The sequence below is a fragment of the Somniosus microcephalus genome, chromosome 14 (assembly GCF_052327205.1).
Source record: "Somniosus microcephalus isolate GS21.2 chromosome 14, FLI_Smic_1.0, whole genome shotgun sequence".
Taxonomy (NCBI): domain Eukaryota; kingdom Metazoa; phylum Chordata; class Chondrichthyes; order Squaliformes; family Somniosidae; genus Somniosus; species Somniosus microcephalus.
This window is the reverse complement of record NC_141000.1, coordinates 93,486,218-93,549,866: the sequence shown is the minus strand read 5'-3', so window position 1 is coordinate 93,549,866 and position 63,649 is coordinate 93,486,218. Positions and strand designations below refer to the sequence as shown.

Genomic DNA, 63,649 nt, shown 5'->3' with positions numbered 1-63,649 from the left:
TGACTTGTGTTTTCTCGCCTGATGCTGCTCGACCTAAGTGTCTCTAGCGTTTTCTATTTTTGTTTCAGATCTCTATCATCTGCAGTTTTTCTTCAAAATTTCAGGATGGGTAGAGGAACACAACATAAATCTATTCTGTATAACTATGACTTTTTTAATCCAATGCAAGACTACAGGGAGCAGTGTGTTGCCATTGTTGCACTCCTGCTAGTCTCAGGTCTACGCTGAGTTAAGTGATATTAGCCAGCACAGTGGTGGGGGGCTTTACACTTAGCCCAAGTGTCCAATGTGAAGAAAGCAGTTTCTGTTCACGATTCATACTCAGTGCTAGAAAATTTGCACGTGTTCTGCACGAGAGAGAGGCGGCATGTGAGGACAAGATCAGGCTAGAATGCGATACCTCCCGTGATTAAATAACTCCGAAACAGTAGGTTCAGACTTGAAGAATGGCTATGTTCTCAACATATCACAAAGTTACTGGAACCTCTTGAACCATACATCAATGTGAACCATCTCCTTCAGGACAGAAAAAATAGGGTTGAGGGGAGAAATTCACATTCAGCAAGGGAGCCTAATGGTACACGGCATCTGTACACTTGAACTATGGTAGGGGGTGGGTTCAAGCCCACAAATCCCAATACAGGAAGTAAGCACTCCCGCTTCTAAAAAATTTTAGAGGTTAAAAAAAAATCACCTGCTGATGAGCTCAAAGGAGCAAGGGCCTGGGAGAAGGTTAGCTGCCTACCATCTTGGTCAGGGAATGTTGTGTATGGTCGTACAGAAACAGCATTTCTTTCCCGCTAATTTTTTAATAACTATTAATAGCTTCCTTTCCAATACCATGTTCATGTGTAGGGCTTATATTTTAGGTTGTAGCACAGTTGTGTAAAAATAGGGACAACAGAACCAGGAAGAACTCCTGCAGACAAGAAAATTCCCATTAAGTGTCAATCAGGAAAAATTCAATTCTCAGTCTATATGAATTATTTCTCCAAATCTTTGAGGCAAGCCTGTGGCAGCAGACTTGCCAATGAGCTGAGATTTTGAGTTCCAGGATAGTGAAATTCTAAGCAATGGAGCATAGAAACATAGAAGATAGGAGCAGGAGTAGGCCATTCGGCCCCTCGAGCCTGCTCCACCATTCATAGAGTCATAGAGTTATACAGCACGGATAGAGGCCCTTCGGCCCATCGTGTCCGCGCCGGCCATCACGCCCTGTCTAATCTAATCCCATATTCCAGCATTTGGTCCGTAGCCTTGTATGCTATGGCATTTCAAGTGCTCATCCAAATGCGTCTTGAATGTTGTGAGGGTTCCAGCCTCCACAACCCTTCCGGGCAGTGAGTTCCAGACTCCAACCACCCTCTGGGTGAAAAAGTTCTTTCTCAAATCCCCTCTAAACCTCCCGCCCTTTACCTTGAATCTGTGCCCCCTAGTTATTGACCCTTCTACTAAGGGAAAAAGCTCCTTAGTATCCATCCTATCTATGCCCCTCATAATTTTGTACACCTCAATCATGTCCCCCCTCAGCCTCCTCTGCTCCAAGGAAAACAAACCCAATCTGCCCAGTCTCTCTTCATAGCTGAAGCGTTCCAGCCCTGGTAGCATCCTGGTGAATCTCCTCTGCACCCTCTCCAAAGCTATCACATCCTTCCTGTAGTGTGGCGACCAGAACTGCACACAGTATTCCAGCTGTGGCCTAACCAGTGCTTTATACAGCTCCATCATAACCTCCTTGCTCTTATATTCTATGCCTCGGCTAATGAAGGCAAGTATCCCATATGCCTTTTTTACCACCTTATCCACCTGTTCCGCCGCCTTCAGGGATCTGTGTACTTGCACACCCAGATCCCTCTGACCCTCCGTCTTGCCTAGGGTCTTACCATTCATTGTGTATTCCCTTGCCTTGTTAGTCCCCCCAAAGTGCATCACCTCGCACTTTTCCGGGTTAAATTCCATTTGCCACTGTTCCGCCCATCTGACCAACCCATCGATATCGTCCTGCAGACTGAGACTACCCTCCTCGCTATTTACCACCCTACCAATTTTTGTATCATCTGCGAACTTACTGATCATACCTTTTACATTCATATCCAAGTCATTAATATAGACCACAAACAGCAAGGGACCCAGCACCGATCCCTGTGGTACCCCACTGGCCACAGGCTTCCAGTCACAAAAACAACCTTCGACCATCACCCTCTGCCTTCTGCCACTAAGCCAGTTTTGTATCCAACGTGCCAAGGCACCCTGGATTCCATGGGCTCTTACCTTCTTGACCAGTCTCCTGTGCGGGACTTTATCGAAGGCCTTACTGAAATCCATGTATACCACATCCACTGCGTTACCCTCATCCACACACCTAGTCACCCCCTCAAAAAATTCAATCAAATTAGTTAGACATGATCTTCCCTTGACAAAGCCATGTTGACTATCCCTGATTAATCCTTGCCTCTCCAAGTGGAGACTGATTTTGTCCCTCAGAATTTTTTCCAATAATTTTCCCACCATTGATGTTAGGCTCACTGGCCTGTAGTTTCCCGGTTTTTCCCTACTCCCCTTCTTGAATAATGGAACTACATTAGCGGTTCTCCAGTCCTCTGGCACATCCCCTGTGGCCAGAGAGGTTCTGAATGTGTGTTGGAGCCCCCGCAATCTCTTCCTTTGCCTCACACAGCAGCCTGGGATACATTTCGTCCGGGCCTGGGGATTTATCCATTTTTAGGCCTGCTAAAACCGCCAATACCTCCTCCCTCTCGATGTTAATGTGTTCGAGCATATCACAGTCCCCCCGCCCTATTTCTATGTCTACATCGTCCCTCTCCATAGTGAAAACAGATGCAAAAAATTCATTTAGAACCCCTCCTACATCTTCCGGCTCCACACACAGATTGCCACTTTTGTCCCTAATGGGCCCTATTTTTCCCCTCGTTATCCTCTTACCCTTAATATACTTATAAAACATCTTAGGATTTTCCTTTATTTTGCTCGCCAGTGTTATTTCATGGCCCCTCCTTGATCTCCTAATTTCTTTTTTTAAGTATCCCCCTGCACTTTTTGTACTCCTCTAGGGCTTCCTCCGTCTTTAGCCTTTTGTATCTGCCAAAAGCCCTCCTTTTTTTTTCTAATCCATTCTCGTATATCCCCTGACATCCACGGTTCCCTGTGGTTTTTGGAACCACCCTCGACCTTTACGGGAACATGTTGCCATTGTATGATCTCAATCTCCCTTCTGAAAGCCTCCCATTGCTCCGATGCGGATTTTCCTACAAGTAGCTGATCCCAGTCCATTTTGGCCAGATCCTGCCTTATCCTATTAAAATCGGCCTTCCCCCAATTTAGAACCTTTATTTCCGGCCCATCCCTGTCCTTTTCCATGACCACCTTAAATCTCACCATATTATGGTCACTGTCACCAAAGTGCTCACCTACTAGCACTTCTTCCACTTGGCCGGCCACATTCCCTAGAATTAGGTCCAGTACCGCCCCCTCTCTTGTAGGACCTTCTACATGCTGGCTCAAAAAGCTCTCCTGGATGCACTTTAAGAATTCTACACCCTCTGTGCCTTTCACACTCTGACTATCCCAGTTAATATTGGGGAAGTTGAAATCCCCCATTATTATTACCCTATTATTTGCACATTTCTCTGAGATTTGCCTACATATCTGTTCCTCTATCTCCCCCTGACTGTTTGGAGGCCTATAGTACACTCCCAGCAAAGTGCTTGCCCCCTTCTTGTTTTTAAGCTCCACCCATATGGCCTCATTAGAGGAACCTGCTAATATGTCATCCCTCCTTACTGCAGTAATTGACTCCTTAATTAATATTGCTACACCCCCTCCTCTTATACCCCCCCCCTCTGTCTCGCCTGAAGATTCTGTACCCCGGAATATTGAGCTGCCAGTCTTGCCCCTCCCTCAACCATGTCTCCGTGATAGCAACAATATCATACTCCCATGTGTTTATCAACACCTTCAGTTCATCCACCTTATTTGCAAGACTCCTTGCATTAAAATAGATGCCATCCAGCCTTGCCCTTGTATATTTGCCCTGTCTACCAAGCTGACTTGTTTTTTTCTCTATAATTGGCAGCACATCACCCCCTTTCAGCTCCCCTCTGTATCCCATCCCCCTGCCAAGTTAGTTTTAAACCCCCCCCCCCCAACAGTGCTAGCAAACCTCCCCGCAAGGATATTTGTCCCGCTCTGGTTCAGGTGCAACCCGTCCGACTTGTACAAGTCCCACCTTCCCCAGAAGCAGGCCCAGTGATCCAGGAAAGTAAAACCCTCCCCCGCTACACCAACTCTTTAGCCACGCATTCATCTGCTCTATCCTCCTATTCCTATACTCACTAGCACGTGGCACTGGGAGTAATCCAGAGATTACAACCTTTGAGGTCCTGCTCTTTAATCTGTTACCTAGCTCCCTAAATTCTTGATGCAGGACCTCATCCCCCTTCCTACCTATGTCGTTGGTCCCAATGCGATCATGGCTGATCATCCAAATTCAGTACCCGGTCCCTGCTTTCTCCCCATACCCCTTGATCCCTTTAGCCTTAAGAAATATATCCAATTCCTTCTTGAATATATTTAATGAATTGGCCTCTACTGCCTTCTGTGGTAGAGAATTCCACAGGTTCACCACTCTCTGGGTGAAGAAATTCCTCCTCATTTCTGTCCTAAATGGCTTACCCCTTATCCTTAGACTGTGACCCCTGGTTCTGGACTCCCCGACCATCGGGAACATCCTTCCTGCATCTAGTCTGTCCAGTCCTGTCAGAATTTTATAAGTTTCAATGAGATCCCCTCTCATTCTTCTAAACTCCAGCAAGTACAAGCCTAATCGACCCAATCTCTCCTCATACGTTATTCCTGCCATCCCAGGTATCAGCCTGGTGAATCTTCGCTGAACTCCTTCCATGGCAAGAACATCCTTCCTCAGATAAGGCGACCAAAACTGCACACAATACTCAAGGTGTGGTCTCACCAAGGCCCTGTACAACTGCAGCAAGACATCCTTGTTCCTGTACTCAAACCCTCTCGCTACGAAGGCCAACATACCATTTACCTTCTTAGCTGCCTGCTGCACCTGCATGCTTACCTTCAGCGACTGGTGCACAAGGACACCCAGGTCTCGTTGCACTTCCACTTCTCCCAATCTATTGCCATTCAGATAATAATCTGCCTTCCTGTTTTTGCCACCAAAGTGGATAACCTCACATTTATCCACGTTATATTGCATCTGCTATGCTTCTGCCCAATCACCCAACCTGTCCAAATCATCCTGGAGTTTCTCGGCATCCTCCTCACAGCACACACGCTCACCCAGCTTTGTGTTGTCTGCAAATTTGGAGATATTATATATAGTTCCCTTGTCTAGATCATTAATATATATTGTGAATAGCTGGGGTCCAAGGACCGATCCCTGCGGTACCCCAATAGTCGCTGCCTGCCACTCGGAAAAAGACCCGTTTATTCCAACTCTTTGCTTTCTGTCTGCCAACCAGTTCTCTATCCAAGTCAATACCTTGCCCACAATCTCATGTGCCATAACTTTACACACTAATCTCTTATGCGGGGCCTTCTGAAAGTCCAAATACACCACATCCACTGGTTCACCCTTATCTATTTTACCAGTTACATCCTCAAAAAATTCCAGTAGATTAGTCAAGCACGATTTACCTTTTGTAAATCCATGTTGACTTTATCCGATCCTGTCACTGTTTTCCAAGTGCTCTGCTATTACATCTTTTATAATGGACTCTAGCATTTTCCCCACTACCGAGGTCAGGCTTACCGGCTGTAATTCCCTGTTTTCTCTCTACCACCTTTTTTGAATAGTGGGGTAAGATTAGCTACCCTCCAATCCATGGGTACTGTTCCAGATTCCATCGAATGTTGGAAGATGATCAGCAAAGCATCTACTATATTTAGGGCCACTTCCTTAAGTACCGTAGGATGTAGATTATCAGGTTCTGGGGATTTATCGGCCTTCAATCCCATCAATTTCCTTAACACCATTTCCCTACAAATACTGATTTCTTTCAGTTCCTCCCTTTCATCAGACCCTATGTTCCCTGACATTTCTGGGAGGTTATTTGTGTCCTCCTTTGTGAAGACAGAACCAAAGTATGTATTTAATTGGTCTGCCATTTCTTTGTTCCCCATTTTAAATGCCCCTGATTCTGGCTGCAAGGGACCTACGCTTGACTTCACCAATCTTTTTCTCTTCGCATATCTATAAAAGCTTTTACAGTCAGTTTTTATGTTCCCTGCAAGCTTACTCTCATATTGTATTTTCCCCTTCTTAATTAATCCCTTAGAAACTGCAGATTGAATCCTTTCATCATGATTCTTGAAAATCTCTTCCAAGAAGTTTCCTGTCTATTAACAGTGTGGACTATGTAAATATTCAATCAAAATCACAAAGCTCTTTAAATAAATGGAGAACATTTTGCATCCTGTTTTCAGTATTTACCATGAGATCATTGCAAAGCACAAGAAACAGCCAGTACATTTAGATGCCATGATAGAGGAGGTCATACTTTGGAATATTCCTCGGATCAATAGGGCTGTGCACTATTAGCTTTCCACGCATCGCTCCACGGAATATTACTTCAATTAAATCTATGAAGTCTTGCTTTGTTTTGAAACACCCAACAAACTTTGTATGATCTGGAGACCTAAAAAACAGAATACAGAGTCTTTATCATAGAAAAACATCCCAAAGCATTTCACAGAGGTGTATTCAGGCAAAAATGGACAGAGGCAAAGAAGGAAATATTAGGAAAGGTGATCAAAAGCTTCTTCAAAGACCTGGGTTTTAAGGAGGAGAGGCAGGTGAAAGGGTGGAGGGGTTTAAGGGAGAGAATTCCTAGATGGCTGAAGGCACAGCTGCCAATGGTGGGGGCGAATGCATTAAGGAATGGAAATTTAGGGTGGAGGGGTTGGAGATAAGGAGCGGGAAGCTCATGAAGGGATTTAAACACAAGGATGAGAAATGTAAATTTGAGACGGTGGTAGGGGTGATGGGTGAGCAGGGTGTAGGTTAGGATATGGGCAGCAGAGTTTTGGATGAGCTGAAGTTTAGGGAGGCGAGAGGGTGGAGAATGCGAGCCCATCCAGCAGAGCATTAGAATAGTCAAGTCTGGACTGGATGAGGGTTTCAGCAGCAGATGGGTTAAGGGAGGGGTGGAAGCAGACAATGTTTGAGGTGGAAGTAGGCAGCCTATGTGCTGGAGAGGATATGGGGGCAAGAAGCTCTGCTTGGGGTCAAATAGGACACCAAGATCGTAAACAGACTGGTTCAGCCTCAGACAATAGACAGAGAGGGGGATGGAATCAATAGCAAGGGTTCGGAGCTTCTGGTGGGATCCGAAGACAATGTCTTCCCAATGTTTACCTGGAAGAAATTGTGGCTCATCAAGACCGGAGATCGGATAAGCAGTCTGACAACAAAGAGGTAGTGCAGGGGTCGAGAAAGGTGTTGAAGAAGTAGGTCTGAGTGTCATTAGCATACATATGGAAGGCGGGGCTGCAGGTAGATGAGGGTCAAGGACAGGTCCTTGGGGGATCTGGGGGCAACACTGCAGGGCTGGGAAGAAATACCATTGCTGGAGATGCTCTGGCTATGACTGGATAGGTAAGAGTGGAACCAAGCAAGGGCAATCCAACTGAGCAAGGCAATGGAGGAAAGGGGTAGGAGAGGAATGGTGAGGTTGACCGTGTCAAATGCTGCAGAGTAGTCGAGGAGGAATAATCCACCATGGTCACAATCACAGATGATGTCATTTTGACTTTGGTTCGGGCCGTTTCAGTGCTGTGGCAGGAATAGAAATCTGATTGCAGAGATGTGTACAACATCGAGGTGTAAGAAAGACGGGCACTGATTTGGGAGAGACAACAAACTCAAGAACATGGGATGGTAGTTTGCAAAGATAGAGGTGTCAAGGGTGTTTTTTGTTACCTCTAGACTTGACTATTCCAGCGCACTCCTGGCTGGCCTCCCACATTTTACTCTACGTAAACTTGAGGTCATCCAAAGCTCGGCTGCCCGTGTCCTAACTCGCACCAAGTCCCATTCACCCATCGCCCCTGTGCTCGCTGACCTAAATTTGCTCACAGTTAAGCAACGCCTTGATTTCAAAATTCTCATCCTTCATTTTCAAATCCCTCCATGGCCTCGCCCCTCCCTATCTCTGTAATCTCCTTCAGACCCACAACACCCTCCCCCACTAATTTCCTATGTGGCTTGTGTCAATTTTTTGTCTTATAACACTCCTGTGAAGCGTCTCGGGACGTTCTACTACATTAAAGGCGCTATATAAATACAAGTTGTTGTTGAAGGGGTGAGACGCTATTTTTGAAAGTGCAAGGGTCAATACCTCAGGAGAGGGGACCATTTACAATGTTAGCTAGCATGGGGGGGCTATGAAGAAGGTTGAGTGCTCAGCAGTGTAGTGGGACTAGGGTCAAGGGCACAGGAGGTGGGTCTCATGAACAAGATGAGCTTAGAGAGGGCATTGGGGAGATAGGAGAGAAACTAGAGAAAAACATGGGTTCAGGGCTAGGGCAGGAAGAGGTTTGACTTGGTGGGCAAGGAGAATGGGGGTGTGGGAGCAGAGAAAGCAGCAGAGGCAGCTGAACAGATGGTTTTAATCGTAGTGATAAAGAAGTCCATGAGTTCCTCAAGTGTTGTTTGGAGGGGAGGGGAGAGGTGTTTAAGAAGACAGTAAGTAGTAGCGAAAAAAAGCCAGGGGTTGTCTATGCTCTCCAGGCTGATCCTGGAGTAGTGTGTGGTTTTGGCAGAGGAGGATACAGCTCAGTAGCACTTGATGTGATCCAGCCAGGTCTGGTGATGGATAGTTAAACCAGTTGTGTGCCAAATACACTCAAGTCTGCGCCCCTTGGGCTTGAGGGGTCAAAGGTGGGGTCCATACCAGGGGGATTGACAGGGATGGGAGAGAGTAAAGGTTTTCCTGGGGACGAGGGCATCAAAAGTGGAAAAGAGGGATTGGTGAAACACATCAGCCACTGCAGAAGTATTGTGGCGAATTGAGGGCCAAAGACTACACAAGGATAAGTGGTCATTTGTGGTGTGATTTAGCAGATAAAAAAGGTAAAATGTGAGCTTTACCACAATTATAGATTGAGGAGTAGCTAACAATTAAAAACTAGAAAGATTTTAAGCAGTTGTTTTCAGTTGAAAAAACTATGCTATTGTTTGCCTAGTTTCAATCGATTGCTACCCCCAACAGATGCAAGGAAAAGAGAAAAACAGCTCCTCTTAAACATACTGCTCCTCCCATTCAATATTAAACAAGAAATAACACAAGGATCAGTGTTTACTGAAACCGTACACACATGCTAGCCATTAATTGGTCCAGGCAGCGGGCGGTCGAGGGGGTCGTTCAGCCAGATTGCCTGCCTCTCTTCCGCGGCCATGTTCGTGCCCGGGTGGCCCTGGAGATGGAGCACGCGGTGTCCGCCGGCACGCTTGAATATTTCCGCGACCGGTGGGCGCCGCAGGGACTGGAGTGCATCATCAACCCGGACAATCAAATTTTAATTTAATTTGTTTAAGTTTCATTTGAAGTTTGTTTAATTTACAGTCAAATTTGTTTACGTACCCAACAAAAAGAGTACACACATACTAGATGCAATTGTATTGCACCTCCACATTTTAATTGTAGCAAGGTATCTTACCCATAATCCACTTTCATGTGTTGGCCATTGAAGAAAAAAACTGTGGAAGGAATGAAGCTGATGTCAAAGTAGCGAGTATATATCGGCACACTGTCAACGTCCACCAGGTAAATGGCTGCCATTTTACTCAGATCATCAGCAGTCTTTGCAAGCTAGTGAAACAAAGATGAAAAAAGAGAACTTGATATTAAGACCTTACTAGAAGGGATCAAGGGATATGGGGAGAAAGCAGGGACCGGGTACTGAATTTAGATGATCAGCCATGATCGCATTGAATGGCGGCGCAGGCTCGAGGGGCCGAATGGCCTACTCCTGCTCCTATCTTCTATGTTTCTATGATACTTTTACCGCAATAGGAAAATTATTGTAAACATGTTGACAAAGATTTAAACATTAAAATATAATGGGTTGGGGCAAATAATGAGTAGAAAAGCTTGAAATGTAACCTACCAGAAAAATGATTTTTTTTATAACAATAAATCTAAATATGGAAGTTTAATTAGTCTGGTGGGATGCTTAGTAGTCTGCAAAGTGAACCAAACCTAGGTTGAAATCCCAACTTCAGCTGATATTTACATTTGTGCATTTCCTAGTCAGTAATTTACAGATCTCAGCCAAGTTGCCTCCTCCAACCTTTGAGTTAAGGTGATCTGCCGAATTAATAGAGTGAGGAAAATGTGGTATAATTCCCATCTTCAGTTACACTTCAGCAATCCCTCATGGCATTGGCACAGACCACAAAGGTATCCAGAGTCAGGGATACAAGGCATTCCAGCAAAGGCATTTTAAGCACAAAGTAGCTTCAAATGTCATCAGAACATTTTATAGAAAATTGCCTCAGGGAACATTGAAGGGAATTGCCCCGAAAATGGAATATACTCTTTTTGAGAGCATGCCTTTCAGGAACTTCTTCACTTACTGAGCGTACCTTGAGGGAATAACAGGTGCTTCTGACCAAATGATTCATAAATATGGATTGTATACAATAGGCTGCTGTACTTTGATATATAATTTGCCTAATGGATACCCAGGACTGATTTACTGAGGGGTTTAGGCATCTCAAATTACAAGAACAAGCCTTGAAAGGTTAATTCCCCGAGAATCACTTTCCAAGCATTTTTCATGATGTATACTGCGACTCTCATTACATCAGTTTTATTCCTTTTTAGGTAAGTTGTAGTTGGTGTGTGGTGGGTGTTGCAGGTGACAGTGATACATGATGACATGAACACTAAAGTTCTTTTTACCACAATTTTCTCCTTTCCCTAAAAGTGTTGACTGCTTGCTGAGGTACAGTTCCATCAGCACTCTTGCCCAAGTAGACATTCATTTATGTGTCATAGTAAAACATTTAAAAACCTAAACGTGCAAGGGCAAGTCTAACTAACAGCAAACACCGTTAGATGCCCTTTTATAGCAAATTATGGCCCAATATTTGCATTAACAACTTGCATTTATATTGCGCCTTTAATGTAGTAAAACATCCCAAGACTCTTCACAGGAGCATTATCAAACAAAATTTGACACTAAGCCACATAAGGAGATATTGGGGCAGATTGGTCAAAGAGGTAGGTTTTAAGGAGCATCTTAAAAGGAGGAGCGAGATATAGAGGTTTAGGGAGGGATGCGCAAGAAGCCAGAATTGGAAGAGCGCAGGGATCTCAGAGGGTTATAGGGAGACAGAGAGAGGGAGAGGTGAAGCCATGGAGGGATTTGAAAACAAGGATGATGTTAAATCCGTGTATCTTAAGGTATGGTGTTCTTCAATAAATAGACGGAGACTGCAGATGAACAATCAACAGGTGTTTACTGGATGAGGGTATTCTAAAAACTAACAGTACAGATCCCTACTCAGGGTATATATACAGGTGTGGTCACTGCCGGTACTACAGTATACAGGAGCTGTAAAAGTAGTTCTCCTCTTAAAGGTACATACACTACAATTCCTCCCCTTTCAGATTAACAGTACCATAACATTCAATTAACAGTTAACACTTTTAACACGCACATTAACTGAAATAGTCCATTTATAGATTCAGTCTTTGGGGCGGCTTCCTGATCCTTTCTGGATAGCGCCTTTCCTGAGTGTCTTGCTCTTGGTGCGGAGGCGATCTGGCCCCCTGTCGTCGATTAGTTCATCAGCTTCCGATGCTACTGTTTCTGGGGTAGATGCTACCGGTATGTCGGGTTCATCACCAGGTACGGGAGACATGGGGTTGACTCGTTCCTGTGACGCTAAGACCTGGTCGACATGGCATCTCACAATGTTCTCCCCAACATCCACTGTGTACATTAGTGGCCCCTGCCGTGTGCATATCGTTCCTGGTTGCCATTTCTCTGTTCGGGAGTCGCGAGCCAAGACTGGTTGTCCTACATTGAAGCTCCTTGTCAGCTTCTCATTGATGTGCTGGAATTGCTTATTCTCAACATTTCTTCGTACATTAGGTCTGAGCAAATCCAGACGAGATCTCAACCTTTCGTTAAAGAACATCATGGCCGGGGTCTGGTTGGTAACTGCATGTGTCGCATTTCTGTAGGCTAACAGGAAATTGTCCACCTTATGCTGCAGTGGAATGTCGTCATCGCACATGGCCCTTACTGCCTTTTTAAAGGATTGTATGAACCTCTCAGCCAATCCATTTGTGGCTGGATGATACGGGGCGGATGTGTAATGCCTTACCCCATTCCTTCTCATAAATTTCCGAAACTCTTCGGACACAAACTGTGGTCCGTTATCAGAGCAAATCTGCTCTGGCAAGCCGTTCCTGGCAAATATGGTCCGTAGGACTGCAATCGTTTTCTCCGTGGTGGTGGAGGACATTTTGATCACCTCAGGCCATTTCGAGTGCGCATCCACTGCTATTAAGAACATTGAGTCCATGAATGGACCAGCAAAATCAATATGCACCCGTTGCCATGGAGAGGAGGGCCACTCCCATGGGTGTAGAGGGGCATGTGGTGGTGCATTTTGGACCTTCTGGCATCCTGAGCAGCTCTTTGTTAGGTCCTCGATTTGTTGATCGATCCCCGGCCACCACACACGCCCTAGCAAGGCTTTTCATTTTCACCCCTCCCAGCTGGCCTTTGTGAAGCTCATTGAGCACTCTCTCCCTTAACTTAGGTGGAATTACCACTCGGGATCCACACATCACTGTTCCCTAGCATACTGACAGCTGTTCTCTTCTGGATGAGAATGCTGGCAACAGTGAGTCGCCATGTGTTGGCCATCCCTTCACCGTCAAATCATATACCCGAGACAGTGTCGGATCATTTCGGGTCTCCTTCTCTATATCCACGTTAGTTACTGGCAAGCGTTCAATTATAGTTGAATAAAATATTTCGACAGGGTCCACTGCTGGTACTTCCTCCGCAGTAGGCAGTGGCAGGCGTGATAGCCCATCAGCGTTTCCATGCTGTTTCGTGCCCTTATACTCTATTTCATATTGGTTCGCCCCTAGAAAAAGGGACCATCTTTGTAGCCGTTGCGCAGTCATCACCGGAACGCCCTTCTTTTGATTAAAAGATGGAGACAAGTGGTTGGTGGTCAGTCAGCAAGGTGAACTTCTGCCCGTGCAGATAATAGTTGAACTTTTTCACTCCCCACACTAGGCTGAGGGCCTCCCTGTCAATCTGGGCATAGTTGCGCTCGGCTGAGGTTAGTGACCGAGACGCAAAGGCTACTGGCCTCTCCAACCCGTCTGGGAATTTGTGCGACAGCACCGCTCCAATACCATAGGGTGATGCATCACACGCCAACCGAATTGGTACTGCTGGGTTGAAATGAGCCAACACCTCTTTTGATGTGATCAATGCTTTGCACTTCTGGAAAGCTCGTTTACATTCATCATTCCACTTCCATGGTACCCCCGTTTGCAGTCGGGTGTTCAGTGGGTGTAATACTGTAGACAAATTTGGTAAGAACTTATGGTAGTGGTTCACCAGCCCGAGGAACGACCTCAGTTGTGACACATTTTCCGGTGCTGGAGCCTTGACTACTGCCTCAATCTTTTCAGGGGACTTATGTAACCCCTCTTCATCAATAACGTGGCCACAATACGAGATCTGCTTCTGGAAAAACTCGCATTTGTGGCGATTAGCTCGTAGCCCATATTCCTTCAATCTAGTGAGCACCTGCTCCAGGTTGGCGAGGTGATCACTGTCATTTTCGCCAAATAACACTGGGTCCCTGGAATCCCTTGCAGGACTTGATCCATTGCCCTTTGCCAAATAGCCGGAGCTGATGCTACCCCGAACACCAGCCCGTTGTATTGGTAGAGACCTTTGTGAGTGTTGATCGTTAGGTATTGTTTCGAGGCTTCTTCTACCTCCATTTGCAGGTATGCCTGGGCCAGATCAATCTTAGTTAAGCGTTTTCCTCCAGATAGCGAGGCGAAAATATCTTCAATCCGCGGAAGCGGATATTGTACCGTGTGAAGGACTAGGTTCACTGTCACCTTAAAGTCCCCACAGATGCGAACCTTCTTTGGTTCCCCAGGCGTATTACTCAACGACCTCTTCATTACAGGAACGATGGGTGTAGCCCACTCGCTCCAGTCCACTTTGGACAGTACTCCTGAACGTTCCAACCCTTCCAGCTCTGCTTCGACGGCTGGGCGGATCGCATAAGGCCTTAAAAAACTTAGGGCTTGCATTTTCCTCTATTTTGATCGTTGCTGTGATGCCTTTTAGTGTTCTGAGTCCCTCCTGGAACACTTCTTGTGCGTCAGTTAGCATTTTTGAGTCGTCCAGGTGTGACGTCGTCATTCTTTTTGGCCTCTACCGTCAGTGCCTGTATGGAATGCCAATCTAACTGTATCTTCCGGATCCATTCACGTCCTAGTAGTGGTGGTCCTCCATCTGGCAATACATATAGGTCCATTTTTGGTGTTTCCTTGCCGTTATATATAACGTTCACCCTTATTTTTCCTTTGGGGTAGACTTTTTGCCCCGTGTACGTCTTCAAGACAATCTCTGTATCTCTCAAGGGTATATGTGAGAATAGCCGCTTGTAGTCCCTTCGGTTTATGACTGTTAGGGCTGATCCTGTGTCCAATTCCATTTTCACTTGGACTCCGTCTATCTTGAGCGTGACCCAGATAGTTTGGTGATCCTCCATTTTGATTACATTATGTAGTTTCAGACAACCCAGCTCCTTGCTTCCGGAGTCTGTATCACTTTTCTGTTCGTCTGAACTACTCTCCGTCACCTTATGTACCTTTTTGTACTTCTCCTGTGGAGATTTCTTGCTGCTGGTTTTCTTTCCCGACCTGCAGACTCTTGCTATGTGTCCTGCTTTTCCACACTTGGTCCTTGAACCAACAATCCTTCTGGTCGTGCGTTGTTCTGCCGCAGTGATAACACTTCTCTGCTCCATATGACATTTCATTTGTGCCATATTCTTGCGGTCTCCGTTGTATCTCTGCAGCGCCCCATGCGGCTGCTTCGTGTGATACTGCTATGCTGAAAGCCTTGTCCAGCGTAAGATCCTTTTCTGATAAAAGCTGTTTCTGGGTTCCTTCACTTTGAAGCCCACACACAAACTTGTCCCTTAACGTATCTGCTAGTCCCATTCCAAACTGGCAGTGTTTCGATAGCTTGCGCAGTTCCGTTAAATACTCAGCATTACTTTCGTCTTTATGCTGGTTCCTTTTGTGAAACTTAAATCTTTCTGCTATCAGCAGCGGTGTGGGGTTTAAGTGGTCCTGTAGGATTGCCACTATGCTTTCAAAATCCTTATCCACTGGCTTCTCTGGGGTTACTAGGTTTCGCAGTAAGCCATACGTTTTTGCACCCATGGAATTCAACAATATCAGTGCTTTCCTGGCATCTGGCACTTCATTCGTCTTGCAGTATACTTCAATGCGTTCCACATATGTCGCCCAATCTTCGACTTCATTGTCGAACGCTGTGACACTGCCACTCTTCGGCATCCCTGGGTGTGGTTAGACTGGCTAAAATGGCGTCTCCCGCGCTCTCCCTTCTTCCCCGCTGGCTCAAAATGGCGTCTCCCGCGCTTCCCTTTCTTCCCGCGCTCGCCCTTCTCCGCTGCGGCTTCAAAAATGGCATCTCCCGCGCTCTCCCTTCTTCTCCGCTGCGGCTCAAATGGCGTCTCCCGCGCTTCCTTTCTTTCTCCGCGGACGCTGCTCAGCCCTTGAGCACTGGCTGCGCTCTGCGCGCCTCTCTCGTTGCCGCCGCTCGGTCCTGAACCCCAGCTGTGCTTTACCCTCTCTCTCTTTTTGTTTTCCGTCGACGCCGCTCGGTCTTCAACCCCCGGCTGCGCCCTGTGCGCTTTACCCTCTCTCTTACCCCGTCGACGCTGCTCGGCCTTTTCTGTGCCATCGGTCGGCTCCAGCCGCCGCTGTCCGGGAAGGGTCTGCGCCGTACCCGTTGCCAGCCTGTTGCGCTGGATCGTCGTGACTGGAGAACCAAGCCCAGCTCTCAACAGCCTCCTCTGCGATGCTCACTCTCTGCTGGATGACTGGGCGGTTGTTCGTGGTCGACGCCCGTGCTTCTGGCCTCGACTTTCTTCCACTGTCCTCCAGGAGCGAATCCCTGGGAGGAAATGCAGAGTTGCAGGTAGGTTCGAATCGGCCTCGTCGCCACTGTTAAATCCGTGAATCTTAAGGTATGGTGTTCTGCAGTCTCCGTCTATTTATTGAAGATGAACAATCAACAGGTGTTTACTGGATGAGGGTATTCTAAAAACTAACAGTACAGATCCCTACTCAGGGTATATATACAGGTGTGGTCACTGCCGGTACTACAGTATACAGGAGCTGTAAAAGTAGTTCTCCTCTTAAAGGTACATACACTACAGATGAGAATTTTAAAATTGAGGGGTTGCCGTACCGGAAACCAATGTCGGTCAGCGAGTGAGCTCGAAGTGTCTTGCCATGTCAAAATACTTCAAAGCTGCACACATAACGAATCACTTTTGAAATGCAGTGACTGTTGTAGGTAGACAAACACTTTGACTGTTCTAGGCAGTCACTTTGCACACTGCAGCACGATACAAACAGGCACAGGATACACTTAATCTGTCTTTTGTGGTTTTAGCATTTTAAGAAATGGGGCCATTTTTCTTTAGAAGTGGCAAACGATCTCACTCGAACGATCTTCAACACTCCCTCAGAACTACACTGAACTGTCAACTCAGAGTATATAACCTTATGATTTAGAGTCGAGAATTCTGATCCACGCTGACACTATAATTCACTGGTGACAGTGAAACATGATGAAAATAATTACTTTAAAATAAACATGTGAAACAGGCTTGTTATGTTTCGTGACAGTTCTTACAATTTCATCCAGTTGTAAACAGACCGTGTCCTGGTCGCGGCCAAAACGCAGAACCAGCACCCTCTCCGCCACGGTCTTTATAATGTGGTCAACATCTTTCTTAGTTTGTAACTTTGGCAAAAAAAAACTCATTCTCTCAACTTCAAGAGGAAAGGCTAATTGAAATAAAGAGTTCAACTAAAGTTCACTCAGCAAATTAGGCGGGGAAAGACAACGATGAACCGGATGTAAATCCTCGGACTACTTCAAAATAATTCCCCTGAAACACACTTCTACAAAAAAAACTACATTTTAATTAACAACGTGATTACATGATTCTTCAAAGTTTGCCGTATTAAATGAACTTATATTCGATTAATAAACGGTATCACAAAATATATATTAAGCACTGACAAATATTTGCGGGTGAACAAGGATTGTCAACTTGAAAGGTCTCAAGTTCTGCGTAAAATTAAATCAGGCACGTGCAACATTCGATTACTCAGATGATAACGCTGCACTGTGCTTTTATTATAGTGATTGCTAATGAAAAGGATTCTACAGGTAACTAGTTATTTGGGGAAACTTGCAACAGTAGTGCTCAATTTAAAAACAAAATCTGCCCGGTTTGATGTATGCAGTGTTCAGTTTGAAGGTGAAGAGGGGAAGTGGAAGGAGGCTGGAAAGGGATGGACAGGCGCATTGAGCTTCCTTCCGCGTGAAGGCGGCTGGAGTTTCACTGAATGGGATCCGGGCAAGATTCTATCTGCCACATTCTACATTCGAATTTCCACCCCAGACTTCATTCATTTCTCTGACAGGTTAGCGCGGTTCTATTTATTCCTAATATGCAATCTCCATTTTTGAGTAGTCTGCTTATTAATTCCTTTTGTATTTATTTAATTAAGATTTAAATGACTATGTAGCAAGGCAAAACAGTGTAGAGCATTTTACACCAATATTAATTGATATAAGAATGTACAACATTGTCTATGCCTTTCTTTCCTGGTCTTCTCACCACCTCCAGAATCGAGCTCAATGCCCAGTCTCTGCTGAGTTCGCTAATCTCAGCTGGCCAGCAGTTGAGGTGCTACAACTGGATTCACTGCCCATAGGCTGGGGAGAGAAGAAAATCACCCAAAGTTCTTGAAGCTAACTGCAATCCAGTGACTCCCATCGGAAAGGCCACCTGTGTTGGGTGAGGACAGGATCAGACTCTGACGATGTTTCTGGAGATCGAATATCCTGCCAACATTTACTGTCTGATCTCCAGTGAAGAATGTCCATTTGGATGAGTTACCATCCAGCACCCATTAAACCATATTCCAGCATAAGTTAGTCTCTCCAAGAGAGGAGTGAAGAAAATTGGGAGGGGTGAAGAAAGTGTACTTGGTAGAAATGATTCCTGTGCTCAGTTTAACCTTAACTTGCAACAAAACTATTTAGTTCATCTATATACATTTAGATCTTACTGGATGAGGTGTTTAAATACTACATATAGTAAAATTTCTATACAATTCTGTTCAGATTTATTACACATAAATGGGGGTTCCTCTGCTGGTTCGATGAGTTTATGCAGTGAGTAGCAGAACCATACAGGTCAGGGAAGGACCTGGGTTGATCCTTAGATTGTGCAGAGTTAGCTGAGGATGTGATGGGAGTGCTACGGCTGGCTTCAATGTCCCATGGTTAGGAAGAGAAAATCAGCTGGATTTCATGCTCTTGATTACTGTCTAGAGATTCCTGTTGGATGTATGCATGAGTGGATGTTTGGCAAAGACAGGATTTGGCTCAACTGCTGATGCTCACTGTCGAGGCTCACACATAAATAATGGTGAGATACCAGAGAACAACCAGTACTCGTGGAACTGTACCTTCAGCAATAAATCAATGCCTTCAGGGAGGGAGGGCTGAGAAGTCAAACTGGCAAGGAAAAAATGGACAAAACTCTTGCAAACTGTGGAATAATGATTGTGCAAAGTGGTTGCATTTTGATGGTTTTATTCTGTTATTTTTGAAGTCCAAAAAGTATATATTTTTAAAATATGACAAAATAATGGATAAAATAATCTACATAAGAAAGCATGAAACTAGAAAAGCTCATTTTGGCCATCATCATCTTCTACAGTCTATGTACAATTTACTTTTTTTTTTTGTACAGATTACTTCACACAATTAATCTCTCAAGGAAAGGTTTGTCATAGTTTTTCCCCTGCCCTTTCAAAGGTAACTCAAACAAAACTTGAGACTATCAACATGGAGCAAATCTTTGGTACTGGATTTTCAGTTGTGAACCAGCCCTGTTCCCGCTTGCCAAAAATGGAAATGGAAAAAGTGGCAAACTCCATTTGTCATGCGTCCCTCAGGAATCACTGCAACAACCAAATTTTTCCTTTTATTTTATTGGACTAAGATAAATGTCAGATTACTGAGTTTGCTATTCCATTTTTTCACACTCAGCCAATCAACTATCAGAAATCACCTGGAAGAGCTGATTTCACAACAGGTATAATGAGCACTGGCTATAAATATAAAAACAACTTGTGTGAAGCCCTGCCATCAAAAGGATAAACATTTAAAGTTAAAGCAATTACGGTGTTCTGCTGTGCCACAATTCAGATGTGCTACCAGTTGTGAGGGAAATCACAAGTTGAATATAGAGTGTGCAGTCAGAATTTTGGCAGTGCCCATGGAACAAAAGGCTAACAAGCTATGTTGTTTTACACATCCAGGGTTTTGAGGATATGGAGAGCTCTGTGTTTCAGCCCAAACAGATTTAGCAAGCATTTGATAACATTTAATTTGGAAAAATCTTTCATAATCCTCATAATACTTTTATCTAATTACAGGATCAAACATTACCCTTGGATTTCTTCGAACATTGTTGGAGATTATTTGGATTTCAGGAATTTGTTATTTGAGTATAATATGTGGCTCCACGTTGCCCATCTCTTGCAAAGCTTTGGTAGGCACTCCACTCTTCAAATAAAGACTCAGGTGAAGAATAAAGTGGGTTTGGCCAGGTGCCAATTTACGCCACACTGCAGGACACTGATTTTGACGCCACGTCTAAAGAATGAAGAAACAAAAGTCAGCCCTGATAAACTAGATTTAGATATTTGGAAGACAGTCATGAGAGAAAACGCAACTGAAGCGCCCAAACCACTCCCCTCTGAAGATCTTGGGGACTCATTCCTTGCTGCCACAAGGGAATTGGTTCAAATGTGGCAACTAGCTGGGAAAGCCGTGCCAGAGAACATAACCGATGAACAGCTGAGTATAGTTCAAGAACTACCTTCCAAATCTGCCAAGAAAAAATATCTTAAGTACCTAGCAATCAAAGAAGGCAAAAAGAAAGCCACGAAGGAAAAGCAAAAATTAAAGCAAGAAGGAGCAAAGCTTCTGCAGAAGGAAAGGGAAAGTGAGGAAGGAGTTGCATTAAAGAATACTTTTCTCTTACAATTCTGGCAACGGTCTTTCGACACAATGTACAATTGGAGGGCAGCCCAGTCTATGACGTTTGGTCAGCCACTGGTATTTGATATGAGCTATGAAAGCTACATGGCCCGTCGAGAAATGGAGAATACTGTCTCTCAACTACTGGAGTGTGAGGGGTGGAACAGAAGATCTTTGGACCCATTTCACTTACATTTCTGTAACCTTAGCCCAGAGGGAGCATATCATAAGGAGCTTTTGAAACGTTATGGTGATGCCTGGGATAGACTCTTGATAACTGTAACAGAAAAGTCATATGTTGACATTTTTCCCAAAGACAAGCTTGTGTATTTAACTGCAGATTCACCTTCCATATTGAAGACTTTTCAGCATGATAAAATCTACATCATTGGATCGATTGTTGATAAGTCAATTCAGACAGGATTGTCCCATGCAAATGCAAAGCGTTTGAAGTTGGCAACTGCACGCCTTCCTTTGGATGAGTATTTGAAGTGGGATAGTGGTGCAAAAAACCTTACATTGAACCAAATGATCAGCATTTTGTTGACTGTGAAAGAAACTGGTAGCTGGCAAGAAGCTTTCAAGTTTGTTCCAAAAAGGAAACATGAAGGACTTTTACCAGTTCCAATAGTACAGAGATACTCCAGTCGAACCAAAAGTCACCAGAACAAGAAGACAATTAACAATGAACCAGAAAAGAGAGCCAGGTGGCAAAAGTCAACTTTAAATTCAAATCGAGCTGTAGAAAAATCTTCAGATAATCATAAAAAGAGATGGTGGGTGAACGAAGATTGAAGATCCTTAAAAAATTTTAATTCTGATTTCGATACAAGAAATAACTGATTTTCATGTTGCATTGATGACAAAATATGTAAATTTGACTTATGCACATCTCCCCACCCAAATGCACAGATTATAAACCATAATTGTGAGGAAAACTATAATAAAGTAATAAAAGTTGCATGTTTAGCTCCCTGGTGGGGCAGCAAGTTATTCAGTGAATAACTGAGCCATAAATACTGGGAAGGTTCCAGGTTTGATCCCTGGTCAGTGTGAGTTAGCTGATTTCAGCCAGGGCTGTGTTGCAATCGGCCTCGTTACTTCAGGGTTTTGAGTGAGAAAATCATCCAGGATCCATCTAATTGCTATCCAGCAACTTGTACTGGCAGTGAGGATAGGATTAGGTTGGCTGTGATTTCCGCCTCTCACCCCAGTAAACAACCTGGCAAGGGTGTTACTTGAATAATAACCACTTGGTCAAGGAACTGGCAGACAACCAGTGCCCACAGAACCATATCTTTCAGGAGAGAAAAACTGCTGTAGAAAATTAGTGGGGGATAAAAGAATATGTTAAAAAAAAATTGCATCTGTATTGAGTTAGTCAGTATTACCCAGAATAGTTAAGTGGGGAGCTGGGGGCATTATATTTGACCTCAGTATCCCTCACTTAGAGAGGGATAAAAATCAAACAAGCTTTTCACTGTTGATTGCTGTCTAATGACCCCTATTGAAATTGCTTGCTTGTGAGGTTATGACTGGGCTTATGTGATAGTTTATACAATCACTTAGCCTGCTGACATTCACTGACTGACTAGACTCAGCTTATCCAATGTAGTCATTCTACTATCAGGATTGCTGGTATCTGTGGAACTTTATTGCAGTATGAGTTACAGTATTTAGGAAAGGAAGAGTTGCAAAGGAAAACTGGAGACAAGGAAGAAAAACAAATTACACCGGGGAAGCACTACCACTATCACGGCAGTCAAGCTCAAATGTCTATCGCCCATGAGGCTCAAGCTGACAGTCACCTAGCTGGCAGTTAAAAGTCCATTATTATACCATAATAAGTCACTTTTTTGTAGGTTTTTTTGCAAGTGATTAACTGCTACAAAGCACACACAAAATGTACAACATCTTCAGTAGAATGACTACATCCAACAAATAAAAAGAGGTATTGGAGAAAGCTCCTCCAATTTTCATGATGTTATTACTGCTTTGAGAAGTTGACAAACATAAACATTTGTAGACAAAAACATGCAAAGGAAACCCAACAATATAATTTTGATGGAGACATTTTTTAGTCTTCATTTTGTTTTAGTATCTTATTAAAAACTTAAATTCTACGTGAAAGGAAAAAGGTTGAAGGGAGCAGGATGGGTAAATGCGATTAGAACTATTTACTCGCATGGAGGGAAAACACTGACAGACTGGTTGGGCTGAATGGCCTGTTTCCATGCATGCATGTATGAAGTTGTCACAGTAAATCTGGTTGGGATATATATATATATATATACATTTAAAAAAAAAATTTCATTTCAAGAAACTGAACATTACAAATAAACAGAATTTGGAACAGAGAAACATTTAGACATTAACAATGCAGACAAAAATCAGGCATTGATTTTCAGACACATTTTAGTGGTGCATATTCTCAACACCGCATTTGCTGGAGGCTACATTGAGTGCATAGTTGTGTATATTTGTACAATAATTGAATACTTTTGACATCCGGCAGTCGTGGGGTGGGAGCAGCACAGCTAGACAGAGACACTCACACCTTTTCAAGCGGTGTTTTGAGTTGGGTGACTTTTTTGTACAGCTGGTCTGTTTTTATGTAGTTATTTCTATGTATGTATGTATATTCTGGAAGTATAAGGCTCTAGGTGCCTAGTGTCTTAAGCTGCAGGACAATTCACTTAAATTACTATAAGTGCAGATTTTCAGAAAATCACAGCGACGGATTTACAATGGAAACTGTATTTGCAGCATCACCTAGAGAAAGAACTGGTACTGCTGGTAGATTTTGCCATCGAGGCTGCCAAAGGGGTTTTCAATGCACTTCGAAATGGAATGCTGTGAGCCCATTCATTGACTTTTAATATGTAATAGAGATTAATTCTATTCTTTTCTGTGATTTTTCTCATACTGTAATTTGCAATTTTGTGAAGTTAATCTTAGAAAACAATTATGATGAAAAACCTGTTTATTTTATTTAAAAAGTCCCAAAAAAGAGTTTTAACTAGTTTACCACAAAATTGCACTTACTTATGTGGAATGCTTTGATTGCATAAAAGCAAATGACACAGAAATATACGTAATGGTTCTATATCCGAACACAACTGGTATAATTACTTGCTTTTAAATGGTGCCTTTTAATGTAGAAAAATATTTTCAGGTGCCTCATGGAGGAGAAAAGGCATGCATATGAGTATTTTTGGGAGAGTTAGGAGAAAAGATAGCTCAGTTAGAGATGGGTTATGAGAAGGCTTTTAAAGGCAGGAAGGATGTAGCGAGGGTTAAGAGTTTAGGGATAGCATTCCAGAGATTAAGGCCAAAATGCCTGAAGTTTCTGCCACAAAAGTTAGGGCAGGGGAGGGGGAAAGAAGGCCAGAGCCAAAGGACCAGAGGGTGCAGGAGGGATTGTAAGGCTGGAGAAAACTGTAAAGATAGGCTAGTGAGGTTATGAAGGAATTTATAGATCAGGCTCAAAAATTCAATCTATTGGGAAAGTGACGGGAGCCAGTGCAGGTCAGCATGGGAAAGTGAGGCATAATGCAGGACAGGGTGCAGGCAGTGGAGTTATGGAGGGTGGAAATTGGGAGACCAGCATGGAGGGTGTTGGAGAGAACTACTTTAGATGTGACAGCGTGATAACGGTTTTCGCGGACTGTGGGCAGTGTTGTGATGGTGGAAATAATAATTATTGATATTATAATATGGGGTTTAAACCCAGCTCTGGGTCAAACAATGGCATGATTTCATACAGGAATTCAACTGTAATTAAAACTTTTAACTGTAAAAGCAAATAAGTGGCCTGGAATTGTATGTGGCATAACCAACTTGATAAGTCCATGAACTCAACCAAACAAAAATGAGGTTTGAGCTCCCCCGATAACCTAGTAGTAAAGGCACCGTCTGGCGTAGCAATAACCTGTCCAAAAAGAAAGACTTGCATTTATATAGCGCCTTTCACGACCACTGGACGTCCCAAAGCGTTTTACAGCAAATTAAGTACTTTTGAAGTGTAGTCACTGTTGTAATGTAGAAAACGCTGCAGCCAATTTGCGCTCAGCAAGCTCCCACAAACAGCAATGTGATAATGACCAGATAATCTGTTTTTGTTATGTTGATTGAGGGATAAATACTGGCCAGGACACCGGGGATAACTCCCCTGCTGTTCTTTGAAATAGTGCCATGGGATCTTTTACGTCCACCCGAGAGAGCAGACGGGGCTTCGGTTTAACGTCTTATCCAAAAGCTCCCTCAGTACTGCACTAGTGTCAGCCTAGATTTTTCTGCTCAAGGCTCTGGAGTGGGACTTGAACCCACAACCTTCTGACTCGAGGTGAGGGTGCTACCAACTGAGCCACTGGCTGACACTTTACAGACCAGAGGGTCTGAGGTTTGGTTCTTGATCTCAGCTGGACATCCATTGGGTTGCCACAATTGGCCTAGCTGGGAAGAGGAAAAATTGGTCAGCTGTCCTGTAGAAAGTGCAAACGAGCATCAAGCAAGAACACACTCATGCTCAGCTGAGATTCCCTTCATGGTAAAATAGCCTGCCAGCATTCATAATGTAAGTGCACATAGGAAGAATGTCCATCAGGGAGAACATAAGAATGAGGAGCAGGAGTAGGCCATAGGGTACCTTGAGCCTGCTCTGCCATTTAGTAAGATCATGGCTGATCTTCGACCTCAACTCCACTTTCCCACCTGATCTCCATAGCCCTTGATTCCCCTCAAGTCCAAAAATCTATCTCGGCCTTGAATATACTCAATGACTCAGCATCCTTTGGGGTAGAGAATTCCTTTCTCGGATAAGGAGACCAAAACTCTGCACAGTACTCCAGGTGTGATCTCACCAAAGCCCTGTACAATTGTAGCAAGGCTTCCTTACTCTTGTACTCCAACCCCCTTGCAATAAAAGCCAACATGCCATTTGCCTTCCTAATTGCTTGCTGTACCTGCATGCTAACTGTCTGTGTTTCCTGTACGAGGACACCTAAATCTCTCTGAACACCAACATTTAATAACTTTTCACCATTTAAAAAAAATTCTGTTTTTCTATTCTTCCTACCAAATTGAATAACCTCACATCTCCCCACATTATACTCCATCTGCCACCTTATTGCCCACTCACTTAACCCGTCTATATCCCTTCGCAGGCTCTTTGTGTCCTGCTCACAGCTTACTTTCCCACCTAGCTTTATATCGTCAGCAAACTTTGATACATTACACTTGGTCCCTTCATCTAAGTCATTAATATAAATTATAAATAGCTGAGGCCCAAGCACTGATCCTTGCAGCACCCCTGGGGTGTGACTGCCTCCTGGATCAAAGTGTCCAGGTAACTCTTCCCCCTCCCTGATGCCCCGCAATGTCTGCACCTCAGACTCCAGCTCAACAACTCTCAGATGAAGTTCCTCGAGATGCAGACACTTACTGCAGACGTGGTCGTCCGGGATCCCGCTGCACTCCACAAACTCCCACCACCTGCAGTCGCGGCACACCACCTGCACTGAGGAAGGCTGCTGTCATCCATGAAACCATGGCCCAGCAAGAGTCAGTTAGTACCTTTGGGAGAAAATTGGGAAAATGAAGCTCTTCAGGGAAGAATGAGTCAAGCTGGGTAATTGTTACTTTTTGGGTTTTGTAAACACTGCTTGCTGAAATGGTGTGATGGTTTCTGTTAGACAACCATGACTGTTAGGACATGAAATCTTCATCTTTCTCTTTCTGCTCTTATCACAATGAATGCAGTCAAGGTTTAACAAGTTGCTTTGATTACAGTAAATTGCTCACCAGAATTTACATAAGTTTATCACTGTCAAAATATGAAAAAATAACACATGCCAAACCAGCATCATACAAGCTAAAACAAAACTAATTTATATACCATTTATTTATTATAATAGCAAAAGTTAAATACTATATACCACAAATAGCAATTTATAATGCATATATATCTAGAGCATCCATTTAAAAAAATCTTTTAAAATCTGTGTAAACCAGGCTGATAAATTGGTTGTAGGTTGCAGAATTTTCATTGCAAGTTATAAAACATCAAACCAAGAAAAAGGCTTTTGTTAAAGACAACTGAAGTGGCAAACAAAAAGATGGAATTACAATCTGTCTCTAATTGATCTTTTTAAATCAGTACAAAGAACACAGATCAAATATAAAACCATGCAGTGCAATGGTTTATTTGCCATTTGTACCATATCCCCATCATAACTTTAACCTCCAACTTATTTCTGATCCATAATTCCATCCAAAAATAGTTCCGAAGACACAACGTCAATTTCAATTCAATTCAGTCTCCTCCGGGCAACACAGCAATCAGGCAGGCAGCTCCAGCTAGAAAGTTGGTTTTAAAATATTGCCTGTAAACTCCATTAACACAGTTGAAGCCAATCATGTCTGCCAGCAAAATTGTTTTTTATGGCTTTTTTATAATGTTCATCAGTTTACAAGCTGGAGAATTTCTCCCACGTTGATATGCACCTGCTTGGCTTTACCTTTCCTTTCTCCAGTCACAAGTTAATCAGTTACATCATCCGGACCTACCTGTCTGCAAATGTACCTGGTATGGTTCACCCCAAACAGCCTGGCTGGATAAAATGATTGCTTCTGGTGTTCTGGTTGTGCTCATGAACCTCCTCGCAAGTGCTGCAATTCTGACTGCAGAATACTCACAAAAGCTCATGGACCTTTGGATCCACTAAAAAAAATTAGCAGTTGTTCCAATAGAGTCTTTCAGGTCTTCCTTTTGTGGTCTACACAAAACAACAGTCTCTGGAAATATCACAGCCGCTTACAGGGAATTTGTAAGCCAAATGCTTATGAAGTATTGTTGTCTGGACAGATACTTTTAATCCCAAGTGGAACTCCTAAACCCAGAAAGTTCCTCTAGTTTTAAACCCATAATTCCTTTGAAGATGTAGCTGTCAAATCAACTGTAATTAAAGCAATAATATTGTTTTGATGTGACAACAGAACAAATTCACTTTTTTTAGATTACAATTGTGTAGTTCCCATGGAATGTTAACAAAACACAAACTAAGATGAAAACAGAAAATGCTGGAAACACTCAGCAGGTCAGGCAGCATCTGTGGAAAGAGAAACACTTTAGCTAAGGTTGCAGTCAAACATTAATATCTGTAGGGCCCTGAGATGCTATTCACAACAGTTTAGAGCATGCAATCTAACTAACATTTGGATAAACAATAATTCTGTAGCTGTCAGTCAGACAAATTGTCTCTGAGCAGCTATTTTATATTTTAACAAAGTGAGCAGAATCCATCTTGGACCTGGTTTACCACAACTTTTAAGCATACTTACAAACCTAATAGGACAAAATGCCTGTCTTTGTAACATTCTCAAACATCTCAATGACCATTTACATAGAATAATTGCCTGAAGCCACGTTTGGAACAATGTGTGGCCCAATTGTAAGGGAAGAGTTTCTAATATTTGAGAAAAAGGACTGTTTCATTTCTAAGTGCATATTAAGTCAAAAAATGATTGAAACCAGAACAAAAGCCAAGAACCACACGATCAGCCAATCCATTACTACTCCTCTGATAACCTACTTTCCTGTTGCTGATCCAGGATGAATCGTCCTGGATAAGCCCATAGCTATCCTCTTTGCCTCTCTTGGCATTCTGCAAAAGGACCCATTTGAGGCACCCGTTATTGCCTCCTTTACAAGCAGAAACCCCAACTGCCCTATTTTCCCTTCTTGCTAACCTTTAGCCCCAAGAGGGCATGCTAGGCTATATGTCCCCAATTTCCTTACCGTCCTGCTCACTCCACCCACTACCTCAAATTCTGCCAGCTGATCAATAATCTGCCCTTCTCCACATTTCCTGCCAGAATGTTCATTCACTTGTGAACAAGGCTCTTGTCATCACAACCTTATTGTTGTCAACTGAATTAACGTCCTAGCTTTGACTGAAACTTGGCTCATGGGTGGCAACACCTTGTCCCTTAATGAAGCCCCTCCGCCTGGCTACACCTTTCTACCACCCTCACCGGCCAAAGCATTATCAAGCTTCACTCTCCTCTGCCAAAACCTCTCACTCCTCCAGGATCATCCTGGAGAAGCAAATGTAACCCCAGCTTCTTTTCTCCACTACCAGGGTCTGGTATTGGAAGCATGTGTAGGCCAAACTGTGTAGAAGTGGCAGGTTCCCATCCCTGAAGTGCCAGCCCAGATTTATTGAATTTCATTTCATTACTTGCTTTAGGGGATTTGTGCATCTACCTGAGAAGGGGCAGACGGTGCCTTGGTTTAATGTCTCATCCGAAAGACCATAGCCACCACAAACAAAAACATGCTGGAAACACTCAGCAGGTCAAGCACCATTTGTGAAGAGCTAAGTGAGTGGAGTCAAAGGAAAAGTTGTTCAATGTGAGAACAAGTTTAGCCGGTGGAGGGAGGTGCTGGTGGATGGGGACTAGTTGGGTCACTGTTCAAGGAAGAACCAGAGGACCCGCTGGCTGTCCTATGAGGGATGGAGGTGTAGATGGACCATACGTTCATAATGAAAAGAAGACGATTAAGACCACAAAACTGGAATTTATTTAAGTGGCAGAGGCCGTAAGAAAAGTCATGAATGTAGGTGAGTAGGGATTGGACAAGAGGGCAAAAGAGAGTTAAGATAAGAGAAAATTAGGTCAGTGGGACAGAAGCAGATGAAATAATGGGACAATTATATTGATGTATCTTGGGGGCAGAGTTATATGTAGGCTGTGTGAGGTTAGGGAACTATGAGGTTGGAGGCTGTGGGTGGAAAATCGCTAGAGGAGATAAAGTCAGTAACGGTATGGGAAATGATAGCTTGGTGTTCAATAGTGGGGTTGTGGTCCAGTGGGAGATAGGAGGAGTTGTTAAGAGAGTTGATGTTGAACCTTGGGCAGTCCTTCTGCTGTACAACGGTGCTCCCTCTGTCAGTGGGTTTGATAATGATGCAGAAATTGGACCTGAGAGAATGGATGGCTGCAAGTTCAGAGGGAGATAGAGGGAGTGGAGTGGAGAAACTGACATGGTCAATATCATGCTGGCAGTTCTCAATTTAAAAAAAATCGACAGACTGGTGGGAGTAGTCCAGGTAGATCAGGGAGGCTGAAGACCGGAGAAAGGGTCAGATTTGCAGGGAGAAACCTCTTGGCCAAAAACCTAGGTATGAAGGCAAAGGCGGCTGAAGAAGAGCTGAGCATCAGATCGAGCTCAGAATTTTTTGAGGTGCTGTCAGAGAGGGATGAAGCTGAGGCCCTTGCTGAGGATGGATTGTTTGGGGTCAAAGAGAGGAAGATCCAAGGGGATAGTGAAAATATGACGAGGGATGAGATTGGAAGGACAGAAAGGGTTGCAAGAATGTGAAAAGGAAGAAGAATCAGAAGATAGGCTGGCATTCAAGAGTTGTTGAAGCATACGGTTCTTGCTACCTGAAAGGAAGAAAAAAAAATATTTTTTAAAGCGCCTCATTAGACGAGGAATGATACAGAACTGAGAACCAGGTTAGCTCTGAAATAAAGTAAGTCGGTGCTGATGAAGAGACTGATCGAGACCATGTACCATGTGGCGGCGTGCAGTGGAGGGTGGATTTCACGAAACAGCGATAGTAGTGATTAGAGGAACATTACAACAGAAGATTGGTTATCATGGATTGATCTGAAACGGGAAGGGTACAATTTGAGCCAGAATCCATGTAGAATTAGTTGAAGCTGTAAACGGGCGTTGAGAAGAGATGTGACTGTGAAAGCAATTCAGCAAATAAATCACCAAAAACAAGGGAAGGAGATGGCAATTAAGGTGAAAAGAGGCCAATGGAAATCACGTTGAAGAGAGGAACAAAATTTCTTCAAGTTAGGCATTCCTGGAAGAAAAGTGCCAGTGAATTAAACAGTATAAACAGAAAGCTGCAGATGCTGGAAATCTGAAACAAAAACAAAAAAATGTTTAAAACACTCAGCAGGTCAGTCAGAACCTATGGAGAATCTTCCTCGACAGTGGGCACTGCAGGAAATAGAGTGTCTAATAGATAACACACAATAACATTATGATTTTAGTTTTATTTTCCTTCTGGTTCTGTTGAAATTGAACTTTATGTTTCAATTCTTTTATCAGTTATACCTCCTTAAACCAAAAGGGCATGTGCAAATGTGTTTCTCTGTTCATGACACTGGGTTGCCCCACTGCCATCTTAATAGATCAATTAGAAAAGGCACTTTACATATTACAAGTGACTACACTTCAAAAGCACTTCATTGGCTGTGAAGCGCATTGGGACGTGCTGAAGTTGTGAAAGGCATTATATAGAATTAGATAGAATGTACAGCACAGAACCAGGCCATTCAGCCCAACTGGCCTATGCCAGTGTTTATTCGCCACATGAGCCTCCTCCCACCCTCTTCATTTCACCCCATCGGCATAAGCTTCTATTCCTTTCTCCCTCATATGGTCATCTAGCTTCCCCTTAAATGCATCTATGCTAATTGCCTCAACTACTCCTTGTGGTAGTGAGTTCCACACTCTAAACACTCTCTGGGTAAAGAAATAACAACAGAAAATGCTGGAAAAACTCAACAGGCCAGGCAACATCCGTGCAGAGAAAATAGAGTCAATGTTTTGGGTGAAAACCCTTTGTCAAGACTAAAGAAGCACAAGAAATGAAATAGATTAAGAGGCCAGGCTGGAAGAGAACAAAAGGGAAGAGACATTAATTTTATTATGTCTCTTCTCTTTTGTTCTCTCCCAGCCTGGCCTCTTAATCTATTTCATTTCCTGTGCTTCTTTAGTCTTGACAAAGGGTTTTCACCCGAAACGTTGACTCTATTTTCTCTCCACGGATGTTGCCTGGCCTGCTGAGTTTTTCCAGCATTTTCTGTTGTTATTTCGGATTTCCAGCATCTGCAGTATTTTGCTATCGTACTAGTGTCTGGGTAAAGAAGTTGCTCTTGAATCCCCTATTGGATTGATTAGTGACTATCTTATATTGAAATGCAAGTTCTTCCTTTCTTCTGTGATAATCAGTGTTCCTCTAATCACTGCTGTTCTTCCAGAACAAGAAAGTTGACGTTTGAGGTGTGGAGCTTTCATAGGATTTAAAGCACAGAAACAGGCTATTTGGCCCAACCAGTCCATGCTGGCGTTTATGCTCCACTCAAGCCTCCTCTTGCCTTTCCTCATCTAACTCTATCAGCATAACCCTCTATTCCCTTCTCCCTGATATGCTTATCTAGCCTCCCCTTAAATGCATCTATACTATTTGCTTCAACCCCTATTGCATTTCTTAGTGACTATCTTATATTGATGGCCTCTAGTTTTGCTAATCCCCACAAGTGGAAACACTCTGTATCTACTCTATCAAAACCTTTCATAATTTTAAAGACCTCTACTCGGTCACCCCTCAGCCATCTCTTTTCGAGACCCAGCCTGTTCATCCTTTCCTGATAGATATAACCTCGCATCAGAAGGTACGATTGAAAAGGGTTGCTATAAGAACATAAGGAGGAGGAGTAGGCCGTATGGCCCCTTGAGCCTGCTCCGCCATTCAGTAAGATCATGACTGATCTTCAACGTCAACTCCACTTTTCTGCCGGATCCCCTTATCCCTTGATTCCAAAAATCTATCTCAGCCTTGAACATACTCAACCACTGAGCATCCACAGCACTTTCGGGCACTGTGTGTCTCCCTGTTTCTAATTGTAGATCTCACCCCTCATTTCTATGGTGATGACAGGCCCAGGATATGTTGTTTTGGAGGCCAGTTGTAATGTCGCCTGAAGTGACCAGTTGAGAGGGGCTGGAAGTGACGCCAGCGCCCCGCCCGCTCCCAGTGTGCTGTTGGCGGTTTTAAAGTTCATTGAAAATGGCGGAGGAAGCGCGCTCGGAGCTGGAGAAACTGCAAGATGAAGGTGCCGGTTCCTAATCTTTTACTGCACAGAGCGCGGCAGGATGTATAATTCCACACACACATATCATATTAGTGAAGGGAAGAAAATAATGTTTAAAAAAAACACAAAGCGCCCCGGAGGAGGCGGCGGCTCTGCAGCCAGTGCGGGAAGTGGAGAGGGCGAGCGAGCGAGCGGGATCAGCAGGCAGGCCTCGAGTGTCCTCCCCACTCGACAAGAGGCCCCTGTTTGCTTCGCGCCCTGGGCTAAAGTGCACTTTTGCTAGCATAGGTTAGTCTAATGTGCTAAAAAAAATTTAAAAGTGTAAATTTCATTTTAAACGAACGATTTATTAGGGATAATTGCTCAGTAAAATTTAACACACATTATAGTTAAAAAGAACAATAACCATTCAGACTTAAAAAACACAATTATCCACTACTCGGAATTATCTCTACTGTGACAGGACTTTTGCCCTTTTTTTTAAACAAAGCGATTTTTTTTTAAATTGCTGTGATATGTGGGAACTAACTTCTGCCATTCTTCGTCGTGTACTCTTAGTGGAGTGTTTAAACAAATTGCCTGTAACTTAATAAAACTTTAAATAAACCTTAACAAATGTAATTAAAATTTGATTGGCCGGGGTGATGATGCACTCCAGTCCCCGTGGCGCCCACCAGTCGCGAAAAGCCTCAAGTGTGCTGGCGGACACCGCGTGCTCCATCTCCAGGGCCACCTCTTCGTCATGTGACGTGAAATGCAACCCATTGGCCAATCTAATTATGACCTAGTGTGTGTTTAATTGTAGTTCAAATTATTTGGTTAAAAAGTAGGTACACTAAATATAATGTGGAGTATGAGTTAGGGCATACAGTTTTGTTATCAATAATTGATCTCATTTTGCCAGCTAATGTCTTACATTGGAATGGAGGAAATTTTTTGTTTTCATTATTTTTTGAATAGTATCTGAATTTCAATTTAAGTAACTGAATGGAAGCATTTAAACTCCAGGCAAGAATAGCTGTTTGACAGTTACAACAAAGTATGCTTTTGTTAGAACTTTTGTAACAATTTGTAATCTTGTACATGGCATCTTTTTAGTTATGCTCAATTATTTTATATAATGTATGTAATGACTGGTAACTTGTCACAAAATACTGTGTAAAAACAGCGCTGGATACATTCAGTGATTCAGGGTTTTGGTAACACAAAAAATCCAGTAGGACCAATACAGTACTAGTTTTGATTGATCAGTAGCCCAGTAAGATAGAGCATCCTTGTTGCTGCTTTGTACTACAACTTTGTACTATAACGGTGTGCTTGAGAAAATACAATACTTCACCTGGTGGGGGTAAATGAAGTTAACAGACAACGTGAGAATTTAGAATATCTAACTTTGAGGTTACGTGCTCCAACTTGATATGAAAGACTTCCAGATGTTGATATGAAAGACTTCTAGATGTTAACCGTAGGACTATCTTCAGCTTTGTGCAACATATTTTTGTGTAGAGCTACTGTATATAGTTTTTCAAATAATATATGTTCTGTTTAAAACTTTTTTTAATTAGCCTGTTGGGAGAAAATTTGGTTAAATCGCATTTTTTGATTAACTTACTAAAATTTTTCTGGAATTAGTCTTGCAGGAGGAAACTGCTATAAGCAGTAAATAAATGTGGAGAGTCACAATGATTAGAAAGTCAAAACAGGCTGTTGGAATTGTGTGTGTTGTATGAGTCTCTACTGTTGTATCCATTTCTGGCTGACTAACTATCAGATAGGTTAATAAAAAGAATACTAACTGGCTCTTTGGCCGATTCCTTGTCAGGAATGCAGAGGCTATTTAATAACAGGTATGTGATATTGGGGAAAAAAATAGGTTGATAGTTAAAAGCATTTGAACTTGAAAATTATTTCTGCAAATTACTTGTTCAAAACCAGGAGGAATTTGTTTTTTGAAAACTGGCAAGTCTGAGTTTAAAACTAAAAGTAATTATTTCTCTTGGAGCAACATTTTATTCTGCAGTAAATGATCTATGCTTGTAAAACTATTTAATCTTTTAAAGTTTTTAAGTGTCATTATTTGCCATTCTGGATTTTGTCTTCAGAATTAACATTAATTTAATCAGATTTCAAACTGATTGTCAGAGATTTGAAGAATTATATCTCATTTTTAATTTATCTAATTACTGGAACTAAATGTATACTGTTGGACATTACTACTGACTAGTAAGAAATGAAAACTAAGACAAAATCAAGATTCTCAAAGTAGAAACTGAAATTGCTGCAACTGTAGTTCTCAAAGTAATTGACTATAACTTGCCTATGTGAATCATTTTGTTGGAATTGCTGTCCATCTTGGCACTACTTTTGGTCACCAGTTATTTTAGGATGTTGACATTGTGGTGCTGTGAAGTAAAAATGTTCTCCCAACATGGTTTATAATGTAACACCTGAAAGTCTACAATTTATACAGTACATGGTGAATGTTTGCTCAGTGTGGACCTTTGGTCTACCAAAATTTGTACTGTTTTGGTCCTGTGAATTTTCTCTCGGGTCCAAGAAACAGGAGCACTGGATTAATCCTGCCCTGAAACTGAAATATAGAGTCCATCCATCTGAACTGGTTTCTCAGTGCCTGCATCTACTGTATCTGACAAACAGTGGAAGAGACTGCTGGTTCAGTCAGTGCACACCCACAGAAGCTCCCTAAATACTTAATGAGGTTGCTACATCCGTCAAACTGCTCGATAAAAGTATCTCATCTTGGTAAGTTGTTTCGACTCCACCAGGACCAGAAGAGAAGGCAGAGAAAACTGTGAAAACTAAGACTGTTTCTTCCAGTAATGAAGGAGAAAGTTCAAGTCGAAGTGCAGAGAAAAGAGCAGCTGATGAGAAAAATCAAGATGACTCTGCTGCTGGGGATGCAAACAACAAACCCACCCCTGCAAAAGTCTCCAAAATTGGGTTTTCAATAGGAAGTATGGCCGTAAAGAAACCAGCCCCAATATCCATCAAATTAGGAGCAAATGTAAGTAAGATGATTTATTTTGGTTTTTCATGTGTCGCAAGGGTATTTGTGGTTTATCACACTGGATATTGCTAATTGTAGAATCATTGTATTTATTTAAATGGCGCTAATGGGCAGCACTTTTGAAGCATTGGGTATGCTTTGCACCGGAAGGGAGGGGAAGTTCAGAACCAAACGGAGCATAAACTGAGATCGGCATAATTCAAGCAGAGGAAGTGGGGCTGGTGATGTAAATCTGAACCTCTTATGAACATTAAAACCATATTACATGATTGCATTAAGCACCAAATGAAATATAAATGTAATTCCAACCTTCAATTTTAACCTAGTTCTGCTAATGGCCTCCTACTTGAGAGAAATGTAATTCATCTTAAGTATATGAATAATGTAGAATTAAAAATGTTAATGTTTTAAAGTTGTGCTGAGAATTGTCGCATCTTAATTTCCAAATGCAGTTTATCCCTAGAATGTTTAAGCGATAGCTACTAGGAAGTGAGGATTCTCTGTGTAAATTTTGGACGTTCCATTTAAAATATTGCATTGATTAATTTTAGTAAGAAATGTAATATTTAGAATTTGCAAAGACAGCTGAGCATTTGAATTAGGGAAATAAATTATTGTAATAACTTGTAAGATGGTTTTGATGCTGATATGAGATCTGTAAAGTCTTATTACCAGCCCAAATTTGGATTATACTTGCTCTAGTGTTGAATATATGCACATAGTATATTTTGGTTTATTCTTTTGGAATCATTTGTACAATATTGTACTCTTCAAGCTTTTTAGGAAATATACAGAAAAGTGGGATAAATTGAGCATTTTCAAGACCGAGATCGATAGATATTTGGTAGGTAAGGCAGATAAGGGATACAACAAAAGCGGATAAGTGTAGTTAAGGAACAAATTAGCCATCGCTAATTGAATTGCGGAACAAGCTCGAGGGGATGAATGACTTATTCCTGTTCCTATGTTCTGACTTCAAGACATAAATGCACAGACATACTCCTCATTAGCAAAATGAGAGTCCCCATTGATGATCATGTTTGCAGTTGAGGGTGGGGGAAAAGGTGGTAAAGTGCATTTAAAAAAAAAAAAAATGCATTTTCCAATGGCTCAGCAAGTTTATCTACTGTGTTGCTGAGGTTTATAACCCAGGAAGGTCCCAGGTTTGATCCATGGTCTTTGTTGAGTTAGCTAATCTGAACTGGGGTTGTGGCACTAAAATTGGCCTTGGCATTCGGGAGTGAAAGAACAGCTTGACCTCTGCTGGAAATGCATATCTATGAACATTGGATGAGGACGAGATCAGGTTCAGTTATAGTGCCCCCCTGGAGTTGAATACTCTGTCAACACCCACTGTAAAAAGTAAAAGAAACCATTACCGTTTCAGTAAAACTGCAGATCAATTCTAGTAATTATTCTATTATTAATTTACCAGTTGCAACCACATAGGATATAATACAAGTACTTGTTTGTAATTCTCCAAATGGTACATTCCATGTCAATTGTTTTGGGAAAGCATCTCCATTCTGTGTATCCAAAGTAGAAATCACTGGCCAAGTCACTCTTGCTCTCCTTTCAGCGGTCAGGCAGCTTTGGGGGTCTGAGACCAGGTTGCATATTCAACTAAAAACTGGTGGCGGACCCTTGTTTGGAGGTGGGTGGGGGCAGGGGAGGGAGGGAGGAAAGATTGAAATAGGTAACACCGGTTGAAAATCCAAGAAGCAAGTTAGAATGTGAAACATGTAGTTGCACTTCTGACCAAACTAAGTCACTCCATAGTGAATAATTCCTTGGTGAATTTCCTTATACGTGATTAAAATGAATAGGATTTTAGATTTTATTTATACCTGTCTTAGTATAAGGGCGTTAATTGGAATGTTTATTTCGGGTTTAATTCTTGCTTTGTGCTGAATGATCTGATATCCGCTTGAGAGCGGGAGCAGCACATCCTTTGTGAGGGGGGCGGGAAAGCATCAGCCTGGACTCGTGTACCAAATAGTTTGGGCCACATCATGACTCGTCACTTTTAGAAGAAGAGGAGTGAAAATTGCGAAAAGAAGAAAATAATATCCGTGATTTAGGGACCTAGCACAGGTCGATTGGGAAAGGCGATTGCAGGTAAAGCAGTAACTGAGCAACGGTGGACATTCGGAGAAGAGAGAGTTCGGATACAAACTAGGCAGATTCCTTTGAAGGGAAAAGGTAGCGCATCCAAAGCTAATGCGCCCTGGATGACAAAGGAACTAATAGTTAAAATAAAACAAAGAGAAGGCTTATGACAAATGTCATGAGCAAGATTCAGTTAATAACCAGGAAGATTATGGCACGTACAGGAGGAAATTGAAAAAGTTAATACGGGAGGCAAAGAGAGGTTATGAGAAGATTAGTAGGTGGCATTAAATTTATAAACAAAGTGTAAGAGGTTAGGTAGGGGAAAAGTTAGGCCTATTAAGGACACAAAGGGAAATCTTCATGTAGCGGCAGAGGACATGGCTAAAGTATTAAATGAGTACTTTGCATCTGTCTTCACAAAGGAAGCGAATGATGTGAAAGTTACACTAAAAGACGAGAGCGAAGTTATGGAAGGATAGTAGTAGATAAGATGTACTAAAGATTAGCATTACTGAAAGTTGGTAAGTCGCCGGGTCCAGATAAAATGCATCCTAGGTTGCTGAAAGAAGCAAAGGTAGAAATAGCAGAGGCATTGGTCACAATCTTTCAATCCTCATTGGATACAGTAGTGCCGGTGGACTGGAGGGGTGCTAATGTTATACCACTATTCATGAAAAGGGAGAGGGATAAATCAGGAAATTACAGGCCAGTCAGCCTACATAAGAAATAGGAGCTGGAGTAGGCCCTTTAAGCCTGCTTCGCCATTCAGCAAGATCATGGCTGATCTTTTACCTCAATTCCACCTTCTCGAACCATCCCCATATCCCTTAATTCCCCAAAATTTATTGACCTCTGTCTTGAATATACTCCGACTAAGCATCCACAGCTCTCTGAGGTAGAGAATTCCAAAGATTCACAACCCTTTGAGAGAAGAAATTTCTGCTCATCTCAGTCCTAAATAGCTAACCCCTTATTCTGAAATTGTGACCCCGTGTTCTAGATTCCTCAGCCAGGGGAAACATTTTCTCAGCATTAACCCTGTCAAGCCCCTTAAGAATTTTATATGTTTCAATTAGATTGTGCCTCATTCTTCTAAACTCCAGGAAATGTAGGCCTAGTCTACTCGATCTTTCCTCATAGGGCAATCCCCTCATCCCAGGAACCAGTCTAGTGAACCTTTGTTGCACGCCCTCTAAGGCAAGTATGTCTTTCCTTAGGTAAGGAGACCAGAATTGTACACAGTACACCGTGTGGCCGCACCAATGCCCAGTATAATTGTAGTAAGACTTCTTTACTCTTATACTCTAATCCCTTTGTAACGAAAGCCAGCATCCTAATTGCTCGCTGAACCTGCATGTTAACTTTGTGATTCATGTACAAGAACACCCAGGTCCCTCTGAATGCAGACATTTCCCAGTTTCTCTCCATTCAAAAATTATTCTTTTTTTTGTTTTTCCTACCAAAGTGGATAACTTCACACTTCCCCACATTGTATTCCATTTGTCATGTTCTTGCCCACCCAGTCAACCTGTCTATATCTCTGTGTGTCCTCCTCACAGCTTGCTTTCCCACCTAACTTTGTATCATCAGCAAACTTGGATACGTTACACTCAGTTCCTTCATCTAAGTCATTAATATAGATTGTAAATAGCTGAGGCCGAAGCACTGATCCTTGCGGTACCCCGCTAGTCCCTTCATCTAAGTCATTAATGTAGCCTAACATCGGTGGTGGGGAAGTTATTGGAAACCATTATCGGGGACAAAATAAACTTTCATTTGAAAAGGCGTGGGTGATTCAAGGGGATCCAGCGTGGATTTGTTAAAGACAAATCATGTCTGACTAACTTGATTGAATTATTTGCTGAGGTAACAGAGAATGTTGATCAAGGTCATTCAGTAGATGTATATATGGACTTTCAGAAGGTATTCGACACAGTGCCACACAGGAGGCTTGTTGAGATGGAAGCCCATGGAATTAAGGGGAAAGTGGCAGTATGGATACGACTTTGGGTCAGTGACAGGAAGCAGAGGGTGGTGGTGGATGGATGTTTTTCAGATTGGGAGGTGATTTGCAGTGGTGTTCCCCAATGGTCAGTTTTGGGTCCATTACTCTTTTCACTGTTTATAAATGACCTAGACTCGGGTGTAAGGAGCAGCATTATAAAGTTTGCAGATGATACGAAACTTGGCAATGTAGTAGATCATGATAGTTATCGGCTTCAGGATGACGGACAGGATGGTGAAATGGGCAGAAGCATGGCAGATGGAGAAGTGTGAAGTGATGCACTTTGGGAGGACTATTATGGAAAGACAGTTTACTATAAATGCCACGATTTTGAAACGTGTAGATGAGCAGAGAGACCTTGGTGTCCATATACACAAAACCTTAAAGGTGGCAGGGCAAGTTGATAAAGTGGTTAAAAAGTATATGGGTTGCTTGGGTTTATAAATAGAGGAATAGAATATAAAAGCAAAGAGAACATGCTAGAACTTTACAAATCACTGGTTAGGCCTCAGCTGGAGTATTGTGGGCAATTCTGGGCACCACACTTCGGGAAAGATGTAAAGGCCTTAGAAAGGGTACAGAGGAGGTTTACCAGGATGTTACCAGGGATGAGGGACTTCAGTTATGAGGAGAAGTTGGAAAACTTAGGACTGTTCTCCTTGGAACAGAAAAGGTTAAGAGGTGACCCAATAGAAGTTTTCAAGGTGATGAGAGGGTTTGATGGAGTAAATAGAGAAAAACTGTTCCCTCTGGCAAGTGGGACAATAGCCAGAGGTCAGAAATACAAAATAATTGGCTAAAGGTCGAGAGGAGAGATGAGGACAATAGTGTTTTGTTTTATATTGGGTCATCCTAGCAATGCATCCTAATATTCTACTTGTATTTGCTGTAGCCTCGCAGCACTGGTTGTGAACTTTGAGACTTGTGTACTATAACATCTAGGTCCTTTCTTAACAGTCTTTAGTTCATAACCCTGCATGGTATACACATGGTTGGCATTTGTGCTACCCATGTGCATAACGCCACACTTATCTATATTAAATGACATCTGCCAGACATGGGCCCATTTCTCCCATTGTATCTTGATCTGATTATAGTTGTTTTTTTCTCACCCAAGATTCGAACACTGGCACAAATCTTTGTGTCATCTGCAAACTTGCAGACAGTTCCCCCCCCCCCCCCCCCCAAATGCCTTCATGCAGATCAGTAACAAAGATTTTTCTTGGAACAGAGACACCTGGGGGTTTATGTACACAGATCATTGAAGGTGACAGGATAAGTTAAGAAGACTGTTAAGAAAGCATATGGAATCCTTGACTTCATTAATGGAGGAATAGAGTACAGAAGCAAGGAAGTTATGTTAAACCTTTATAAAACACTGGTTAGGCCTCAGCTGGAGTATTGTGTTCAATTCTGGGCACCACACTTTAGGAAGGATGTCAAGACCTTAGAGAGGGTGCAGAAGAGCTTTACTCGAATGGTACCAAGGATGAGGGACTTCAGTTATGTGGATAGACTGGAGAAACTGGAGTTGTTCTCCTTGGAGCAGAGAAGGCTAAGAGGAGATTTGAGAGAGATGTTTAAAATCATGAAGGGTTTTGATAGAGTAAATAAGGAGAAACTGTTTCCAGTGGCAGAAGGGTCGGTAACCAGAGGACACCGATTTAAGGCGATTGGCCAAAGAACCAGAGGCGACATGGGGAAACTTTTTTTTACACAGCGAGTTGTGATCTGGAATGCACTGCCTGAAAGGGTGGTGAAAGCAGATTCAGTAGTAATATTCAAAGGAGAATTGGATAAATACTTGAAAGGAAAAAGATTACAGGGCTATGGGGAAAGAACAGGGGAGTGGGATTAATTGAATAGCTCTACCAAAGAGCTGACACAAGTGTGATGGACTGAATGGTCGACTTCTGTGTTATATCATTCTATGATTGTGAAGAACAACGGTCCCAACATTTACCTTGCGGGGCTTCACTGTTGAGGTTACTGTGTTTGAGGAACTACGGTCTAAAACACAAACCTGTGACATCTAGTTGGGAAACTAGTTTAAGACGGCCCTTTTTTTTGGCCTACGGTGATCTATTTATCAGAACTGAAGTGTATGATCTATTCCTGTTCTCAGAAACCAAAAGAAAGTCCACCTGTTCTGGCTCCAAAGAAACCTTCAGTTGCAGCAGTCTTCAATGAAGATGATGATGTAAGTTTTTTTTTAAACAGTCTTATATTGTGACACTGGAGCATCAAATCTATAAAATTGCTAGTGCTGGAATTCGGTACTGTTCTGAGAAAGCAAGAGAATAATATTTAGAATGGAGCATATTCGATATTGCATAAATAAATAAAAATCTCATAGATCCACTTAATAGTATTGCTTCATCTTGCTGGGCTAGGACTAGAGCTGAATTCTGGCTCCAGCATTCGGGCTGCCTGTAAACTGAGGCACAAATACCACAAAGCAGCAGGTCTACTGAGGGCCTTGTGAGAAGTGTTGCAAGTGCCATTCCCCGAGAAGCTCTCTTATGCAGCCACTGAGCTGGTAACTTTGAGGTTCTTCTGTTCATGAGCGGAATAACCCAGCTGACAGCTACAACTCTATTTTGTTCTGTATTTTTTTGCGTAAAAACAAAAACAAGCTTGCCGCTATATTACAGCTGGTAGCAACTGAATTTAGGAACAAATCACTGAGGAATTGCTGTCCTGTTACAAACCAGTTGGGATCAGACTAGGACCAAGTAGGAGGACAAAAAAAAGGGCTTTGTTAATGCCTATGAGATCCTAGGGTTTATAGAGGCTTAGACTATAAAAGCAAAGAGGTAAAGCTAAGCCTATACAAATTGTTGGTTAGGCCACAGTTAGTATATTGCCTAGTTTTTAACATCCTACTTTAGGAAAGATGTAAAGGCCAAGGAGAGTGTACAGAAGAAATTTACAAGGATGATACCAGGGAGAGTGGCTTTAGTTGGAGAAACCGGTGCTCTTTTTACTAGAATAGAGGTCAAGATATCTTTTAAGAATTAAGAATGACGGGTCAACACTTCAGTCTTGTTGTATGTTTTAAAGAAAGAACAAGCCCCTTTCACATCCTCAGGATATCCCAAAGCACTTGATAGACAATAACTTACTTTTGAAGTGTAGTCACTTTTGTTTTGCAGGTAAATATGGCAGCTAATTTATGCACAAGCTCCTGTAAACAGCAAACCAGTTTAATGACTGGTTCATTTGTTTTGGTGGTGTTGGTGAGGATAAATATTGACCATGCCACTGGGAGAGATCTGTTTTTCTTTGAATATCGCCATGGGATCTTTTGTATCCATCTGAACAGGGAGATGAGGCCTTGGTTTAAGGTCTCATCAAAATGGTTAGGTTCTAAATCTAATGTAATGGATTTTGCATATAGGTCACCTGTGGTGAAGAAAAATTATAATCATTTGACACTTTTAACATAATACTTTAAAGGTCAATTCTCTTTATCCCAAATTTGTTCAATAATTTTTATGGTTAAAATGAATAAATAATATTTACTTATGTTCTTAATCCAGAAACAACAGAAGAAATAGGAGCAGGAGTAGGCCATTTGGCCCCTCGAGCCTGCTCCGCCATTCAATAAGATCATGGCTGATCTTCTACCTCAACTTCGCTTTCCTGCGCTATCCCCATATCCGATTCCCTTAATATCCAAACGTCTATCGATCTCTGTCTTGAATATACTCCAGAGGGATAGAGAATTCCAAAGATTCACAACCCTTTGAAGAAATGTCTCCTCATCCCAGTCTTAAACCCCTTATTCTGAGACTGACCCCTAGTTCTAGACTCCCCAGCCAGGGGAAACATGCTCACAGCATCTACCCTGTCGAGCCCTGTGAGAATTTTATGTTTCAGTGAGATCACCTCTCGTTCTTCTAAATTCTAGGGAATATAGGCCTGATGTATACTGATCAGAGGCTTTTTAAAATGATGTTTCAACACCCATCCAGGCATTGCAGCCTCCCCATGTAACCAGTGAAGTTTTTTTTGGCAGCTGCATTTTCCTGTATTTTGATGCTACTGTTTCACATGGGAGAACCTCAAGCTTCTGTGTGCATGGTGTCATAGCTAAATGACTAATTGGCATGCTAAGCAGGACAGTCAGTAAGATTTCCTATAGAGGATGGCTTTTTTAATGGTGACTATAATTGGATTGTTGCATCAGGAATCCAGGGAATGTGCAAAATTTCTGCTGGATCTTCTTGATGGCTAGAATTTTTGTGCCAAGAATTTGGAAAACTCAATTCTTCCAACTTTATAAAGTTGACTTATTTAACTCAGTTTAGGCTTGAACTATAACACCTGTATTATAAAAGATGGGTTAGTGGTTAATGGAATCTTTTTTTTCTGCCTGCAGAGTGAGCCTGAGGAAATGCCCCCTGAAGCAAAAATGCGCATGAAGAATATGGGACGGTAGGGTTTTAGTAATTTCAACTATTAAGGTTCAAAACATGAAAGCCATAACTCAATGAGCGCATCTATTACGCTATACCAGTGTGACATTGTTAGGTAGCCATCTGTTGTAAGAGTTTTCCTGACTTTCAGACAAATTCTATTGTAAGGGGAATAGATAGGCGTTTCTGCAGTCGCAAACGAGACTCCAGGATGGTGTGTTGTTTCCCTGGTGCAAGGGTCAAGGATGTCTCGGAGTGGCTGCAGAACATCTTGGAAGGGGAGGGTGAACAGCCAGTTGTCGTGGTGCATATAGGCACCAACATTGGAACCGGTTCTGGGGGAGGTGGGACCAGTTCAAACCGGACGGTTTGCACCTGGGCAGGGCTGGAACCGATGTCCTAGGGGGAGTGTTTGCTAGTGCTCTGGGGGAGGGCTTAAACTAAAATGGCAGGGGGTTGGGAACCTGAGCAGGGAGACCGAGGAAAGGGAAACAAGGATAAAAGCAAAAGATAGGAAGGAGAAAAACAAAAGTGGCAGTCAGAGAAATCAATGGCTTAAATCAAATGTGGCCACAGTAAATAATAATTCTAAAAGGTCTAAGAACGTTAAAAAAACAAGCCTGAAGGCTTTGTGTCTTAATGCGAGGAGCATTCGTAATAAGGTGGATGAATTGGCTGCGCAAATAGAGGTAAACGAATATGATTTGGTTGGGATTACGGCAACGTGGCTGAAGGATGGCCAAGGCTGGGAACTCAACATCCAGGGGTATTCGATATTCAGGAAAGATAGGCAAAAAGGAAAGGGAGGTGGGGTAGCATTACTGGTTAAAGAAGGGATTAACACAGTTGTAAGGAAGGATATTAGCTCTGATGATGTGGAATCTGTATGGGTAGAATTGAGAAATACTAAGGGGCAGAAAACGTTAGTGGGAGTGGTATATAGACCTCCAAACAGTAAGGCAGAGGTTGGGGATGGCATTAAAAGGGAAATTAAAGAAGCGTGCAATAAGGGCACAGCAGTCATCATGGGTGACTTTAATCTACATATAGATTGGGCTAACCAAATTAGTAACAATACTGTGGAGGAGGAATTCCTGGAGTGTTTACGGGATGGTTTCCTGGACCAGTATGTCGAGGAACCAACCAGAGATCAGCCATCTTAGACTGGGTATTATGTAATGAGAAAGGATTAATTAGCAATCTTGTTGTACGAGGCCCCTTGGGTCGGAGTGATCATAATATGATCGAATTCTTCATTAAGATGGAGAATAAAGTAGTTGACTCAGAGACTAGGCTCCTAAATTTTTAAATAAAGGAAACTACGATGGTCTGAGGAGCGAGTTGGGTGGGATTGATTGGGGAATGGCACTCAAAGGGCTGACGGTGGATAGGCAATGGCAAACATTCAAAGACCGAATGGATGAACTACAGAATTTGTTCATCCCAGTTTGGCATAAAAATAAAACAAAAAAGGTGACTCAACCGTGGCTAACAAGGGGAATTAGGGATAGCATAAGATCCAAGGAGAGGACATATAAATTGGCCAGAAAAAGCAATAATCCTGAGGATTGGGAGCAGTTTAGGATTCAACAAAGGAGGACAAGGATTAATTAAGCAGGGGAAAATAGAATATGAGAGTAAGCTTTCAGGGACCATAAAAACTGACTGTAAAAGCTTTTATAGATATGTGAAGAGAAAAAGATTGGTGATGTCAAGCGTAGGTCCCTTGCAGTCAGAATCAGGGGAATTTATAATGGGGAACAAAGAAATGGCAGACCAACTAAATACATATTTTGGTTGTCTTCACAAAGGAGGACACAAATAACCTCCCAGAGATGCCGGGGAACATCGGGTCTGATGAAAGGGTGGAACTGAAAGAAATCAGTATTTGTAGGGAAATGGTGTTAGGAAAATTGATGGGACTGAAGGCCGATAAATCCCCAGGGCCTGATAATCGACATCCTAGGGTAGTTAAGGAAGTGGCCCTGGAAATAGTAGATGCATTGCTGGTCATCTTCCAGAACTCGATGGACTCTGGATTGGAGGGTAGCTAATGTTACCCCACTATTCAAAAAAGGTGGTAGAGAAAAAGCGGGGAATTATAGACCGGTAAGCCTGACATCGGTAGTGGGGAAAATGCTAGAGTCCATTATAAAAGATGTAATAGCAGAGCACTTGGAAAGCAGTGACCGGATCGGACAAAGTCAACATGGATTTACAAAAAATAAATCGTGCTTGACTAATCTACTGGAATTTTTTGAGGATGTAACTGGTAAAATAGATAAGGGAGAACCGGTGGATGTGGTGTATTTGGACTTTCAGAAGGCTTGCAATACGGTCCCGCATAAGAGATTAGCGTGCAAAATTAAGGCACATGGGATTGGGGGCAAGGTATTGACTTGGATAGAGAACTGGTTGGCGGATAGAAAGCAAAGAGTTGGAATAAACGGGTCATTTTCCGAGTGGCAGGCAGTGACTAGTGGGGTACCGCAAGGATCGGTCCTAGGACCCCAGCTGATCACAATATATATTAATGATCTGGACGAGGGAATTGGATGTAATATCTCCAGATTTGCAGACGACACAAAGCTGGGTGGGAGGGTATGCTGTGAGGAGGATGTCGTGAAACTCCAGTACGATTTGGACAGGTTGGGTGATTGGGCAGAAACATGGCAAATGCAATATAATGTGGATAAATGTGAGGTTATCCACTTTGGTGGCAAAAACAGGAAGGCAGACTATTATTTGAATGGCAATAGATTGGGAGAAGGGGAAGTGCAAAGAGACCTGGGTGTTCTTGTGCACCAGTTGCTGAAGGTAAGCATGCAGGTGCAGCAGGCGGTTAAGAAGGCAAATGGTATGTTGGCCTTCGTAGCAAGAGGGTTCGAGTACAAGAACAAGGATGTCTTGCTGCAGTTGTAGAGTGTCTTGGTGAGACCGCACCTTGAGTATTGTGTGCAGTTTTGGTCGCCTTACCTGAGGAAGGATGTTCTTGCCATGGAAGGAGTGCAGCGAAGATTCACCAGGCTGATACCTGGGATGGCAGGAATGATGTATGAGGAGAGATTGTGTCGATTGGGCTTATACTCACTGGAGTTTAGAAGATTGAGAGGGGATCTCATTGAAACCTTTAAAATTCTGTCAGGCCTGGACAGACTAGATGCAGGAAGGATGTTTCGGATGACCGGGGAGTCCAGAACCAGGGGTCATAGTCTAAGGATAAGGGGTAGGCCATTTAGGACTGAAATGAGGAGGAATTTCTTCACCCAGAGAGTGGTGAACCTGTGGAATTCTCTGCAACAGAGGGCGGTGGAGGCCAGTTCATTAAATATATTCAAGAAGGAGCTGGATATATTTCTTAAGGCTAAAGGGATCAAGGGATATGGGGAGAAGGCAGGGACAGGGTACTGAATTTGGATGATCAGCCATGATCTCATTGAATGGCGGAGCAGGCTCGAGGGGCCGAATGGCCTACTCCTGCTCCTATCTTCTATGTTTCTTGTGGCATCCTCTTTTAATCACAAAACAAAAATGATGCTTTGTGGTTATGAAAATGTATTGTAAGAAGGCTGGGTTTCGGTATCCTGATAAATATACACTGAGGAACCAGATGAATCCTTACAAAGGAATTAGGATTTACCACCCAGCGTAGGTCTAGGGATGAATGATCCATGACTCAGCTTGCCGAACTGTTGCATTTAACTCGGATTGGATCAAAATGAATTTCATTTAATAACTCTCAGTTAGATTATCCTAATTAGGTTTAGTCAATCTCCTTCCTTCCCTGGGATGCAGGAGTTAGTCGATGAGTTGATGAACCCCTTTGTGGTGGGCCTATCTGTTCCACTTGGATATTTGGTTCCGACTCAACCCACCTTAAACACCAGTGACGATAACTGAGCTGGCTTCACTCTCTCCTTTCTCTGAACCTGGGCACTTATAAAGTTAAGTGACATTTTTCTTTGCTTGCAACTGGCTGGCACTGTACCCTACTCCCAGTCCTAATAGCTCCACGGGTGGAGCTATTAGGACAACTCCTCTGTGTCCACTACGTAAAGGTTCCCATAGAAGAAAGTGAACCCTGGTGAACTGACAGAGAGGCGGCTTCTTCTGCAAAGATGGAGAGAGGCAGCTTGCTCTTCCTAGAAGACTATTACAGGCTGTCTACCGATTGTCGAATAGTGATCAGCCTGTGGTGTAGAACCCTCTATTTTTATATCTTAATTTTAAAGGGAAGTCTTCCTACATTCATTTAACCAATCCAGGTGACACCGGTGCCAGAAGGTCAGGCATGCTGCTTAGAATTAAATAGATCATTTTAAGCATGCCAAATAAAGTTCAGTTGGAAGTATGTGAATAAAATGTTACCAATGCATATTTTTGTTTTCTTTTACAGATTATATTCACTAAAATTAGATTTACTATAATTTTCACATGCTATAATACACCCTTAAAATTAACTTTTTATTCCACTAAAATAACATGCCTTATATTGTATTTTTAACAATGCACTTGTGTTATTAATTTGATGTTTGCAAGCTCGAATCATTTATATGCTTTAGATAATATTGTGAATGGTGTGAAGCTGTAATAAAATTGACTGGCTCTTCTAGTATTCATCAACCATAGTTAACTAACTGCAAATGTCAGTAATACTTAACATAAGAACAAGAGCCACTCGAGCCATTCAATTAGATGGTGGCTGAACATCCACTTGATTTACCCACCGTTGCCCATATCCCTCGATACCATTGCTGAACAAAACATTATCAATCTCATTAACATTGTGAATGTTACTTATAACTGTTCTTGCATATTCTCTACAATCTTGCCAATATCAGATTAACGCCACTAAAATATAATGTGCAAGCCAGTAAAATCCAAAAGTAATCTGAAAGGTTTATAAGGAACATTGTTACAGTATTGCTCCTATTTTAATTTTATTAAACAATTTTTGCTGGCAAGTACAATAAAATAGCTTTGAGTACTTGGCTTATTTTTTTAATATGTTGCGAAAATTACAAAGTGGTAATTTTCGCAAGTCCTGCTGTCAAAGCCATCTGATTGAATTCAGTGATCAGTGCTCATGTAAATGTTCTTGAGTATAACTTAAGAACTGCGGTAACCAAAAGGACTCATCAAAAAGGACAGTTGGTTACTTAATTCTAAATAATGTAGTTTAATAATAGAAACTGTTGCTAAAGTTGCACATTTTTATGTATATCTGAATGGGGAAAAAAAGCATTTGCAGAGATTGCATGTAAACATTTTTCAGCTAATTCCTTGTAAGCTTTAGACCTCGTCTTGAAATGGACAGGGAAAACTGAAATCTGTAAGTTTATGTAAGCATCAAAATTGAATGGAAATGATCTTTGTTTTAAAAAAGAAATAGTTCTGTAGCGTACAACTCTAGCATTTTTTGTATGTTGGTGTTCAGTTAGCATGGTTTAAATAAGGAAACAAACAGCTAGCATTGCTATCTCCTTAAATGTCAGTTGAGCAGCTTTAATAGTAAAATGTAATCATTCACTTGTATTATGTCTTCTACATTTTTATTAAACAATGATTTTAAGAACCATAGATTGTGATGTTGGGGACTATGATAACTTTTATAAATGAATAATTTATAAGCTCCCACTCTGAGATTGAAGCACTTTTTTACAGGTTAAAGTGACACATTAATACATTTATGCACTCAGTTATGCCTTTTGGTCATTTACATTGTCTTCCTGCAGAGAAACACCAACATCAGCAGGACCAAATTCCTTCAACAAAGGAAAACAAGGATTTTCTGACAACCAGAGGTTATGGGAGCGGAAAATGAAAAGTCAGCTGCGGAATTTTGGAGACGAGGACTAAATGCCATTGTTCAAAAGCCAGCGTTGAGTGAGATGTGGGAGGTAGAAAGGAAATTTAGGGTTTAAGATGAGTTCAAACCCTCCAGAATGCTTTGAAATGGAAACCATTTTCAACGATAAGTGTATAATGTATACTTAAAGACTGTCTCACTATAAATTGTAATGAGTGCAATGTGTTTAGTAAACAGTAGATAACCCTTCATACAATTTCATTGGCGGGATATTTTGACACAGAAGTTGACATTTAGATCTTGTGTCATCTCTCGTAGCTACCGTTGATTATTTTCAGTGTGTCGCAGTGGGCTATTTGGTTTGGAGTGCTTTAAACTAACATATCTACAACTTAAAAGTAGCAAGGAAAAGTTTAGTTAATTTTCACACCATTGAAAAGTTCATGGTCACTAATTGCATAGCTCCTGAGAACAGTTTTATATTTTTACTGTGGGAGGGATATTTTTGGTTTAAGCAAATTTCATGTCATGCAAAAATTTAAAACCTGCCAAAAAAATTAAAATTTCCTCGTGCCACACCATTTCCCAGCAAGAGGGTGGGCTAGTGATGTGTTCCTAGGTTGTGTATAAACTCGAGTAGGAATAGTTTAACTTTCCCATCGACTGTTCTATCCTTGTGATGCAGAACAGGAAATCACTGTGTTTGGAATGGCAGGGGCAAACTGTGCCTTGCCACTTCATGCACATATCAGTACTCCCATATTATTCCATGTCTTTATTTCGGATTATTATTAATGGGGTCACGGTATTATGTGAAATACGAATGTTATCATTTGGCATGCCCCATTAGAGTACAGTGAACACCATTATTCCTATTCTCACAAGATACATGTCCAGTGAGAAACAGCTGGCAAAACAACTGCAAGTAAGAGCAGATTAGGAGTTTGAAGGTACAAATTAAAAAACTCACTATTTATAATTAACTGATGCTGTTGTATCCACATGAATCAGTACAGCCACAGCTTTGCTGAAATTCTTACTGTCCCATCCTCGGGCTTCAAACGTCTTGTGTATTAGTTCTGCTGTACAACTACGATAAATAATAAACTCTAAACATGGATGGTGTTACTGTTCCCAGTGTACCACATGACATTCTACCATTGGTAACTCAAACATTCGAGGTTTAGAATGCTCATCTTCTGGGCTCTTGCACTTTTGCTGAGTCCAGTAAATTTACACATTTGTTTCATTCTATTCTTTGGTGTACTGGAACCCCTGTTCTTGTATTGGGTATCCTAGTTCTGTCTTTGGGCTCACCCTTCAAAAATCTTAACAGCAGGCCTTCCTTTTCCAACTGCAGTGCAGACTGTCTGTAGCAAGCTGTATACCCAGCTCGATGTTTTCCGTTGTATAGATCTGCCAGAAATATGAAGGTTAGGAATAACATCCTTGGAGAATAATTGAACTAAGATCTTTGGTGAAAATTTTATCTGTTTGCTATTTGTAATAAAATTGTACTGTCATTTATAAATACATTTGCAAGTTTGCTACACACGGTGCACAGAATAAATATTCCCTGCTAGACACTTTTTCTATTCAAGAGAAAGCTTATTGTGCTGGGTAGTCACATCCTGAATGCTATATTAAAAAAAAAAATTCAGTACTTGTACATCATGATGTGGGTAGCATTAATTTCCCCATTCATAACATCACTGGACTGGGCCTTCATGGTGTTGGATTGACGAAGAGGGCACTCTACGTCATCTGCTCTCAGGCTGTTTTTATTTGGTTGTTTTAAAGTGCATGCACAACACCGTAAGAACACGTGATGGTGAAATGTCTTAAGTGTAGATTTATCTCCCTTTACAACTGTATATTACAGGTACTACATGCTTGTTTCCATTTCACACAATATTTCTAGGATTGTGTAAGTATATTTAAATTTAGGCTACCTTCATGCAGTAATCTTTTTCAGTAAAAGCATTTTTAGTGAATTATAGCTGAAATTGATGCCGTAATGCACTATTCGTGCAAGGAATATTTTGCACAACTTGAGGTTGCCAGCAATGTAGTGCAAAATTAATTTTGCTGAGACAGTTGCTTCTCTACATCTAAAAAATAAGGAAACCCAAGTTTTAAAAGATTCTTTATGGGGTTTATTAACCTTTTCCCACTAATGCATAAAGCATTGTTACCTTAATGATCAAGATCTGGAACCTCAAACAGACACCTGTGACACCTATGTGCCACTCTTCGCAACGTGGCACTGCTCTTTCTGTAGGCTGTTTAGGGGGTACAAGATAGCCTAAAACGGAGACTGTGCAGCCTTCATAGCATCTGGTAAATTGGGGACAGTTGCCTGATATGTGAGATGGTAGCAGTAAAATGTGATGGTCAACATTTGTACTGGGGGAGAAATCAGCATTCTTATTCCTGCTCATTATTCAGTGGCTTCTGATGCTGGCAAGTGTGTGTGTGTGTTCATGTCATGTGAGGAAAAGATCAAACTAGTCTCTGGGATTGACTAGCCTGTCAACATTCACTGAGCTTGCACATGAAGAATGGCCACTTGGGTAAGGTACTGGAGAGCTACTAATGCCCATACTTTTTTGCATGAAGTATTTCCTCATTGTCCATTGGGGAAAATAACAATATTCACTGACTTTTTCTAAAAACTTAATTTCTCATTCCATGAGGCCTTCCATATCTGCTCTTCTCACCTTGAGACCACTCCAGTTATATAATATTTTTCACAGGTTGTCTCCTAGATTAGTGTAAAAGTTGCAGCCTCCAGTGTAATTACTAGTGTCGCTCTGGGAGCTTCCTTGTCAATGAACTCAAGGAATCAGCCTGGGGTCAATATCTTTACACTTATATTTTTTCAGTTGGAAACAGAGGTGTAATTTTGAACACAAACTCTCTCCATAGATGATACTACATAGATAAGCTATATCAGTTGAATTCAGCTGATACTGCTTACTTTTCATGGACTGTGCTGGAAGTGTGCATGTGTGGATGTCCGATAAGGAAAGGATCGGGCTTGGCTATGAAACCCACCACAGTTCAATAGCATGCTGATGCTCACTGTTGAGACTCTCACATGAATAATGGCCAGTTAAGTGAGGTACTGAAGGGTGCTTGACACCTGTGGAACATATGCCAACAAGGAGTCATTGTCTTCAGGAGAGGAGGGGAGAAAAATTGGTGATAATAGGGAAAAAACACTACAAGAAGAATTTCTTGCAATTAAATTCCCTTTTAACAAATGGACTTGTCTGGGAGTATCAAAGGTAGTGGAAGATGTGAGTTTACTGTAGTTTTTTTATTTGCCTGTTTCAGTGAGATTGTATCAAAGTTTTAATAACTAGATCACTCAAAACTGTTCAAAAACATTAAACTACAGTGCTTTGTTGCTGCAATCTTTGCAATTCAGTACTCTTGGGTACAGGAACTTAATGATAGCAAACTACGACATTGGCTACAGTCTTCACAGTGGGTTGCTTTGCGGCATTTGGTAACACTATGAAGACACTATTCAAACTTTCTGAATTGCAAAGATTGCAGCCGCCAAAGCACTGCAGTTTAATGTTTCTGAACAGTTTTGAGTGATCTAGTTATAAAAACGTTTGTAGAGACCATAACTCAGCCCTAAAATGGTTTTTGTATGAGTAACTTATCCTGTCTTAGTATATATTTAGTATTACACCACAAATCTGTATCTGTGGTATTGAGCTGAGCACAGAAATTATTTCAGAGCTTTTGTGGCAGTTCTGTTAACGAATCAAATCATTTGTATGCTTTTATGGGTCATTTCTGTTGATTCAGCCTGGCAGAAGGGAGGGTGTGTGTGTGTTTTTTTTGCTCTTTCTCCTTCCTTTTCCCCTTTTACCCCCCCCCCCCCCCCCCTCCCAAAAAAAAGTCTCTGCAGGTAATTAGTAAATTGCTTGAAATGGGTTTTGGCCCACTTGGGGAAAAAATGTTATTTCATGTTTATATTTTTCAGATTTCTCCCACCCAATCCAGAATAGTAACAAAGCTGGAAATCACTCAACGTGTGAAAGCTGTGATAGAAACAGTTCTTCACTTCATGTATAGCAGAAGAGATTGAATTAAACAAAATAAAAAAATTTCACCTAATTTCCCCCCAAAACATTCTTTGTGCTGACTTACAAAATGCAATTTACTTTACACTTTGAAACCCCTGCAGTCGTAAATGCTACACAAAAATATTTTTGTAAATTATCAAGTACAGTAATTCTTATCTGAGGTATCAGATTGTAGGCATATACTTAATTTGATTTTCTTTTTACTGGATACTAGGCAGATTTTTTTTTTTTTTTTTACTTTGCAGCAGTTGATGGAATGTGAATTGAAGCAATGCCAAATGAGCAATTTGTTTCAAACGGCTGGCTATTGAAGAATGCCTTTCAGATGGCCAGAATTTATTAAAAAATCATAATTGCCTTGACCTGCTAACCTGCTTCTTATTTTCCTCCAGTTATTTTTCTTCTTCTGTGTCCCTGAAACCATGCATGATTATCGGGGTAGGCAAGCAACCTATTCTGAAATCCTCTGCTGCCCTGACCAGCAGCTAAGTGGTGAAATGGTTGATTTACCGTCGAGATGTTTCCTCCCCCAGATGGCCAAAATGAGTTCAGGAACTTCACTTGCAGGGAATCACAGGTGCAAATGCAGACCGTATGCAGGATTTAAACGTTAAAACTTGCAGTATTTTCAGATGTTAGAATTGTTTTTCTTCATCTCCTGTAAGACTTGTGCTGTATATAAAGAAGCTTCTGGTTGTCTGTGTTTGCATATGAGGTTGTTTTGTTAAGGAAATGTGATTTTTATTGTACTGAAAATGTAAAATTTTGCAAGTTGGGTAGGGAAATAAAACGCTTTCTGGATCAGCAAACTGCCTGTGTTAAATATTTGAATGCACAATTTGTGTACTGAGTTGTGTGATTGGGTGTTAAATTCCATGCAATATGTAGGAAATATTGTATTGGAAATTGCAATAGGCAATTGGTTGAAGAGTATCAGATAACTCTGTTCCCCACCTTTCCTGACATGCATGTTGGAATATTAGATTGGGGTCCACCATTCATGTCTTGGTTTCAATATACAATGCCTAACTTAACATTCCTTTTGGATTGTTCCATCTGCCCTAGTCCACATTGTACTGGTAATTAGCCAAGTCAGATCAATCGCAGCAGGAGTGCATTATAACACTCGAGTGAAGTGTAACCCTTATTGGCCAGAGTCATGAAAGACAGTTGAACACAAATAGCTTAATACTGTTTTATTTAACAGTATTGACTGCATTATCATAAATACGATCATGTTACGTATTGATTAGTTAAGTTATAGTATAGTTATATTGGTCAATGCAAATTGATAATGTCATCTTAAACCTTACTACAAAATTTCAAAATGCTGAATACCAAGTACTATCTGATTGGAGATTACAAATGAGAAAGGGACCAAACTTATTTAATACAATATTATCTTCTACAAAAGCAAAATACTGTGGATGCTGGAAATACTCAGCAGGTCAGGCAGCATCTGTGGAGAGAGAAACAGTTAACGTTTCAGGTCGATGACCTTTTGTCAGAACTGGAATAGGTTAGAGATGTAACAGGTTTTAAGCAGGTGCAGAGGGAGGGGAGGAAAGAACAAAAGGGAAGGTCTGTGATGGGGTAGAAGGCCGGAAAGATTAAATGACACAACAACTTGTATTTATATAGCACCTTTAATGTAGTAAAACACCCAAAGTGCTGCACAGGAGTATTTTAAAACACAAAATTTGACACTGAGCCATATAAGGATAAATTAGGGCAGGTGACCAAAAGCTTGGTCGAAGAGGTAGGTTTTAAGGAATGTCTTAAAGGAGGAAAGAGGTAGCGAGGCGGAGAGGCTTAGGCAGGGAATGCCAGAGCTTAGGGCCTAGGCAACAGAAGGCATAGCCACCAAAGGTTGAGCGATTATAATCAGGGATGCTCGAGGGCAGAATTAGAGGAACGCAGATATCTTGAGTGGGGCTGAAGGAGATTACAGAGATAGCAAGGGGCGAGGCTATGGAGGGATTTGAAAACAAGGATGAGAATTTTGAAATCGAGGCGCTGCTTAACCGGGAGCCAATGTAGGTCAGCGAGTACAGGGGAGATGGGCGAACGGAACTTGGTGCGAGTTAGGGCACGGGCTGCCGAGTTTTGGATGACCTCAAGCTTACATAGGGTGGAATGTGGGAGGCCAGCCAGGAGTGCATTGGAATAGTCAAGTCTAGAGGTAACAAAGGCATGGATGAGGGTTTCGGCAGCGAATGAAGTGAGGCAAGGGCGGAGATAGGCAATGTTATGGAGGTGGAAGTAGGCGGTCTTTGTTATGCTGCGGATATGTGGTCAGAAGCTCATTTCAGAGTCAAATATGACATCATGGTTGCGAACAGTGTGGTTCAGCTTCAGACAGATGTTAGGGAGAGGGATGGAGTCAGTGGTTAGGGAATGGAGTTTGTGGCAAGGGCCGAAAACAATGGCTTCGGTCTTCCCAATTGGAGAAAATTTTTGCTCGTCCAGAACCGTATGTCGGACAAACAGTCTGATAATTTAGACACCGTGGTGGGGTCGAGAGAAGAGGTGGTGAGGTAGAGCTGGGTGTCATCAGCGTACATGTGGAAACTGATGCTGTGTTTTCGGATGATGTCGCCAAGGGTCAACATGTAGATGAGAAATAGGAGGGGGCCAAGGATAGATCCTTGGGGGACACCAGAGGTAACGATGCGGGAGCAGGAAGAGAAGCCATTGCAGGTGATTCTCTGGTTACGATTAGATAGATAAGAATGGAACCAGGATGATAGTACAAAGCAAAAGAAGATGGCAATGGGACTATAAAAGAAACAAAAGAGGAGTCCAGAAGAGGTATAAATGAGAATGGCAGAAACCTCAACAGCTGCCATGTGAAAAAATAGGGGCAAAAGTTATGGTCTGAGACTGTTGAACTCGAGTCCAGCAGGCTGTAAAGTGCCTAATCGAAAGGTGAGTTGCTGTTTTTCAAGCTTACGTTAAGCTTTGTTGGAACAGTGTAAGAGGTGTCAAAGTGGGAGTGGAGCGGAGAATTCAAGTGATGGGGTCACGCTTACAGACTGAATGGAGGTGTTCTGCAAAGCGGTCACCCAATCTGTGTTTAGTATCCCCAATGTAGAGGAGCCCGCATTGTGAGCAGCGAATACAAATTGCAAGAAGTACAAGTAAATTGCTGTTTCACCTGGAAGGAGTGTTTGGAGCCCTGGACAGTGGGAAAGGAGGAGGTAAAAGGGCAGGTGTTGCATCTCCTGCGCTTGAAGGGGAAGGTGCCGTGGGAAGGGGAGGGGGTGATTGATTGGAGGACCAGGGTGTCTCGGAGGGAACGGTCCCTTCGGAATGCTGAACGATATGCTTGGTGGTGGGAATCACATTGGAGGTGGCAGAAATGGCGGAGGATGATCTGTTGAACGTGGAGGCTGGTGGGTTGAAAGATGAGGACAAGGGGAACCCTATTGTGGTTCTGGGAGGGAGGGGAAGGAGTGGGAGCAGAAGCGCAGGAAATGGAATGGATATGGTCGAGGGCCATGTCAACCATGATAGAGGGGAATCCTGGGTTGTAGAAAAAGGAAGACGTCAGAAGCACTAGTGTGGAAGGTGGCATCGTCAGAACAGATGTGACGGAGAAAGGGAGAATGGAATAGACTCCTTACAGGAAACGGGGTGGGAGGAAGTGTAGTGCAGGTAGCTGTGGGAGTCAGTGGGCTTAAAGTGGATGTTTATCGATCGCCTATCCCCAGAAATGGTGACACAGAAGTCAAGGAAGGGATGGGAAGAGACGGAGATGGACCATGTGAAGGTGAGGAAAGGGTGGAAATTGGAAGCAAAGTGAATGAAATTTTCTAGTTCAGGATGAGAGCAGGAAAGTGCACCGATACAGTCATCAATGTACCGGATAAAGAGAGGAGGGAGGGGACCGGAGTAGGACTGGAACAAAGAATGTTCCACATATCCCACGAAAAGGCAGGCATAGCTAGGACCCATACGGGTTCCCATAACACCTTTAATTTGGAGGAAGTGAGTGGAGTCAACGGAGAAGTTGTTCAATGTGAGAACAAGTTCAGCCAGGCGGTGGAGGGTGGTGGTGGATGGGGACTGGTTGGGTCTCTGTTCAAGGAAGAAGCGGAGCACCCTCAAACTGTCCTGGTGGGGGGTGGAGGTGTAGAAGGATTGGACATCCATAGTGAAAAGGAGATGGTTGGGGCTAGGAAACTGTTAAAGTGGTGGAGGGCGTCGGAAGAGTCGCAGATGTAGGTGAGAAGAGACTGGACAAGGGGAGGAAAGAATCGAGATGGGGAGGAAAGAATCGAGATGGGAAGAAATCAGTTCCGTGGGGCAAGAACAGGCTGAAACGATGGGTCTACCAGGGCAGTCCAGTTGGTGGATCTTGGGAAGGAGGTAGAAGCGGGCTGTGTGGGGTTGGGGGACTATGAAGTTGGCAGCTGTGGAGGGAAGACCTCCAGAGGAGATGAGGTCAGTGATAGTCTTGGAAATGATGGCTTGAAGTTCGGTAGTGGGATTATGGGCCAGGGGGAGGTAGAAGGAGGTGTCGGAGAGTTGGCGTTCGGCCTCTGCAAGGTAGAGGTTGGTTTGCCAAACAACAACAGCGCCACTCTTGTCAGTAGGTTTAATTGACAATGTTGGGGTTGGATCTGAGCGAATGGAGTGCTGCAAGTTCGGAGGGAGGTAGGTTGGAGTGAGTGAGGGGGGCAGAGAAATTGAGACAGCTGATGCCATGCCGGTAATTCGCAATGAAAAGATCTAGAGAGGGTGAGTTGGCTAGAGGGAGGGGTCCAGGTACAACGAGAATTCTGAAAACTGAGGGGGGAGGGGTCCAAAGAAGTGGGCGTGGAGACGAAAGTGACGGAAAAAGAGCTCTGCGTCGTGCCAAGCTCGAAATTCATTGAGGTGGGCGTAAGGGGAATGAAGCTCCGGCCTTTGCTGAGGACTGATTGTTTGGGGTCAGAGGGGATAGTGAAAAAACGGCAGGGGGTGAGTTTGGAAGAAGGGATGGGGTCAGAGGAAAGTGAAAGGTAAGAAGGCTCCGGAGGGATAAGGAGAGATTAAAGTTTAAATGTATTTTGAATAGATTAATTGCAAAGTTTAAATTTTGAGTGATTAATGATTTAAGTGCATCAGGTTTTAAGTAACAGTTAAATCCAATTTCCAGGACTACAGTATAATTTAGCAAGGTTATTCACCTGATCTGGCTGGACCACACCAAGCACTATTGGGCTCTGCTGCCCTCTGTTATAAATGCTCACTATTCCAAGATCATCCTGGAATGCAAAGACAACCCCCGGCTTCTTTTCTCCACTACCAACTGTCTCCTTAAACCCCGCCACCTCCAAGTGCAAAGAGCTCATAGACCTCTTTGTCACTAAGATTGAGAACATCTGTTCACCTGCCTCTGCCGCATCACTCGCTTACCCTTCCCCAACTCAAGCTTCCCCCAAAGTATGCTCCTGCCCTAGCTCTGAACCCACATTTTCTCTAGTTTCCCTCTTATCTCCCCTAATGGCCACTCCAAGTTTATCTTTTCCATGAGTCTCACCTCCTGCTACCTCGACCCTATTCCCACTAAACTGTTGACCACCCAATTTCCTATCCTGTTCACCATGCCAGTTCCCTCTCCTCAGGTAGTGATCCACTCCCTTTCAAACCTGCCATCACGGATATATCCGTGGCCCCCTCCTATTTCTCATCTACATGCTCTTCTTCTTCTTAGGCAGTCCCTCGGAACCGAGGATGACTTGCTTCCACATTAAAAATGAGTTCGCAGGTGACTGATGAGTCCAATGCAGGACCTACAGTCTCTGTCACAGGTGGGGCAGACGGTGGTTGAAGGGGCAGGTGGGGTGCTTGGGTTGACGTGCGCTCCTTGCGCTTGGCTTCCGCTTGCTCCTGGCGAAGAGACTTGAGGTGTTCGGCGCCTTCCCGGATGCTTCTCCACTTTGTGAGGTCTTGGGCCAGGGATTCCCAGGTGTCGGTGGGGATGTTGCACTTTTTCAAGGAGGCTTTGAGGGTGTCCTTGAAGCATTTCCTCTGCCCACGTGCCGGAACTCCAAGTACAGCGCTTGTTTTGGGAATCTCATATGGGGCATGCGGACAATATGACCCATCCATCAGAGCTGATCAAGCGTGGTCAAAGCTTCGATGCTGGGGATGTTGGCCTGAGCAAGAACACTGATGGTGGTGCGCCTATCCTGCCAATGGATTTGCAGGATATTGCGGAGGCAGCGTTGGTGGTACCTCTCCACTGCTTTGAGGTGCCTGCTGTACATGGTCCACGTCTCTGAGGCATACAGCAGGGTGGGTATCACTGCTGCTCTGTAAACCATGAGCTTAGTACCGGGTTTGAGGTCCTGGTCTTCAAAACACTCTTCCTCAGGCTGCACTGGCACACTGAAGGCAGTGTTGGACTTCGTCGTCGACGTCTGCCCTTGTTGACAGTAGGCTCCCAAGGTCTGCCCCTTAAGTGACATCATCAAAGGACATGAAGCCAGGTTTCACACATGCATGGATGACCAATGCCTGTACTCATTGATGTACATTAGCTCCCGGTACACCACTGCCTCGATTTAAAAAAAAAATGAACTTTCAAATTCCTCCATGGCTTCACACCTCCATAAGAACAAGAGTAGGCCATTCAGCCCCTCTAGCCTATTCCAAAATTCAATTAGATAATGACTGATCTGCATCTTAACTCCATTTACCTGCCTTGTTTTCATATCCCTTAATACCCTCACATAACAAAAATCTCTCATTTTTGAAATTTTCCATTGACCTAGACTCAACTCCCTATCTCTGTAACCTTCTCCAGCCCTACAAGAACTCAGCATTTCTTTAACTGGCCTCTTGTGCATCTCCCATTTTCATTTAGAGATTTAGAGATCTCTCCAGAACAGAAAGCTGAATGCTGCAACTTTTGACAGCTCGCAGCCATTCTGCTTTCTGTGCCGGAGAGATGAGGGACTCCCGAGACCTGAAGGAAGGCTGTAAAGGTAAGTAAAACTTCTTTAAACACACCAAACACACCTACCTCTGCACTCATGCACCTATCACTCACCTGAACACCGGACATCTCGAACCCTCCAAGCCCTTCAGCCCGACTCGCTAACTTGGTGTGGTTTGGAGCCGTCGGGAATCCCACACTTCAGCAATAAAAATAGGGATTAGGCTAAAAAAAAACTGCAATCCCCTCCCCGCCTCGGGGAGGCGGGTCCCAGCACAGGTCGGGTATCCGCCTCCTTTGAAACTGGCATGGAGGCGGGTTGGGGGCGGAATGTGTTCGTGCCCCCCCGATTTCGAGATTTTAACCCCCCACACGCCTCCAATCCCGCCTCCACGGCCCAATGAAAATCCTGCCCAGAGTCTAAACCAGGAAGTGTCAGTTAGAATATTTAATTCAATGCAAATTCATGTACAGAAAGTGAAATAGAGAGGGAAAGAGGTGCAATTGAGAGATGAGACAAAGAAAAAGTAAAAAAGTTGTTTTTTTAAATCTCCAATAATTAAATTCTGAAGGAGACACCACTTATAAAATTACATTTACAGGACCAGAGGAGTTGTTTGGCGGTAATTAAGACTTACCACTCTGTTAAAAGTTCACTTACACCTGAATGCACCAGCCCTAACTTTTTCTGGCGTGTTCAGTGGATAAGTACTGCAACTTCACGTATTTTAATGCCGAATCTATTGCAGAGGTACCAGCATAGCAAAGCTTGTGGAGGAGCAGGGCAAATCAGACAGCAACTTCCAGATTTCCGCATGTGTTAGGTTTTAGGGCTGCTAGCCAATTTCCCACACTTACTATTTGTATAATTTGCAGAAATGTTGTCATCTTTAAATCTTTACAAAAGGCAAAAATAAGTACTTAAGAGGATTGGCCCATCTGACATGTCTGAATATCCCCACCCAGAAGGCAGTGCTGGGGCCAACCAATGAAGAATGTTCTTGAGCCAGGAGGTACCTGCTGTCTTCTTGATTCCACGTTGGTCAGTACTGTTGGTGTAGTGTGATCCAAAGACTAAGCTGCAGCATCCTGCACTCAATTCTCTGTCTGACTTGGAGCCCTTGTGGATCCTGTGTTGAATGCCAAATAGACTGTGGTCGCATGAGAAGTATTATAAAACAATGTAATTCTTTTTTCCAGCACCACTTTTCATTATCCTGTACAAGTTTATGACATACGGGGAAAAACTATTAGCCCTTCCCAACAAAAGAATAAAAAGTTGATATTTTTAATCATTATGCAAACGATTTTATTCAGCAGTCTTGGCAACCGAAGCACTTACTGACAGCAAAGCAACAATTCCAGTTTTACTGCATTATACAAAAAGGGAAAAGCATTCTTTGACAAAGAAAATTTAACGCGATGTTCAGTAACGAGACTGCATAGTTTTTTTTGTAATTTAATAATTCTGCATGAAAGCTTACAGCCAGACAAAGACAGATATTTTACAAACCAAAAAAAAAGCTCTTGATTGCACTTTTAAATTGTTTTTCCCTAATAAACTTCTGGAATGCCTTGAGAGTGTCAGGAAACAGCCACCAATCTTTCAGTGCTCTAATTTACATGGATGCCCGTTGCAAATACTCTTATTTTTAAAGTCACACATACATAAGTAGATAGTTTGATTAACAGGCAAGTGACTGGACTATGAAGGTATGGACATGCATAAATCAGTAAATGTATAAACCTATTTCATATGCACATTTATTTACATAAATTACATTTCAGATCCATTTACCCACTGAAGGCCTCCTATTTGACAGAAATGCAAACTTATCCTTGTAACCTGGGAGTAATATTTCCAGGTTAACAACATCTTTCTTACAACTTAAATCTGCAGAATTTCACAGAAGAATGTAAACAACCTTTGGGGACTTTCAAACATACTCAAGCTGAGCTTTCTCCAAGTCACTTTAGAACAACTGGCAATATGTAAAGATGATGACAGCACTTGGAAGTTTCTCCCTTATAATTGATTTTATGCCGGTAACAGTAATGGAATCCTCAGTACTCAAACCATGAACTGAAGAAATATTTCTCCAAAACTTCAATAATTCTAACAAGGCCCCAAGTTAAAATTAAACTTTCTCCGAATTTGGAAATCCAGCCTTTATTTTCTACTCCTTCAAAGAAACATTGTGCTTATTAATTTCCCTCTTTCCACTCATTCCAAGTTCTATTGATTTTCTGCCCATATATATTTATACCCACAGTAGTAATTGGGGCCAATTCCACGCTCCCAGTAGGGAGCCATGCTCACAGGTTGGATCTCCGACTCATTCTTCCCCGCTAAGAGCAGGAGATCACAGAATTTGACAAATGTTTCCAACCATAAATCTGTGCCCTATTTTAAGAAGTTCTGTATGCTTATGTGTTGCAATCTACAAATGCAGATCTCCCACATAAAATACGGATAGAGGACTGTTTCCATTGAACTGACCAGTAGTTAAAATAAGGAAGCAATGAAAAAAACATTGCAATTGCTCCTAAAATGGGTGCAAGTTTATGCTTTGCTGCAGAATGCTACAAGCTCATCTCATCTCTCAACAATGTAATAAGTTCAAAATACCTTCTGGTTCTGTAACTCAAACCTCCCCCCTTTATCATTATTATTTGTTCACTTTAAATATTACTCAGTGAGGAGTCCAACATATTCTTGTAAAAGGCTGCCAGTATTTATTTCCAACCATTGCAGGACCATGATCTAATTACTTGCCTGCAAGAATGCTTTAACATAAATATGTTTCCATCTTAGTTAGTGCTGGGCAATGTGCGCACTCAATTGTTATCAGGACAAGTCCCAAATCATTCAGTTTTCTTGCACATTTTCTTCAGCCTCA

The 63,649-nt window shown here is 42.4% G+C and overlaps 4 protein-coding genes across 5 annotated transcripts in view; 2 read left to right on the top strand and 2 right to left on the bottom strand.

The window, feature by feature from the left end:
• Nucleotides 1-6,459: 6,459 nt before the first annotated feature.
• Nucleotides 6,460-19,938, bottom strand: txnl4b (thioredoxin-like 4B). Of its 2 annotated transcripts, none has more exons than XM_086006940.1 (3): nt 19,846-19,938; nt 9,706-9,857; nt 6,460-6,683 (listed from the first exon to the last, which is right to left on the bottom strand). In XM_086006940.1, exons 2-3 carry the CDS (start codon nt 9,825-9,827, stop codon nt 6,518-6,520), a joined length of 288 nt encoding a protein of 95 aa, XP_085863066.1. In that variant the 5' UTR covers nt 9,828-9,857; nt 19,846-19,938; the 3' UTR covers nt 6,460-6,517. The 2 variants fall into 2 exon arrangements, with proteins under 2 accessions (XP_085863066.1, XP_085863065.1); XM_086006939.1 differs by lacking the exon at nt 19,846-19,938 and adding an exon at nt 17,005-17,239.
• Nucleotides 17,318-24,406, top strand: trmt10c (tRNA methyltransferase 10C, mitochondrial RNase P subunit). Its single transcript, XM_086006937.1, has 2 exons — nt 17,318-17,804; nt 19,833-24,406. Exons 1-2 carry the CDS (start codon nt 17,530-17,532, stop codon nt 21,232-21,234), a joined length of 1,677 nt encoding a protein of 558 aa, XP_085863063.1. The 5' UTR covers nt 17,318-17,529; the 3' UTR covers nt 21,235-24,406.
• A 7,849-nt stretch (nt 24,407-32,255) lies between these two features.
• On the top strand, nt 32,256-53,615 carry pcnp (PEST proteolytic signal containing nuclear protein). Its single transcript, XM_086006938.1, has 5 exons — nt 32,256-32,361; nt 35,127-35,365; nt 41,611-41,685; nt 43,870-43,925; nt 49,642-53,615. The coding sequence occupies exons 1-5, from the start codon at nt 32,316-32,318 to the stop codon at nt 49,763-49,765; spliced, it is 540 nt and encodes a 179-aa protein (XP_085863064.1). The 5' UTR covers nt 32,256-32,315; the 3' UTR covers nt 49,766-53,615.
• An 8,417-nt stretch (nt 53,616-62,032) lies between these two features.
• The window catches only part of zbtb11 (zinc finger and BTB domain containing 11), a 46,017-nt gene continuing 44,400 nt past the window's right edge, over nt 62,033-63,649 (bottom strand). The window contains exon 11 of the mRNA XM_086006936.1: nt 62,033-63,649. This exon is cut by the window's right edge and continues 598 nt beyond it. Coding sequence (XP_085863062.1) covers nt 63,619-63,649 — 31 coding nt within the window. The 3' untranslated portion in view covers nt 62,033-63,618.

Coding starts and splice junctions, on each gene's coding strand:
- pcnp (XM_086006938.1), top strand. CDS start 32,316: ATGGCGGAGGAAGCGCGCTCGGAGCTGGAGAAACTGCAAGATGAAG. Junction 41,686..43,869: donor TCTTCAATGAAGATGATGAT/GTAAGTTTTTTT, acceptor TTCTGCCTGCAG/AGTGAGCCTGAGGAAATGCC. Junction 43,926..49,641: donor CGCATGAAGAATATGGGACG/GTAGGGTTTTAG, acceptor GTCTTCCTGCAG/AGAAACACCAACATCAGCAG.
- trmt10c (XM_086006937.1), top strand. CDS start 17,530: ATGAAAAGGATTCTACAGGTAACTAGTTATTTGGGGAAACTTGCAACA. Junction 17,805..19,832: donor TTCATTCATTTCTCTGACAG/GTTAGCGCGGTT, acceptor ATCTAATTACAG/GATCAAACATTACCCTTGGA.
- txnl4b (XM_086006939.1), bottom strand. CDS start 17,136: ATGAGTTTTTTTTTGCCAAAGTTACAAACTAAGAAAGATGTTGACCAC. Junction 9,858..17,004: donor GTTTACAACTGGATGAAATT/GTAAGAACTGTC, acceptor TTGTTTCACTAG/CTTGCAAAGACTGCTGATGA. Junction 6,684..9,705: donor CACATGAAAGTGGATTATGG/GTAAGATACCTT, acceptor TCTGTTTTTTAG/GTCTCCAGATCATACAAAGT.